The following is a 72,089-nucleotide window of genomic DNA, read 5'->3' on the forward strand; positions in this document are numbered from 1 at the left end:
TGAATGATCAGCCATGATCTCAGAATGGCGGTGCAGACTCGAGGGGCCGAATGGTCTACTTCTGCACCTATTGTCTATTGATATAAGCTGAACTTACATAAAAGTGAGCTATTTTCTTTAAATGACCTAATGTCATCAAATGCCAAATTTCCGTTCCAAGTTGCTACAAGTCAATTTACATATCTAGGTGTAACAATTACTAACTAACAACTTCAAGAATTTATTTAAAGAAAACTTAAACCCCTTATTGAATTATGTGAAAAAGACTCTTTCTAAATGGTCTCCTCTTTCTTTATCCCTAATTGGCCGAATTAATTCGATTAACCATATAACCATATAACAATCACAGCACGGAAACAGGCCATCTCGGCCCTCCTAGTCTGTGCCGAACTCTTAATCTCACCTAGTCCCACCTACCCGCACTCAGCCCATAACCCTCCACTCCTTTCCTCTCCATATACCTATCCAATTTTACTTTAAATGACACAACTGAACTGACCTCTACTACCACAGGAAGCTCATTCCACACAGCTATCACTCTCTGAGTAAAGAAATACCCCCTCGTGTTTCCCTTAAACTTCTGCCCCCTAACTCTCAAATCATGTCCTCTCGTTTGAATCTCCCCTACTCTCAATGGAAACAGCCTATTCACGTCAAATCTATCTATCCCTCTCAAAATTTTAAATACCTCGATCAAATCCCCCCTCAACCTTCTACGCTCCAATGAATAGAGACCTAACTTGTTCAACCTTTCTCTGTAACTTAAGTGCTGAAACCCAGGTAACATCCTAGTAAATCGTCTCTGCACTCTCTCTAATTTATTGATATCTTTCCTATAATTCGGTGACCAGAACTTCGCACAATATTCTAAATTTGGCCTTACCAATTTTAACATTACATTCCAACTTCTGTACTCAATGCTTTGATTTATAAAGGCCAGCGTTCCAAAAGCCTTCTTCACCACCCTATCTACATGAGACTCAACCTTCAGGGAACTATGCATTGTTATTCCTAGATCTCTCTGTTCCTCTGCATTCCTCAATGCCCTACCATTTACCCTGTATGTTCTATTTGGATTATTACTGCCAAAATTACTGCTCACACTTCTCAGCATTAAAATCCATCTGCCAACGTTCAGCCCATTCTTCTAACCGGCATAAATCTCCCTGCAAGCTTTGAAAACCCACCTCATTATCCACAACACCTCCTACCTTAGTATCATCGGCATACTTACTAATCCAATTTACCACCCCATCATCCAGATCATTTATGTATATTACAAACAACATTGGGCCCAAAACAGATCCCTGAGGCACCCCGCTAGTCACCGGCTTCCATCCCAATAAACAATTATCCACCACTACTCTCTGGCATCTCCCATCTAGCCACTGTTGAATCCATTTTATTACTCCAGCATTAATATCTAACGACTGAACCTTCTTAACTAACCTTCCATGTGGAACTTTGTCAAAGGCTTTGCTGAAGTCCATATAGACTACATCCACTGCCTTACCCTTGTCAACATTCCTCGTAACTTCTTCAAAAAATTCAGTAACGTTAGTCAAACATGACCTTCCACGCACAAATCCATGCTGGCTACTCCTAATCAGATCCTGTCTATCCAGATAATTATTAATACTATCTCTAAGAATACTTTCCATTAATTTACCCACCACTGATGTCAAGCTGACAGGTCTATAATTGCTAGGCTTACTTCTCGAACCCTTTTTAAACAATGGAACCACATGAGCAATACGCCAATCCTCCAGCACAATCCCCGTTTCTAATGACATCTTAAAGATCTCCGTCAGCGCTCCTGCTATTTCTACACAAACTTCCCTCAAGGTCCTGGGGAATATCCTGTCAGCACTCGGAGATTTATCCACTTTTAAATTTCTTAAAAGCGCCAGTACTTCCACCTCTTTAATTGTCATAGGTTCCATAACTTCCTTACTTGTTTCCCACACCTTACACAATTCAATATCCTTCTCCTTAGTGAATACCGAAGAGAAGAAATCGTTCAAAATCTCTCCCATCTCCCTTCATTAAAATGAAGATTCTTTTTAAATTTCTATATCTTTTTCAGGCCTTACCTATTTTTATTCCTAAGACCTACTTTGATTCTTTAGATTCAATTTTAACATCTTATACTTGGAATAATAAGCAAGTTCAAGTAAAGTTTACCTACAAAGAAATGGGTGGATTAGCCCTACCCAATTTTAGGTTTTACTATTGAGCTGCCAATATAAGGAATATTACTTTCTGGTCTTATTATATTTATCGTAAAAATTGCCCATCATGGGTCTCCTTAGAAGTTAATTCTGTAAAAATAATTCATCTATTGTCTCTCTTCTTGGATCATATTCTTCTTTCTCAGCAAAAAAAAAAATAACAGACAACATAATTGTTAAGCAAACTTTAAGGATTTGGTCTCAATTTAGGAATTTTTTTGGTTTAGCGAATTTTTTATTATCATATCCCATTCTTAATTTTTTTTTCATCCCTTACATGACTGACAAAGTCTTTAAGGATTGGGATGAACTAGGTATTAAGTGTTTTTGGGACCTGTTTATCTCAGGACCTCTTGCTTCATTTGACCAATTGTCAACTAAATTTACACTCCCAAAAACACATTTTTACAGATACCTTCAAATTAGAGATTTCTTATACTCCCAATTAACTACTTTTCCTATAGGGTCCTGATAAAAATTTACTGGACGATCTTTTAAATTTAAAACCTTTTGTTAATGGTTCTATTACTGGTATCTATATCTTGTCTAGATTCAATCAACAAGACTTTTTAGATAAAATAAAAAGAAAGGCTTGGGAGGATGACCTAAATTGTCAGATTTCTGATGATAGATGGAATAAAATTCTTAAACGGGTTAATAAATCATCTTTCTGTGCTCATCATTCTCTTCTACAATTTAAAGTGGTTCATAGAGCTTACATTTCTAAACAGAAGCTGTCCAGTTTTTATCTGAATGTTTCTCCACTTTGTAATAAATGTAACTCTGTTGATGCCTCTTTAATTCATATGTTTTGGTTTTGCCCTAAAATTGAAAAGTTGTGGAGGGAAGTATTCCATACCTTCTCACAACTTTTTAGGGTTCAATTTGACCCAAATCCCCGTACTGCCTTGTTTTGTATTATTGCAGATGGAGATATAACTTTAAATACTTCTAACCTACAGGTTTTAGTTTTTACCTCTGTTACGAACCCCGTAACTGGGTGTCTTACCAGCAAAGATAGGAGAATCCGGTAAAGTCTGATGATACTATTTTTAACCGTATTTATTAGTAAAAATACACAAAAATAATATCAATGCAAATATACAGATAATATACGGCATCAATACTAAACCTAAAAGTGCGGGTATAATAATAATCAATAAGAAATAAGCTCTATCGTTGTCTAGGGGATAATGAATTGTCCGATGGAAATATAAAGTTCCGTTCAGTTCATGCAGGCTGTAGTAGTTGTTGTTCGCGGTGTTGCAATTGTTGGAGAGAGAGAAAGAGAGAGAGAATAACAGCTATTAACTTGCCAACTTTCCTATTATGATCTTGATCCGTCTCCGTCCTTTAGCTAGACCGTTCCTTGGAGGACTCGTCACCCAGGCAAGGGTGGACACACACACAAGCCCCCATTGGTTTCGTAGTGTCTCTCCTGGTGCGTCTGAGGGGTGTTCCCCAGACCCTACTTTTATCCCCACTCACGGGGTCTCAAGTGTCAATCAGGTTGGGATGATGCAACACATCAACCAGACCACTCTGGTTGCCCCCTGAGGGGTTTCAATGAATAGAACAGTACTCAATGTAGAATTCCTTCTCCAAGAGACAATAGCAGTAATCTCTCTCTTTGTCAATAGGAGACATACCACCTTTGTGTATCCCTGCGTTGTCTCTTTCTTATTACTGACATGCTGTGAATCTCTCTCATTTCCTGGGTATCAGATCCGAAGAAATAGCGATTTTGCGATTCTCAAAAAGTGTGTGGGGGGGCGGGCATTGGCGATTCTGTACCCTTCTGCCCATCAGAGTTGCTCCTCATTCATAACACCTCTCTTTTAGCAAGGGGAGCAATCTTGCTTAAATGGAAGGAGTCTACCCCTCCTACATATCTTCAATGGCTACGTGATATTATCTCTTATTTAAATTTAGAAATGATCCGCTGCTCAGTCTTAAATTCGAAACAATCTTTTTATGATATATGGGGACCTTTCATAAATTACGTTTCCAATTGCTAAAGTTTAACAGTGCACAGACTTTTATGTATATTTTTATCTTCTTAAGCGAATATGTTTTCTTTTCTAATTTATCCATTATCATCCATCAGCTTTTTACTTTGGTAGTTGGTAGGGGGTTGATTTTTTTATATATAATTTTTTTTGTGATGTATGACCTATCTTTAAATTTTTGATTACAGATTGGTATACCTTTATGTGTTATGCTATTACATTTTGATCAATTTTATCACAAGATATGAATGTACACAAGTTATGTTGAGATGTATCTATGTGTTGCACTCTGTAAATCTTGTTTTTTTTCTTTTGGATAAAAATATTGTAAAAAAAAAGCTCAGCGATTTGCTTACAGCGTCAACCCTAATTCCAAAAATTATCCAGCTGCTGCTGGGTGATCAAATTAAATCGGTTATTTCCCTCAGCGCTATTGCTTGGAGCACTGTAACCGCAGACGCCAAATATAGTTGCAGAGTGTACCAAAATTTCGACCCTCCTTGCGGAATACATCTGCACACTGTCTTCCAGCCAAAATTCACTCTGATCATCTGCCATCTGCTCGTAAATCAATTGTGAATCTACCAGCCATGTTTCCTTGGATCCCATGCCTCCTGACTTTCTGAATGAGTCTATACTATGGAGAGCTGCTCAAACGCCTTACCAAAATTAATACACGCACATCGACCGACTGTTCTGTTTCGTTTGTTCGTTTTATATTCACTTTTTCATACAATTCAATCTGGCTCATGAAGCACAACATGCCATGCTGACTCTCGGTAGCCAGATTACATTTCTCCAAACACTCCTTGTTACGTGTCAACATTTTTTTTTACTGCGAGCGTCATTTTAAGCGGCCGGACGAGGCGAGTGGTTGCCGTCATTGTAAGGAAATGTAGACAGGTTGCTGGGACATACTGCAGAGAAGGGACAGCGGACTGCGAGCGACCAACAGGAAAAGCGCGCTGGGTTGAAGAGTCCGCTACAGCAGCGGACGAGTCTAATCCTTCTCCATGTCCAGAGGATTGTGATAATCAGCGGCACACAGTGCATATTGGATACGTGACTTCCACTTTACATGATCCATACTCTGGTTTATGGAGTTTCCTATGGCGACCACTTCTTGTTAACACATATATGGATTTGGGTGTGTTCGGTGGCGACTACTTGTGTTAAGGAATACTCTGTGACTGTCACCATGTAACATCCCTAGGTGGATTTTGGAACACTACTCAACATCTGGAATCTGCAGTGACTGCTATTTGTTTTCCCAGCGTGGATCTTCTGGAATTTTCCGTAAACTCGTGTCATCTTAGTGTGGATTTACAAATGTTTTTCCCAAACCTGTTTCCGTGGATTTCTGGAATCATCTGGATTGCCATTCCTGGGACTGTGTTTGAGTAAGATTTGAGAAGAACTGTTCCCAAACCTGGTACCGTTTGTGAACTACAAATGCTAGTAAGGAGTAAAGTCCACTGTTAATTTTTATTTAGGGGAGTAATTTGTTTAATTGTCTGTGTTTTGGGTAGATACTGAAAATATAGTTGTTTAGCATTAAAACAGAGTCGGTGGTCTATTGCTGCTGGCACGTAACATCATAAGTTCCTTCCACAATAATCGTCTCCAGTAGTTTACTCATTACTGACGTAAGACTCAACGGTCTATAATTCCAAGGAGTATCGCCATTATTTTTCGAATGAGTACCATTTGACACCTTTCAACCATCTGGTTCCGTGGCCAGTAAAGACAGAAATATCCTGTCCAAAAACTCAGAAATCCCTTCACTTGCTTTCCCAAATTAACTGGACTATATCCCTTCCGGCCCGTGAGAATCATCTATCATAATGTTTTCCAAGATTCCTGCGCATCCTCTTTCTTAGCGTCGACATGTTCGAGCATATCCGCCTTTTTACGCTGTGTTCACATTCATCAATGTATTCAGTAAGGAGTCCCACTGCCTCCTTGGATTCCAGACACAAGTTTTCCTCCTGATCTGCCCACACTCTGTCCAGTCTCCTGTTCTTCACAGCACAACCGCCAAGCCTTCTTCTACCTCTTCAAAGTCCATTGTTAAATTATTTTCTGTCTACATTGTGACTTACTGCAGCCTTAGCTGATCCTTTCTTCCTAATCTATAGATATCATTCTTTCTTCCACTTGACGAGTTGTTCCAACTTTCTTGTCTCCGAGGGTTGCTTTACGCTATCATCCTTTCCCTGCCTCAATGATACAAGCCTATACTAAACCTTATTTTAGTGTTCCCTAAGCAATCCCAACCTATTTGTTGTGCATTTCCCTGAATACATCATTTCCCATGTTCCTGCCAGGTAGCACCATACATCGCAGAACCCCAATTAAACACATTCCATGCTCCCTAGTCCTATCCCTGTACAAGGTAAATGGAGAGGAGTTCTCTTCTATCGTTCTGAAATGCTGGCCAGCGGAGAGATCTGTCACCTGATCCATTTCCGTTTCTGATCCAGTCCGCTATGGACTGTTTGCTAGTCAGCCTTTCTTCATTTAATGACATAAATCCCTCCTGGACATAGCTGAGAAATTATGCCATACCTAAAACTTTTACCCTGAAAGCTGCCGAAGAATATTGTGGAAGTTTTAGTTGCCCGTGCCAATAACATGGCACATGTCCAAGATCCGCTTCCCAATCGATTCATCACCGTTTCCGTTAGATTTTCTTTGCTAAACTGGTGTGCCGCTGTACAGAATACTCCATACAGGGTGTTCTCGCCCTTCATGTATCTGTGTTCGTCTCACAGTCTATTAACAAACGAACGCTCCACGTTGTTCTCTCTTTCTGCATCTACGATGCTATCCCTGGTTTGCTATCACACTCCCTTTACACTCTGTTAGCTGAATCTGTCCATTTTTCAAAATCTACAACACGGACAGTCCTGAAGCCATTCCTGTCCTTGTGACACTCAAGTGTCTTTGATAGTTTGCAACATATTTCAACCAATATAACGACCACTCCAGCGGCATTGAATGCTTGTATGCTACCTACTGTAACTTACCCCGTCTGACCTGTATCGTACCCTGCAGTGTCGGCTCTGAACTCCCTCTTCACTCCATCAATATTAAGGCGAGTAAACAAACCCCGGGAAACAAAAGCGCACAGAGATACTTATTTAATTTTATCAAACTCTGGAAACTCTTGGGATCTAATATACAGTTTTTTTTTGTCATTTTCAGGATATAGATGTACATTTTTTGTCAGTAACAGACTTGGGGATGTTGATTTGGTCCCTCAGCCGAATTGTTGACACGGTTTGAGAACAACTGGGCTCCGAGCTCTGGTTCCTACAACACCGACTAAGACATCCTGCAGGCCCAGGAAGGGTTTGGTTATTCCCTGTATTTAAACAGATGGACACCAGGAACAGGAGCAGGCCACTCGGCCTCTCTCTGACGTCTTGTCATTCAACTAGACCTGGGCCCCCAACGCCACTCCTATCCCCTCTTTGCACAGACCATTGGCCCCGCTTGCAGAGCAACAGTCTGCTGGTGTTTGCCCCCAATGTGGTGAATCCCTCTGCTCGCCACCACCGTGGCCTCAGACATTTCCACAGTTGAGACCCTCCTGTCCCCACCCGGACAAACATCCTGTCCGCCCCCGCTCACACCATCTTCATCCTTTCAATAAAATCCCCACCTACCTTCCACTGCCGGGATCCCTCCCTCCCACCAACCCCGGGGAGACGGCATCAGGCCGACGGGCCGAGCGGTCTTCTCCTACCGGTCAGTGAATAATCCGACTCCGGCCGCAGGAGACGCTTCACAAACGCCCCCATCTTCCCTCGGAAGGAAATGGAAATAAATCAAAAAGAGATTTACGTCGGGATTTGTTACTGACATCGCCTCGGGCCAATAACTATAGCGCAGCGGAGGCGTTTCGCTGTCGGTAGCTCAGCCGTTAAACTGTCTCAGCGCGACCATAGCAGAGTGTGTGTGTGTTCCTTTCATCTGCATTTCACTTCTCCCTGGGTCCACTCCTCCAGCCCTTTCTTCTATTGTCTAATCTCCTCTCCTATTAGATTTTTTTTCCCTCCTGTTCGTGAGATTTCCCACCTACCTGGCTTCAAGTAGCATCTTCGATCGAGCCTTTTCCTCATCCGCCCCGTTTTTATTCAGATATTTCCCTTCTCAGTCCTGAAGAAGGATCTCAACCGGAAATGTCGATTCTATTCGATATATGCCACCTAACCTGTTGGGTACCTTCAGCATTTTGTGAGTGTTGCTTTGGATTTCCAGCAGCTGCAGACTTCCTCTGGTTTGTGATGTATTCTCCGTCGTCACTACGGCCATCGGAGGCGCTGCGGAGATCTCCGTCAACCGGCGGCGATGTGCAGACCTCCGGCCGCTCGTGGCACTGTGGTAACCTGAGAGCTTCCAGTTGGACGCAGGCGCAGTGCCGACCCCAGGAGTCGTGGTTCTCCGGTGAGAAAGGGGCAGATGGCGGTTTTCTGTAAATCGGGGGCAGGTTGCGATGGGAAAGGGTCGGGACCGAGCTCTGTCGAACGACAGGAGGCTTCGCCTTCTCTGGTATCGTAGCCGCGGTTTTAGCTTTGCTCTCGAGCCCGGGCTGTGGGATCAATTAGTTGTTGCTCCCACAGCGGGGAAGGGGTTTGAGGTTTGGGGATCTGTGTGTGTGGGTGTGCAGAGGTGGACGTGTGGGTGCAGGGTGAGTGATCGGAAATGTGTTGGACGGTGGGCGATTGGGGGGGGGGGAGAGGGTAGAGTGGTGATGTGAGAAAGTGGGATGATCGGAGGTTCCGTGACCGGGTCAAATGAAGTAGGAGACAAGGGAGGATCTGGTCCATTGTATCGGACGCTCGCGTGTCCTTTCAGGAAGCAACAACTCTCTTTTCATATTAATCACTGACTGGTCTTGCTGTTAACATTATGCTTGTTACAGAGCCCCAGAGTCTGGGAACAGCTGTCACCGTCATGGGCTGCGAGTGTAGATTAGGAAGTGGGTGGGGAGTTGGGGCTGGTCTATGACTTCTGCATCAAAGAAGGACAAGGGGTTGTACAGCGGATTCAGATTTGTTAGCATATCTGCAGTTACAATGGGAAAGGGAGAAAGGAAGGTGCTGAGGTGGGAGATTTAACCAGTGAAACATGTTCAGGGCTGGAGGGGTATAGGAGCTGTTTGATAGATCGTTTTAATTGTTTTTGTTTTATATAATCTCACAAATGGTGACTGAGGATGAGGCTTGGTGATGGAGGATACCCAGAGGTGAGCAGGTCAGAGACGGTATCAGGAGAGTGACAGTGTTGTGATTTCCTGTGTCACGGGTGTAGACAGACGTCTCATGTGAGCAGTTTGTGAAGGTGCAATTGTCAGTTGTTCAGCAGAACTCTTTTGGTGTTTGTATTGTCTAGCTGATCTGAGGCCGTGTGAAGAGCCATTGCGATCACATCTGCCGTAGACCTATTGTGATGATGGGCAAGTTGCAGTGGGTCCAGGTCCTTGCTGAGGCAGGAGTTCACTCTCACCATGAACAACCCTTCAACATTTCATCAGCAGAGATGTGACAGCCACTGCACGACAGTCATTAAGGCAGCTCACATTGCTATTCGTGTTATTTGTCATCTGTAATCAGTAGTTTGCTTGAGAATGTACAGGGTATGGATCGTAAGTTCATAGCAAGTAAGTTCAAACAATTACATTTTTGAAAAATACTAAGTATAAACACCCTCTCCATTTCCTTGTCCCCAATTAGCCTCGCCCCATCCCTTTATTGCCTTCCTTCTCTGCCCCATCCTCCCTCACACACCCACATTGGACATAAGTTCAGAGTGAAAGTGAATTATTTGAGGGGAATCTGAAGGGGAATTCTTCACTCAGAGTTTGGTGGGAGTGTGGAATGAGCTGCCAGTGAAAGTAGTGGAAGTGGGTTCGATTTAGACATTAAAGAGAAATTTGGGTGATGACATGGATGGGAGGTGTATGGAGGCTGTGGTGCAGGTAGTTGGAACTAGGCAGTAAAAACAAAAACAGGTCAGCATTGACTAGAAGGGTCAAAGGGCCTGTTTCAGTGCTGCTGGGCTCTGTGACTCCAATAATATGATTTGTAATTTCCACGGTCAGTGCTTTGCTGCTAATGACTGAACCCAGAAATTTACAGAATGGGTGAGGAGGCTGCCCAGTGACTGTTCCTGTGCTCAAAGTCACTGGGACGTCCCATCACTGAGCTGATATTGTCTTCTCCATTCTCTTTCACTCAGTCTGTCACTCATTGTTTACAGGAAATTACAGAACTTATGGAGAAGGGAACCCTGACAGAGGATTCCCCGCTCTTCCTCAGCCTGGTGATGGGGAAAGGCTCCCAGTCCCAGGGAGTGATGTGGGAATTCTTTGTGGAGTGAGGAATGGGTTGGCAAAGTTGGACAAAATGCTGAAATAAGTTCTGGAGCTTGGTACGGTAAAACAACACACTGAAATGAAAATCACATTGAAACATTGTAAACTGAACAATGTTATAGAATGTTGACCTAGGACATAGACCAGTACAGCACAAGAACAGACCTTTCGACCCTCAATGTTCATTGCTCTCTGAAAATGGCAAAGTGAACTAATCATCAAATGGCTGACTAAACTAATCCAATATTCAGATGCAATATCCATATCCCTCATTTTTCCTCACATTCATGTGCCTATCTAATAATGTCTTAAAAGTCCCTACTGTAGCTGCCTCTAACAAACCCTAGGTACTTCCAGACACCAACAAATCTTTGTAAAGGAACTTGCCTTTCACACAGAGATTGCCTTTCTCCTTTGAACTTGCTTCCTCTCACAGTGAATGCATGCCCTCTGGTACTGGACATTTCAACCCCTCAAAAGGGATACAGTCTGCCTACTCTATCTACATCTCTCCTAATCTTATAAACCTCTATCAAATTTCCTCTCAGTCTCCATTGCTCCAAAGAAAACAGCCCAGGTTTGTCCAACCACATGCCCTCTAATCCAAGCAACATAATCGTAAACCTCCTTTGCACTCTATTCAAATCTTCAACATCCTTCCTAGAATAGGGTGACCAGACCTGTATGAAATGCTCCACATGCAGTCTAACTAGAGTTTTATAAGTTGCAACATAACTCCCTGACTTTTGAACTCAGTGCCTCAGCTAATAATGTCAAGTATACCATTTGCTTTCTTAACACCCCTGTCAATCTGTGTAGCCACTTTCAGGGAATGATGAATTTGGACACCAAAATCCCCCTGCTGATGGACGCCGTTGCATTTAACAGTGTACAGTACTGTCTGTTTACATTTGTCCTACTGAGGTGCACAACTTCACGTTTGGCCTGTTTAAAACTCCATCTGCCTTTTCTCTGCCCATATCTGCAACTGATAGACAGGATATACTGTATTCTCTGACTGTCATCTAGTTTATCCACATCTGTGGACATTTTCATCTGGGCTGTTTACATACATCACAGATGGCAGAGGTCCCAGTACAGATCCCCGTAGAACACCACTAACCCAGACCTCCAGTTAGAAAAGCTCTCTTCAACCACCAACTTTGTCTTCAATGTATAACCCAGTTCTGAATCCAATTCACCATGGATCCCGTACACCTTAATCTTTTGGATGAGCCTCCCAAGTGGGATATTGTCAAATGCCTCACAAAAATGTGTGAAAACAACTCCCTGAGCTTGACCCTCATCAATCATCCTCATCACTGCATCAATAAAATCAATCAAGTTAGTAAGACACAATTTGCTTCAAACAAAGCCATGTTGGCACCCCCTAATAAAGTTATGGTTTTACAAATACTCATAAATCCTGTCCCTACCACTGACAGTCTATAACTTCCAGGATTATCCCTGGTTCCCTTCTTGGTGGTGCAAAAATATCAGCGCCGGACTCTGAAGCGAAGGTTCCTGAGTTCCAAGTCGTGTTGAGCATCGAGCTAGCAAATCAGCCTCATAAAAACAGGAATAGCTTGCTACGGAAACAATGTCATGACGGTGCCCCGATAACTCCACTGCTGAGTTGAAGGCTATTCTTCTTTTCTTTTCTGCTTGAATAATGACTGCTCAACAGTCCGCCAGGACCTCGCTGGTGGCTAGGGAGGGCACAAAGATATTGACCAAGGCCCCAGCAATCTCTTCACTTGCCTCTGTCAATAATCTGTGGTGTATCCCATCTGGCCCTGGGGTTTATCTTCCTTAATACTATTTAAAAGCCCAAATCTACCTTCTCAATTACTTCAAAATACTCAAGCATATTAATACTCTTTGCCTTTATCTCCACATGCTCCACGTCCTTGTCTTTGGTAACTATTGATGTAAAGATCTCGTTATAAACCTCAGCAACATCCTTTGTATCCAACCAAATGTTCCCCTCTCCCTTTGTCCTTGAGTGGTCCCACCCTCTCTGTTGTTATCCTCTTGCTCCTGATGTATGTATGGAAAGCTTTGAGATTCTCCTTAATCAGACTTGCCAAGAAGTTTTTATGGGCCGTCATGGTTTTCCTAATTCTCCTTGAGATATTTTTCTTCCTTTGAGTTCTTTTCTGGCTTCATATTAATCCTCAAAGTCTCTGATTTCAGCTTCCCAAGCTTTACCTATTTTCCATTTGATTCTGGACTACGTTCATGAAATCCCTCAACATCCCTGGTTCTCTTCCTTGCCATCCTTGTCCTTCCTTCTGACTGGAACATACCTGTTCTGTACTGTGTGTAGTTAGACTTCAAACACCCTCCACATGTTGGATGTGGACTTGCCCCAAAACACCTGTTCCCCATTAACTCTCCCTCCTTCCTGCCTAATCTCTCGCAATTTGCCCTGCTCCAGTTTAATACTCACCAGCAAGATCTATGCTTATTCCCGCTTGTACTTTTCATTCTCCCCATACTTTCCTCCATTCACCATAAAATTACTTCCAGTCATAACCACCATTTCTGCCCTGTCTCTATCTGTCCACTCACTCGACCTACTGTATGCCTCTGATCACCTTGTACACTTCTAATGTGGCTGACACCCAATTCATCATCTAAAAGTGCCCATCAACATGTGAAGAAACATTGCAGGATCTGTAGATGTGGACCCTATCATCCCTCTGTTCCACCACACTGCTAACAATCCTGCTGTTAACCCGGTACTCTGCCTTCAAATTCATCCTTCCGAAGTGAATCATTTCGCCACTTTCAGTGTTGAACTTCATCTGGCACTTCTCATCCCTGTTCTGCATCCTGTCAATGCCCTGTTGTAACCTATAACAATCTTCTACACTAACCACAACTCTAGAAATCTCCATATCAGCTGCAAACTTACAAATTCCACCCTTACACTTTCTCGAAGAAATATTATTTTAAAAAATACACTAAAAAATAGGGGATCACAGAACAGATCCCTGCATCTCACCACTGGTTACTAACCTCCAGAGAAAAAACACTCTCTGCATAATTATCTTCTGCCTTCTGTGGATAAAAAAACAATTTCGAATACACCACACAACTTTCCCTGGATACTGAAATAGCTTATCATGTTGAAACCTATCAAATGCCTTATTAAAATCTATTTTTACCAGATCAACGTCTCTACTTTTATCAGTGTGCTTTTTCAAATCCTCACAAAATACAGCATGGCTTCTGAGACATGACCTGCCCCTCTGAAAGTCATAATGGCTATTTCAAATCAGGTCTCCAAATTCTCATACATAATGTCTCTAAAAATCTTTTCCAATAGTTTGCACGCAGAGGTAAGTCTGACTGGACTATAATTTTCAGAGTTATCTACTTTTTTTTAAACGGAGAAATAATATTTTCCACATTCCAAAGCTCTGACACTACTTCCCTGGCCAGTGATAAAGCCATCTAACCCATGCTTCCCGCAGTGACCTGGGGTATATTGTAACTACATGAGTGCACTTACTTATCCTGATGATTTTCAAAAGTTCCAGCACATCCTCACTCTTAACCTCGACATGTTTTCTCACATCAGCCCATTTAATGCTGTCCTCACAAACGTCACAATCCTGCTCACTGGTAAATACTGAAGTAAAGTCTTCATTCAGGACCTGCCCTACCTTCCCTGACAATGCGTGTTTCATTTTTTGTCTAGACCAGTTCCTATCTTCAAACTAGTTATTCTTTTCTTCTTCACATAAATTAATAATGTTTTGGACATTTCCTTAATCTCAGTTGCTAAGTACTTTCTTTTTCTTCTTCATGTGCCTTGGGCGTTACACACTTGGGCGGTCATGGTTTTCCACATCGAACGATCCCTCACAGCGTCAGTGATGTTTTGCACATTTAGATCTGTAGGTTCATTCACAGTGTCCATATATTTTCTTCTTTGCCTTCCTCTTCCGCGTTTCCTGGGCATACAGCCGTGTACTGTAAGGCATTCTATTTGTCCCTTTCTGATGACATGGCCCAGGAATTTAAGTTTCTTCTCATTTAATGTTCTCATTAAAGATCTTTTTATACGGGCACATGGGAGTATTCTCTCATTGGTTACCCTATCTCTATATGATATTTTCAGCATTCCTCTAAGAAACCACATTTCTGTTACTTCTTTGGAGTTCTGGTGTTATAGTCCATGTTTCGGAAGCAGACAGCAAGAGTGACCAGATGTAACATTTTAGTAGTCTAAGCCTTGTTGTCATACAAATGCATCTATTGGTAAAAATGGGTTTCATTTTTTGGAAGTTTGTTTTGTCAATGGCAATTCTTCCATTTATTTCTACTTCTAGTGTCTTGTGATATAAAGCTACCAAGGTAATTAAAGCTAGTCTTTTGTTCAATCTCTTGGTTACTGATGTACAATTGGCAGTTGGGAGAATCCTGCTGCTTTGATATTACCATACACTTGGTTTTTTTTACAGTTGATGGTTAGGCCAAAATCTGCATTTATTTGTACTACTTTGTGTTGAAGGATTTGTAGGTCTTCTGCAGCACTTACTATTTGCGAGGTATCATCAGCATATCTTATATTGTTGATGTAACACCTCCAATTTTTATCCCATCTAGGCCTTCTATTTCTCTGAGAATCATTTCAATGTAGATATTAAATAATTCCAGTGAGGCAACACATCCCTGTCTAACTCCTCTTTGAATTTTAGTCCAACTGCTTACATTATCATCAATTTTTACCACTACTGTTTGGTTCCAATATAAATTTTGAAGCAGTTGTTGGTCCCTTTTGTCAATGTTTAGTTTACTGAGAATTTGAAAGAATTTTTCATGTTGCACCTTGTTAAATGCTTTAGTGAAATCAATAAAACATAAAAAGACATCATTTTGATATTCATTTTCCCTTTCTGAAAGCAATTTGTAGTATGAAAATACTAGAAAGTACTTTCTAGCTCTCCTAATTCCATTTTTCTGTTCACAAAGTTGTGCCGAACATGTTCCTACCTTAGAAATTACTGGACTTCCCCATAGCCGTCTATTTTTCTAAGCTCCATGTACCTATCTAAAAGTCTCTTAAAAGATCCTATTGTGTCCTCCCCACCACCATTACCGGCAGCCCGTTCCACGCACTCACCACTCTCTGCGTAAAAATTTTACCCCTGACAGCCCCTCTGTATCAACTCCTCAGCACCTTAAACCTGTGTCCTCTTGTGGCAACAATTTCAGCCCTGAGAAAAAGCCTCTGACTACCCACACGATCAATGCCTCTCCTCATCTTATACACCTCTATCAGGTCACCTCTCATTCCACATCTCTTGGCAACCATGGTTCTTTCACCCTACCATCCTTTCCCTGCCTCACTGGGACAAACCTATCCAGGACCCCAAGTAAATGCTGCCTACAATGCTTCCACATTTCTGTTGTGCATTTCCCAGAGTGCATCCGTTCCTGATTTAAGCTCCGAGGTTTCAACCTGGGAACATTTTAATTCCACTTTCCACAATTAATTACTTTGGGTCTGGCACAGAGCTGCGGGAAGAGACCGGAGCGGTGGGATTCTTTTGAGGCTGACATGGGCTGTTAGACCATAAGACCATAATATATTGGAGCAGAATTAGGCCATTCTGCCCATCAAGTCTGCTCTGCTGTTCTATCATGGGCTGATCCATTTCATCCAGTCATCCCCACTCACCTGCTTTCACCCCATATCCTTTGATGCCCTGGCTAATCAAGAACCTATCTATCTCTGCTTTAAATACACCCAATGACTTGGCCTCCACAGCTGCTTATGGGAACAAATTCCACATATTTACCACCCCCTGACTGAAGTAATTTCTCAGCAACTCAGTTCTAAAAGGTCGTCCTTCAATCCTGAAGTTGTGCCCTCTTGACTTAGAATCCCCTACATGGGAAATAACTTTGCCATATCTAATCTGTTCAGGCCTTTTAACATTTAGCATGTTTCTATGAGATCCCCCCTCATTCTCCTGAACTCCAGGGAATACAGCCCACGAGCTGCCAGACATTCCTCGTACAGTAACCCTCTCATTCCTGGAATCATTATCGTGAATCTTCTCTGAACCCTCTCCTATGTCAGTATCTCCCTTCTAAAATAAGCCCAAAATTGCACACAATATTCCAAGTGTGGTCTCTTCGAGTGCCTTATAGAGCTTCAACATCATATCACTGTTCTTATATTCTGTACCTCTAGAAATGAATGCCAAAATTTCATTTGCCTTCTTCATAACTGGATCAAACTGGCGGATAACCTTTTGGGTTATCTTGCACAATGACTCCCAAGTGCCTTTGTGTCTCTGCATTTTGAAGTCTCTCCGCATCTAAATAATTGTCTGCTCGTTTATATCTTCCACCAAAGTGCATGACCATACACTTTCCAACATTGTATTTCACTTACCAGTTCTTTGCACATTACCCTAAACTATCTAAGTCTCTCTGCAGGTTCTCTGTTTTCTTAACACTACCCGCTGATCCACCCATGTATATATCATTGACAAATTTAGCTACAAATCCATTAATACCATAGTCCAAATTATTGACATACATTGTAAAATATTATGGGTCCAGCAATGACTCCTGTGGAACTCCACTGGTAACCGGCAGCAAACCAGAACAGGATCCCCTTATTTCCACTCTCTGTTTTCTGCCGACCAGCCAATGCTGCACCCATGCTAGTAACTTCCCTGTAATACCTGGGCTCTTATCTTGCTAAGCAGCCTCATGCGTGGCACCTTGTTAAAGGCCTTCGGAAAATCCACGTACACCACGTTTACTGCATCTCCTTTGTCTACCCTATTTGTAATTTCCTGAAAGAATTGCAGTTGGTTTGTCAGGCTGAATTTTCCTTTCAGCTCGCTTTGGCCTATCTTGTCATGTACCTCCAGGTACTACATAATCTCATCTTTAACAATCGATTCCAATAACTTCCCAACCACTGATGTCAGGCTAACAAGTCTATAGTTTCCTTTCTGCTGCTACTCACCCTTCTTAAATAGCGGGGTAACGTTTCCAATTTTCCAGTCATCTGGTACAATGCCAGAATCTATTGATCCTTGAAAGATCATCGTTAATGCCTCCACAATCTCTCCAGCTACATCCTTCAGAACCTGAGGGTGCATTCCATCAGGTCTAGGAGATTTATCCACCATCAGACCATTAAGCTTCTTGAGCACCTTCTCGGTCATAATTTTCACTGCAGAAACTTCACTTCCTTGACACTCTTGAATGTCCAGTGTATTGCAGATGTCTTCCACTGTGTAGACTAATGCAAAATGCATATCTAGTTCCTCTGCCATCTCTACATCTCTCACTGTAATATCTTCAGCATCATTTTGTATTGTCCTGTATCTACCCTCAACTCTCTTTTATCCATTATATACTTGAAAAAAACTTTTAGTATCTTATTTGATATTAGTCGCCAGCTTCCTCTCATAATTCATCTTTTCCTTCCGAATGACCTTCTTAGTTTCCTTCAGCAAGTTTGTGAAAGCTTCCCAATCCTCTGTCTTCCCACTAACTTTGGCTTCCTTGTATGTCCTCTCCTTTGCTTTTACTCTGGCTCTGACTTCACTTGTCAGCCATAGTAGTGTCCTTCTTCCCTTTGAAAATTTCTTCTTATTTGGAATATACCTGTTTTGCCCTTCCCTCACTTTGCGCAGAAACTCCAGCCATTGCTGCTCTGCTGATCTTTCTGCAAATGTCCGTTTCCAGTCAACTTTGGCCAGTTCCCCTCTCATGCTATTGTAATTTCCGTTATTCCACTGAAATAATGACACACTACAATTTAGTTTCTCCTTCTAAAATTTCAAAGTGAACTCAATCATATTGTGATCACTGTTCCCTAAGGGTTCCTTAACCTGAAACTCTCTTATCACCTCCAGATCAGTGCACAACACCAAATCGAGTACAGCCAATCCCCTAGTGGGCTCGACAACAAGCTGTTCTAAAAAGCCATCCCATAGACATTCTCCAAATTCTCTCTTTCGACTTCCAGTAGTGGCTTGTTTTTCCAAATCCACTATCATGTTAAAATCTCCCAACGATTATCATGACATTGTACTTCTGACACGCCTTTTCTATCTCCTGCTGTAATTTGTAATCCACATCTTGGCTGCTGTTTGGAGGCCTGTATACAACTGCCATTGGGGTACTTTTACCCTTGCCATTTCTTAGCTCAACCAATCCAATCTTCAATCCACTTCCAATCCACTGTCATCCCTTTTTAATGATTTAATATCATTTCTTATACACAGGGCTACACCAACCCCCCCCCACCCCGCCTTCTAACCTATTTTTCCGATACACCGTATATCCCTGGACATTCTGCTCCCAATGGCAGCCATTCTTTAGCCAAGTTTCAGAGATGGTCACAACGTCGTATTTGCCAATCTGCAGCTGAATTTCAAGATCATCCATTTTATTTCTTAATAAATTCAAATATAACACTCTCAGTCCAGTATTTGTTGCTTTCTGTTTTAATTGCACCACAACTCTATTGCCCTGTAACTCATGCCACTGGCTTTGATTAAGCTTTATCTCCAGCCTGTTCTTTCTATAATCTCTGTTGCATGCTACCTTTGATTTATTTCTGTTTTCCCCTTCCTCAGCCCAGTACTGCAGTTCCTAGCCCTCTGCCAAATTAGTTTAAGCCCTCACTAACAGTTTTATTAAAACTGCCCACCAGGATATTGGACCCTTTGGTTCAGGTGCAATCTGTCCTTTTTGTACCGGTTGTACCTCCCCTGGAAGAGGCCCCAATAATCCATGAATCTGAAGCCCTGCCCCCTGCACAAGTCTCCTAGCCACACATTAATATGCCTGATCATGCTATTCTTTCATCACTAGCACATGGCGCAGGCAGCAGTTGATGGCCCTGTGGCCAAATTTACGAATGAGGTTGAATATTGTAAGGACTGGATAGAGAGGTCATGAAGGGCTATGATATCTGGTTATCACAATGTCATAAATACAACTTGAACATACAAACTACAGGCTTGCTCCGTGGCTTGAGGTTTTGAAATGGAGAATGATGCTTTATTCACAAAATCCTCATAGCCCGCAGTGACTGTGCACTGATCCCAGCAATGAAACCCGCCACTGCAGCCCCAAAGTGCACTATGTATCGATGGCAAAGCTACAAAATTGCATGTCAATAGCCTCCCCTCCCCCAACTTCATTGCTTCTGCATCACCAGCAGACTAGGACATCTCACATCTCGCTGTCTCCACCACAACATTAAACTGTGAACAACTGTGGTCAGGGACTGATCTCTGGGGTACTCCATGCACTACCTCCTTCCAGTCTGAAAACAACCCACTCATCCAGCCACACACTACTGGCAGTTTACTAATCTCCAACGAGAAAGCCTAATCGCCTACTCCTGAGGTTCAATAACATTGCTGACTCTGAGTTTACCACCGTCAGATGCCAGGAGGGACATAATAATCAGAAACTCTCTAGTCACAGCAGTATAATTACAACGTGATCTTAGTGGGTGTGTGGCGCATGCTCAGAATGTGAAGGAAACAGACAAACGGAGCCAAGTCACAGACTGATGAAGGGGAGGTCTACATTCTGCTACAGAGAGGGAAGCAGATAATTTGATATTTTGCCTGAAGCCAGATCTGTAGCCGGTTAGAAGATGAAGTCTTGTTCCTCCAAATTGTTTTGAGCTGTGACTGTGTTTTTACAGAAGGCACCATGGAGACTAAAATTATTTGAGTTGAAATTTTGTCCTTCACCAACTGATAGCAGTGAGGTGTCATTCACTGGCCCTCATTTTGGAAGGGATTCAGTCGGCCATCACAGATACTCCAACAGCTTCACACTGGGAAGCGGCCGTTCACCTGCTCCATGTGTGCGAAGAGAATCATTCAGTTAACCCACCTTGTGATGCTCCGATGAGTTCACAGTAAGTGGAGGCCACTTCTCTGTCCAGGGTGAGCAAAGAGTTTTTCTTAATCATCCCAGCTGCTGCAACACCAGCAACTTCCATCAGGGAGGAAGTTCAAATCAGCTCGGTGTGAAATGTTTAAACATCACGGTGACTGAAGGCAGCTGCAGGTTCCTGAGGGACTGTTACTCTCAGATTCCGCAGTCCTTGCAGCTGCTCGTTGGACCCAGGACTGAACCCAGGTCACTGAGCATTGGAGGAGTCCGTTCTGCTGATTTTAGTCTTAAACTAGACTAGTGTTTAATATTGTGGATCTGTGAAAGATAAATCAGCTCTGTTTCAAATCCCGTGTTGCAGGCATTTACTGTCTCTACCACACTCACGATGTACACTAGAGAGGCCACTCTGTCCATCCGGTCCCTGCCCATGTTTCTATTCCATATCAGTATATCAAAACCTATCCCTGCCGTTCCCCTCTCATTCTCCCTATGATGACAGGTTGCAACTAGTCATCATTCTGTGGGAGAAGTGATTTCCCTTGAATTTCATAGAATCACAGAAATCTACAGCACATTACAGGCCCTTTGGCCCACAGTGTTGTGCCGACCATGTTACCTACTCTTAAAAACTGACTAGAATTACCCTACTGCATAGCCCTCTATTTTTCTAGGCTCCATGTACCTGTCTGAGAGTCTCTTAAACTACCCTATTGTATTCGCCTCCACCATCATTACCTGCAGTGCATTCCACACATCCAAGTCTCTTTGTGTAAAAAAAAACTTAGCTCTGATATCTCCTCTGTACCTACTTCCAAGCAGCTTGAACTTTTGCCCCCTCGTATTAGCCATTTCAGTCCTGGGAAAAGGCCTCTGGCTATCCACACGATCAATGCCTCTCATCATGCTATGAATTTCCTGCATGATTTTCTCTGGGCTGAATAAGACGATGAGCTCACTGTGGTTTTAATGTTCTTCAAGGCTCTGGACCTAAGGTGGTTATGCTCTTTCTTCACTGCTCTTTTCAATGTTTTGTGTCATTTTCACTGATTTCAAAGGACTGCGTCTCAGACAGTTGGGTTGTTGCAATGTGTCTCTAAAGTCTGACAGCAGACTAAGTGAGTGAATCTTTGATGGAGCAGAGTCAGAAACCAAAGAGTTGCCAGCCTGAGTCAGGGCTTTGGGGCTCCAGAGGGAGATGGGATTCCAGAGTTCTAGGACTCCAGACTCCAGAGAGTTATTAAGGAGGAAGAGGAAGAGGAATCAGACCAGCAGGATGTGGCTACAAATGAAAGATCAGAAACATTGTGAAACTGATTGATTGAAAAAAATTGTGGTTAATTTCTGCAAAATACTGGAGGAAATCAACATATCAAGCCACAAATGTGAAGTGGAATAAATAGACAACATTTAGGCTGAGCCACTTCGGCACGCATCGACTGTGTACTCCTCTGCTTAGTTGTAGCATGAACCGCAGGGTTCTTCCAAAGTTGTGTGTGTACGTCTGTACTTCCAGCAACTTCAGAATCTCCTGTGTTTTATATCTGCATTTGTAAGAGGATTGTACTTTGGCATTAGACACGGGGATGCCTGTTGATATTGAGTGTATTGTTTATGGGAGCCGTCACACAAAAAAAACTGAGGTGTGGACACGGAACTGGTGCTTGCAGAAACAATAGGGTGTTTTAAGAGGCTCTTGGATAGATACATGGCGCGTAGAAAAATAGAGGGCTATGGGGAACTCTAGGTAATTTCTAAAGTAATGTTTGGCACAACATCGTGGGCCGAAGGGCCAGTATTGTGCTGGAGGTTTTCTATTTTTTTTCTATATTGGAAATCCAAAAAACACACACAAAATGCTGGAGGAACTCAACATTATTATTCTTTTCCATGGATGCTGCCTGACCTACTGAGTTCCTCCATTATTTTGTATGTGCTCCTCATTCAACCTCCTCTTGTTCTGGACTTTTCTACCTGTGAGAACATGTTTTGACCCATTGTTTCTGGACACATAATGATATCAAACTCCTTTGTTCTGGGCAACAAGTAGCTTTCACATCACAGATGAGCCAGACTTCAATGAGACAGACGACTGCCCTTCCCTTCATATTCATTGGCATTGCCATCAATGAGTTCACCACTGTCAGTCACCGGGGGAGGGTTCAGGGGAAATATTTATGTACAATACAGAAACTGGTGTTACCTCTGTGTATTTTGGTGATTGATAAGTTGCTGGAGACTTTGCAAGTGGGAAGAAGTAGAGTGATATTTGGAAATCTGACTTTTTAAAGCATCATTTAGCAAACAAATCACATATAGACTTGTAAAAGCTCTGGTGAAAAAATCCTTCATTACCTGCTACATAGGTTGTGTGAGAGTGCAGATGAATGCGATCGAACCCAGAGGAGATCAAAGTTCTTATTGACAGTGATTTGTTAGCTGTTGAAACGAGTACCTTGAAATATAAAATACATTGCGCACCATGTTGTCACTGGGTAAAAATTGCACAGCGCAGGATTTTTCTGCACATATTTCAAATTAGTAGGGAGATTGGTGGGATGGTGTGGAGATGCCAAAGGAGACTAATATCCTAGTGGTAAGGCTTGCTAGTGCTACCCTGTGGGGTGGGTGGTTAAACTGAAGTTGCAGGGAAGATTGGAGCCAGAATGACTGAACAGGTAGTGGAGAGGGTGAATTGACTTTATTACTTACATCCTTCATATACATGAAGAGTAGAAATCTTTATGTTACATCTCCATCTAAATGTGTAATTTACAGTAATTTATAATAATTAATACGTACAATAGGACATTCATGTTAACATAGAAATACAATTAGATCAGCATGAATTAAGCAGTCTGATGGCCTGGTGGAAGAAGCTGTCCCAGAGCCTGCTGGTCCTGGCTTTTATGTTGCAGTACAGTTCCCCAGATGGTAGCAGCTGCAACATTCTGTGGTTGGGGTGACTGAGCTCCCCAGTGATCCTGCAGGTCCTTTTTACACAATTATGTTAATATTTTGGGTAGTGGAAAGTTCACATCTAAAGATGCACTGGGCTGTCTGCACCACTCTCTGCAGACTGCGACTGAGGGAAGTATAGTTCCCACACCAGGCAGTGATGTCGACTCTCAGGATGCTCTCAAGTGTGTCCCTGTAGAAAGTTCTTGGGATTTGGGAAACCATACCAAACTTCTTCAACAGTCTGACTTGAAAGGGGCGCTGTTGTGCCTTTTTCACCACACAGCGGTTATGTACAGATCAGGTGAGATCCTCGGTGATGTGTATGCGAGGAACTTAAAGCTGTTCACCCTCTCAGCAGCAGATCCATTGATGTCAAAAGGGTTTACCCTGTCTCCATTCCTTCTGTAGCCCACAACCAGCTCCTTTGTTTTTGCGACATCGAGGGACAGGTTGTTTTCTTGACACCAGTCAGTTGTTGTTCAGACCTCAGATAGAGTCAGCAATCAAGTGGTTGAGCATGGTGCGATGAATGTGCTGAGCTGTGTATATCACAATGCAAGAAGCATCGTAGGAAAGCCAGATGAGCCCAGGACAGGGAATTATGATATTGTCGCCATTATTGGGATTTGGCTGCACCCAACAGTCTGAGGTATTTAGAGGAACAAATTTGTTGACAGATTGCAGACTATGCCAAGAAACAAAGGTTAAGATTGTAAGCAATTATAAATTTCCATATATTAACTAAGACTCCCATACTGTAAAAGGACTAGAAGAGGTAGAGTTTGTCAAATGTGCCCTTAATCAGTGCGTAGAATTTCCGATGTAGAAGTGGGCAATAAGCAATTAGGAGATGATCCAGGGCAGTTGACAGAAATTAGTGTATGGGAACACTTTGTATCCAGTGATCGTAATGCCATGAGATTCCAAGTAAATATAGAAAAAAAAGGTCTGGGCCATGGGTTGAGATTCTAAATTGGAGAAAGGTCAATTTTGATGGTGTTAGAAAGGATCGGACAAGTGTGGATTTGGACAGGCTGTTTTCCAGCAGCTGAGTACTTGGTAAGTTGGAGGCCTTCAGAAGTGAAATTTTGAGGGTGTAGTGTTTGTATGTGCCTATCAAAATAAAAGTTGAAAGGTAACTGGTGCAGTGAACCTTGGTTTTCAAGAGATATTCAGGCCCTGGATATGTTGTTCCTCTAAATGCCTCAGGCTGTTGGGTGCAACCAAGTCTCATTAATGACTACTGCACAATATCATAATCCCATGCACTGAGCTCATCTGACCTTTGTTAGTCAGCTTCTGAGCTTCTGTTAGTTTTTGAAAACTTCCCAGTATGTTTTGCTCTATTATTTACCCTCTCTTTGGCTTTTATGTTGGCTTTGGCTTCTCATTTCAGCCGCGGTTGTGTCCTCTTGCCTTTCCAATGCTTCCACTTCTTTGGGATATATCGATTACTCACCTCTTGAATTGCTCCCAGAAACTCTAGCCATTGCTGCTCCATCATTATTCCTACCAGTCTCCCCTTCCAATCAAGTTTGGCCGGCTGAAATTTGGAGAAGGTCAGTACAGAAACATGCCATATGTCCCATCTAGACAATGCTGATAACATTTAAGCTGTCTAATGCAATAACCTGCACTGGGACCACAGCCCTCCATACTGCTACCATCCAGGTACCTATCAAACTTCTCTTAAATGTTGAATTCGAGCTCACATGCACCACGTGCTGGCATCTCATTCCACACTCTCACAATCAACTCAGTGAAGAGGTTTTCCAAATGTTCCCATTAAATATTCATTAAATGGGGAAGCCACTTAACCATGACCTCTGGTTGTCGTCCTGCCCAATCTCAGTGGAAAATGCCTGCTTGCCTTTACCGTATCTATACCCTCATAATCTTGAATACTTCCAGCAAATCCTCAAAGCAATGTACAATTTCCTTGTTTATGTTTAGAGCCTTTTTTAGGTGTATAAGATGATGAGGGGCATTGATTGTGTGGATAGCCAAAGGCTTTTCCCAGGGCTGAAATGGCTAACACAAGGGGCATTGTTTTAAGGTGCTTGGAAATAGTTACCGAGGGATGTCAGGAGTAAGTTTTTTACACAGATAGTGGTGGGTGCATGGAATGCACTGCCAGCAGCAGTGGTCGAGGCAGAGGGTCTTTTAACAGCCTCTTAGATAGGTACATGGAGCTTAGAAAAGTTGAGGGTTATGGGCTAGGGAAATTCTTGGCCGAGGAAGTTACATGGTTGGCATCAAGTTTGTGGGTTGAATGGCCTGGAATATGCTGTATATTTCTATGTTCTATGTTCTATGTTGAACAGCGAAATAACTTTGGGTATCCTACAATCTTCTTGATAACTCCCCCATCAATAAGGATGATTTAATTATCTCTGTTAAGGCCCCGACAATCTCTGCACTTGCATCCCATAGGGTCTGAGGGAGCACCTTGTCATAGGCCTCAGGATAGCAAACAGCTCCTCTTCTTTAATCTATACAGGAACCACAATTTTAATACTGCCTTTCCACACTCTCATATACCTTGTGTCCATCTCCTGAGTAATTAGAGATGAGAAAAATATTTAAGATCTCCTCCATCTGCTTTGGTTCCACACGTGGATTGCCATTCTGGTCTTCCAGAGGACCAACATTGTACCTTGCAATCCTTTTGCTCTTATTCTATCTCTAGAATCCCTGAGTATTATCTTTCATCTTTTCTGCGAGGGGAGTCTTATGCCTTCTTTTAGACATCCTGATTTATTTCTTATGTCCTCCCTTGCATTTTTTATACACCATAAGAGCCTGCCTGCCTATCCCTGTTATGCAACTACATTTTGTGCTTCACCAGGTTCTCAGTATCTCTTGAAAAATAAAGTTCCCTACAGTTTTCATCTTTACCTTTTACTCTGGCAAGCACATTCCCGCTTTGAACTTACAAAATTTCGCTTTGTAGGCCTCCCATTTACCAAGTACACCTTTGCCATAAAGCGGCCTGTCCCAGTCCGTAGCTGCCAGATCCTAGTGTCATAATTCCAGGTGTAGTTCCATGCCCTGAACACATCCGCTTTTCCTACACTTTGTATTGAAATATGCAGGGCTCAGTAATCCATATGAGCAGACAAAATATATGGGGGAGATTTTGTTTGCATCTGTATTTACTCAGGAAATGGACGCAGTCTATAGAAGTGAGGCAAAGCAGCATCAACTTCATAGACCCTGTACAGATTACAGAGGTGGAGGGGTTTACTGTCTTTATGCAAATTAGTGTGGATAAATCCCCAGTGGTTAACAAGTTGTTCTGCAGAGGACAAGTGCAGAAGTTGTCGGGGCCCAGACGCAGATACTTAAATAATCTTCAGTGACAGGTGATGGAGTGGAGGATTGGAGAAGTGTCAATGTTGCTCTGCTGTTCAAGGAACACTCTAAAAATAAACTAAGAAATTGTATGTTGGTGAGTTTGACATCAGTAGGGGGAAAGTTATTGGAAAATTATGTACAGGAACCAGACATATAAGTATTTGGATAGATGTGGACGGATTAAGGATAGACAGCATGGCTTTGTGCATGATAGGTCATGTCTAACCAATCTTTTAGAGTCTCTTGAGGAAGTTACCAGGAAAGTGGATGAAGGCAAGGCAGTGGATATTGTCTACATGGACTTTAGCAAGGCTCTTGACAAAGTCTCATATGGGAGGTTGGTCAAAAAGGTTCAGTCACTTAGCATTCAAGATGAGATAGTAAATTGGATGACACACTGTCTTCGAGAGAAGCCAGATTGTGGTAGCAGATGATTGCCTCTCTGACTGGGGGCCTGTGACTAGTGGTGTGCCACAGAGATCAGTGCTGTATCTGTTGTTGTTTGTCATTTACAAAGTTTGTATATCAGCAATCTGGATGTTAATGTGGTTAGCTAAATCAGCAAATTTGTGGATAACACCAAGACTTGGGGTGCAGTGGACAGCGAGGAGCACTTCATGGTTTACAGTGAGATCGGGAAAAATGGGTTGAGAAATGCAAAATGGAATTTAATGGAGACAATAGGGAATTTGATAGAGTTACAGACAGAAGGCTCTGTGGTCACGACAGGGTCTCCCAGATGGTTTGTTGCCTCACGGGTGCCAGGGTCAGGAATGTCTCTCATCGCGTGCACAGCATTCTGAAATGGGAGGGTGAGCAGCCAGATGTCATGGTACACATTGGTACCAATGACGTAGGAAGAAAGAGTGTGGAGCTCCTGAAGAGTGAGTATAGAGAGCTTGGTAGGAAGTTAAAAAGCAGGACCTTGAGGGTGGTAATGTCAGGATTGCTACCTGTGCCACATGCCAGTGAGGTTAAGAATAAGATGCTCTGGAGGATGAGCATGTGGCTGAGGAACTGGTGTAGGGGACAGGGTTTTAGATTTCAGGATCATTGGGACCTTTTCTGGGGCAGGTGGGACCTGTACAAGAGAGACGGGTTACACCTGAACTACAGGGGACCAATATCCTTGCAGGGACTTTTGTTAGTGCTATTGGGGGGAGGGGGGGAGGTTTAAACTAGATTTTCAGGGGGATGGGAGCCAGAGTGCCAGAGTAGATAGTGGAGCAGGGGTGAAAATAAATGATGTTAAAGTTTCATACATAAATAGAAGGGTTGCGTGTGGTGGTAATGATCTTCTGAGGTGTGTCTATTTCAGTGGGAGGAGTATTGTGGGGAAGGCTGACGAGCTGAGAGCGTGGATTGACACGTGGAATTATGACATTGTAGCCATTAGTGAAATTTGGCTACAGGAGGGGCTGGACTGGCGGTTTAATGTTCCAGGGTTCCGATGTTTCAGATGTGATAGGAGCAGAGGGATGAAGGGGTGGTGGGGGGTGGCATTGCTAGTCAGGGAAAATGTTAGGGGCTGGACTGGCAGTTTAATGTTCCAGGGTTCCGATGTTTCAGATGTGATAGGAGCAGAGGGATGAAGGGGTGGTGGGGGGTGGCATTGCTAGTCAGGGAAAATGTTACAGCAGTGCTCAGGAAGGACAGATTAGAGGGCTTGTTTACTGAAGCCATATGGGTGGAGCTGAGAAACAGGAAAGGTATGACCACATTAATCGGGTTGCATTATAGACCACCAAATAGTCAGCGAGAATTGGAGAAACAAATCTGCAGAGAGATAGCAGACAACTGCAGGAAACATAAAGTTGTGATAGTAGGGGATTTTAATTTTCCACGTATTGATTGGGACTCCCATACTGTTAAAGGTCTAGATGGGTTAGAGTTTGTAAAATGTGTTCAGGGAAGTTTTCTAAATCAATATATAGAGGTACCGACAAGAGAGATTTAGATCTCCTATTAGGAAACGAGTTAGGACAGGTGAAGAAAATGTGTGTAGGGGAACACTTTGGTTACAGTGATCATAACACCATTAGCTTCAACCTGATCATGGATAAAGATAGATCTGGTCCTCGGGTTGAGGTTCTAAACTGGAAAAAGGCCAAATTTGAAGAAATGAGGAAGGATCCAAAAAGCATGGATTGGGACAGGTTTTTCTCCGGCAAGGATGTCGTTGGTAAGTGGGAGGCCTTCAGAGGAGAAATTTCGAGAGTGCAGAGTTGGTATTGTTATGAATGAGGAACAACTCTGATGGGCAGAAGGGTGCAAAGTCGCCCCCCCCCGCCCCTTTTGGAGAAATCGCAAATCGCTACTATTTCAAGGCTACTACCAAGGAAATGAAAGGGACAAAAGGAAATCTGCCAAAGGCAGTTGTTATTGGCAACCGCTCATGAAAATTAATGAGAGAAGAGACACAGCTCAGGTTGGAATGTCTCCTATTGACAAAAGGGGAGATTTACTGCAATTGTCTCTTGGAGAAGGATTGTTTATTGAGTGCTGTCCTATTCATTGAAACCTCCCAGGGGGCAACCAGGGGTAGGCTGGTTTGATGGGTTGCATCATCCCAACCTGATTGACACCTGAGACCCCGTGACTAGGGATAAAAGTAGGGTCTGGGGTAACACCCCCTCAGGCGCACCAGGAGAGACGCTATGAGACCGGTGGGGGCTTGTGTGTGTGTCCACCCTTGCCTGGGTGACGAGTCCACCACGGAAGAACGGTCTAGCTAAAGGATGGAGGGGTCATACGTGAATGGCCACAACAACAACGGATCGATGGATCAAAATCGGAAAGGAAAGTTGGCAAGTCAATAGCTGTTACTGTTCTCTTTCTCTCTCTCTCTCTCCAAAAATTGCAACACAGCGGCCAACAACTGCATGAACTGAACTGAACTTTATATTTCCATCTGACAATTCATCAACCCCTAGACAACGATAGAGCTTATTTCTTATTGATTATTATTATACCCGCACTTTTAGGTTTAGTATTGATGACATATGTTATCTGTATATTTACATTGATATTATTTTTGTGTATTTTTACTAATAGATACTGTTGAAGATAGTATCACCAGACTCCAATGGACACTTCCATCTTTGCTGGTGAGACACACAGTTACGGGGTTCGTAACAGTATGTTCCTGTCAGGATTAAAGGTTAAGTGAATAAGGAACCTTGGTTCTCTAGGGATATTGGAACTCTGATAAAGAAGAAGAGAGAAATGTATGACATGTATAAGAAACAGGGAGCAAATAAGGTACTTGAGGAGTACAAAAAGTGCAAAGTATACTTAAGAAATAAATCAGGAGGGCTAAAATAAGACATGAAGCATCTTTGGCAGTCAAGATGAAGGATAATCCAAAGAGCTTCTGCAGATATATTAAGAGCAAAAGGATAGTAAGGGATAAAATTGGTTCTCTTGAAGATCACAGTGGTCGGCTATGTATGGAACCAAAAGAAATGGGGGAGATCTTAATTTTTTTTTTGCGTCTGTATTTACTAGGGAAACTGGCAGAGTCAATGGAAATAAGGCAAACAGGTAGTGAGGTCATTGACCCTATACAGATTGAAGAGGAGGAGGTGCTTGCTATCTTGAGGCAAATCAGAGAAGAAAAATCCCCAGGACCTGATAGGGTATTCCCTTGGACCTTGAAGGAGACCAGCGTTGAATTTGCAGGGGCCCTGGCAGATATATTTAAAATGTTGGTATCTACGGGTGAGGTGCCAGGGGATTGGAGGACAGCTCATGTTGTTCTGTTGTTTAACAAAGGCTCTAAAAGTAATCCGGGAAATTATAGGCCGGTAAGTTTGACGTTGGTAGTAGGTAAAATATTGGAAGGCTAAGAGATAGGATCTACAAGTATTTAGATAGACTGGGACTTATTAGGGAGAGTCAACAGTGCTTTTTGTGTGGTAGGTCATGTTTAACAAATCTGTTAGTGTTTTTTGAGGAGGTTACAAGGAAAGTTGATGAAAGGAAGGCAGTGGATGTTGTCTACATGGACTTCAGTAAGGCCTTTGACAAAGTCCCGCATGGGAGGTTAGTTAGGAAGATTCAGTCCCTAGGTATACATGATGAGGTAGTAAATTGGACTAGACATTGACTCGATGGGAAAAGTCAGAGAGTGGTAGTGGAGGATTGCTTCTGTGAGTGGAGGCCTGTGACTAGTGGTGTGCCACAGGGATCAGTGCTGGGTCCATTGTTTTTTGTCATCTATATCAATGATCTGGATGATAATGTGGTAAATTGGATCAGCAAATTTGCTGATGATACAAAGATTGGAGGTGTAGTGGACAGTGAGGAAGGTTTTCAAAGCTTGCAGAGGGATCTGGACCAGCTGGAAAAATGGGCTGAAAAATGGCAGATGGAGTTTAATACAGACAAGTGTGAGATATTGCACTTTGGAAGGAAAAACCAAGATAGAACATACCAGGTAAAAGGTAGGGCACTGAGGAGTGCAGTTGAACAAAGGGATCTGGCAATACAGATACAAAATTCCCTAGAAGTGGCACCACAGGTGGATAGGGTAGTAAAGAGAGTTTTTGGTACACTGGCGTTTATAAATCAAAGTATTGAATATAAGAGTTGGAATGTTGTGGTGAGGTTGTATAAGGCAGTGATGAGGCTGAATTTGAAGTATTGTCTGCTGCTTTGGATACAGGAAGAATATTAATAAGGCTGAAAGAGTGCAGAGAAGATTTATAAGGATGTTGCCAGGACTTGAGAAACTGAGTTACAGAGAAAGGTTCAATAAGTTAGGACTTTATTCCCTGGAACATAGAAGAATGAGGGGAGACTTGCTAGAGGTATATAAAACTATGATGGGTATAAATAGAGTGAATGCAAGTAGGCTTTTTCCACTGAGGCTAGGGGAGAAAAAAAAAACAGTGTTGAGGGTGAAAGTGGAAAAGTTTAAAGGGAACATTAGGGGGGGCTTCTTCACACAGAGAGTGGTGGGAGTGTGGAATGAGCTGCCAGATGAAGTAGTAAATACGGGCTCACTTTTAACATTTAAGGAAAACTTGGACAGGTATATGGATGAGAGGTGTATGGAGGGTTATTGTCCAGGTGCAGGTCAGTGTGACTAGGCAGAAAATGTTTTGGCACAGCCAAGAAAGCCCTAAAGGCCTGTTCCTGTGCTGTAATGTTCTATGGTTCTAAGTGTAAGGTGTTGCACTTGGTAGGACCAAGGTCTTACACAGTGACTGGTAGGGCACTGAGCGGTGCTGTGGAAGAAAGGGATCTGGGAATTCAGGTCTATAATTCACTGAAAGTCGTATCACAGTTAGATAGGGTTGGAAAGAAAGATTTTGGCAGATTGGCCTTCATAAACCAAAGTACTGAGTACAGGAGATGGATGTTATGTTGACTTTGTACACGACATTGGTGAGGCCTAATTTGTAGTATTGTGTGCAGTTTGGGTCACCAATCTACAGGAAAGATAAAAAAGCAGTTGAAAAAGTTCAGAGAAAATTCACAGGGATGTTGCCAGGTCTGAGTTATAAGGAAAGATTGAACAGGTCAGGACTTTATTCCTTGGAATGTAGAAGACTGAGGGGAGATTTGATGGAGGTATACCGCAATTATGAGGGTTTAGATGGAGTAAATGCAAGCTGGCTTTTAGCACTGAGATGGGGTGGGAATACAACCAGAGACCATGGGTTATGGGTGAAAGGTGAGACATTAAGGGGAACAAGAGGGAAACTTCTTCACACAGATGGTCATCCAGGTGTGAAATGAGCAGCCAGTGCAAGTGGTGCATGCAAGATCGATTTCACATTTAAGAGGTTTGTAAAGGTACCTGGATGGTAGAGGTATGGGAGTGGATAGTTTAACTAGCTCAGCAGCAATTAGATGGGCCAAAGGGCCTGTTTCTGTGTTGTACATTTCTATGACTGTGATAAGAACCTGAAATAATACTAATATTCACTCTAATTCCTTTTAACAGCTGTGCAGACCAACCATACATGTGAGTAGGAGATATTTACATGGCATTAAAACTGTGGCACTAACAGTACACAAAAAAAATCCCAGCTGCATATTAACTAAGGCTATTTATGTGAGGGTGTTTCAGTTACTGTGGTGTGTTACGAACCACGTAACTGGATCACTTACCAGCAAAGGTAGAGAGGTCCGTTGAAGTCTGATGATACGATTTTTAACAGTATTTATTAGTAAAAATACACAAAAATAATATCAATGCAAACGTACAGATAATATATGTCGTCAATACTAAATCTAAAAGTGCGGGTATAATAATAATAAGAAATAAGCTCTATCATTGTCTAGGGGATAATGTATTGTCCGATGGAAATACAAAAGTCACTCAGTTCATGCAGGCTGCAGCCTTTGGGGACCGCTGAGTTTTCAATGGTTGGAGAGAGAGAGTTTTGGGAGAAAAACTTGCCGGCTTTCCTTTTATGATTTCGATCAGTCGGGAGTCCTGTTGGTGTGGCCGTTCACTTGTGGCCTCTCCTTTAGCTAAAGATGTTCTTCCGTGGCGAGCCCGCCAATCCCAGGCAAGGGAAGGATGCTCTCGAGCCCCCCACTGGCTGTTGCTATTAAACGCTGTCAGGGGATTTCTAGCGTTTCTCCTGGTGCGTCTAAAGGGGTTGTTCCCCAGACCCTCTTTTATCCTTACTCACGGAGTCTCAGATGTCAATCAAGTTGGGATGATGCAATCCCTCAACCAGCACACTCTGGTCGTCCCCTGAGGGGCTTCAATGAATAGTACAGTACTCAATACACAATTCTGTCTCCAAGAGACAATGGCCGTTATCAGTGGTTTTGTTTCACTGAGGTCAGGGCACATTCCAAACCTTGTGGATTCTCTCTCATTTCCTGGGTCCCAGACCCGAATTAATAGCGATCTTGCGATTCTCAAAAAGGAGGGGGCAACTTTGTACCCTTCGGCCCCTCAGAGTTGTGGCACATTAATAACACCCCCTTCCTTCTAAGATCGTTACCACCGGTAAAAATGAATTAATACAGAGTCTTACAGGATTTCAGAATCTAACACAATACAAAAGAGTTTTTTTTTCACTACAGAGTAATACAGTTATACATTCAATTCAGCATCTAAACAGTTAGTGATTACATTGTCACTTCCTTTAATATCTTAACATCTTGTACCTTAATACATTCTTGTAGCATCAGACTCCAATTTGATAACCACCTATTTTTATTGCATTCCTTCAGCAAACAAAAACTAAAGAGTTGTGATCTTCGCTTATGTGTATATTACAAAAGTTCATGCAAATGTTAATCTTTATTTTACTTTCAAACTTAACAGTCAGTTTTCCATGGGGGTTGTCTTTATTATTCACATGCTTTGTCGAAATCCCTTAAAACTGGATCCTGTTATTTAAAATGGCATCCCGTCAACCCTCGCCCCTTTTCCAGTTAACTCCCACATGGTTAACTTGTATCCCAGTGTGGAATAGGCTTTCGCATGCTCCTTTCATAGGAGTTATTTTATCAACAAAGTGTCCCAAACTTAGACCATTTTCTGAATTTCCACACCATTCTTTAATTTTAAGCAAGTTGTTAGTTTTATCTTCAGGACCCTTCATGCTATTGCTATTAGTTTTCAGTTTAAATTCTGCAAGCAATCCCTCTTTGACCAAACACCATTTCAAATTCTGCCTCTTCACAGCACACTCTTGAATAACAATAGCGTGTGGGGCACCTTTACATTCCGAATCAACCTGTAATTGATTTGCAGACACCATGTTAACAAGCCATTGTCTCTGTAACCTGGTTGCTGCTTCTGACATCAATCCAGCTTTAAATTTTCTTCATTCAATTTAGGAACTACACTTTTCCCTTTTCCTTCAATAATAATATTAAACCTCACCACCTCTTATCTCCTCACTAACTTTTAACACACCTTTGAACACAAACAACTGGTAACTCTCACTTCCCACTATGACCAAGGTTAACCCTTTCTTCACTGAACCAAGGCCATCTGACCCACAAGGGCTGCATTCCTTTTCAACTGAATCAAATACCTCAGACTTTTTCTGAGCTCCATTACTAGGTTCAGTACCACGTGCATCTACATCTTGAACACAGTCAAACGGGACATTTGCCTCTTCCAGGCTTTCAATACCCGGACACTTTTCAAATTCTAAATTCCCCTGATCCTCCCAGTTACTCTCTGGGCAACTCCCTTCCAGAGTAAACTCAACCCCGCGGGCTGAAACAACCTCATCTGCCAACCCAGCAGACTTCTTCAAGGTAATGGCATCCTTTTCATCTAGGGCTGCCCTCATTTCATTATCGGGAACACATTTAAAATTGTCAACTTCTTCAAACAGTTCTGCCAAACCAAACTGATCATCCATGTCCAGCCCTGGACCTTTTAACAGCCTTATCTGTTTCTCATCTTTACTCCGTGCCTCTATAAATTTCCTCCTGGCTAAGGGCAGGTCTACCTCCTCACCCTTACTCTCTTTCACTTTCCTATTCTCCATTTTACCACACTCGAAACCCTCTTGGTACAGGGTTGGTAAAAACGTCTCGGCCAAATTGATACTGGCCTGATTTAAACTGGTCTCGTTCTCAGCTGTCTTTTTCGACCTGCTACGAGTGGTCGCGCATGCAGGATAGATCTTGGAATCTAGGGGCGGGTCCTCAACACTTACAGGCTGACTCGTCAGCTCCATGGCCGACCAAATGTCACCACCAGCTAAATCGTTACCCAGAAGAATGTCTACGTAAGTTCTCGGGAATTCTGATCGCATCCCTATTTCAACTGGTCCAGATACTAGCTGACAATTTATAAGGATACTATGCAAGGGTACCGCTTCTGTCCCTCTTCCTATGCCTCTCAAAGCTACCTCTCCAGTCTGAGGACCAAAATCTAGCACCTAACTGTGAATCAATGACAGCTCAGCTCCCGTGTCTCTCCAGATCTGCACGGGAACCGGTGTGTCTCCCTCTTTCACAGACACAGTTCCTTCTGATATACATTTCTCAGACCCCTCTCGTATTTTGTCTACCTGGGGCTTTCTCGTTGATTTACTGATCACCACAATACATCCTGTAGGGACTGCTGTTCTCCATTTTCCTGTCTCCTTCCTCAGAGCAAGGCACTTAGATGCAATATGACCCACCTTTCCACAATTAAAACAGGTCAAGCCAGGACCTCTCCTGCTGTCTTGCCTTACTTTTACCACTAGCTCCCGGCAGGATCCCTGCCTCAGCCGGCAGGCTTTCTCTACCGTTCCCACGGTCCCTCTGGTAACTTTTATTTGAGGAAAACTTTGTCTTGTGGGTTAGGGCATATTCATCTGTGAACCTAGCAAATTCGGAGATGGACTTATTCGGCTTCTCATGCAAATACATCTGGATATCATCCAAAACACAACCTTTAAATTCCTCAATCAGAATTAACTCCCTGAGACGCCAAAAATCTTCTTCCACCATTTCTGCTGCACACCAACGATCCAAGAGCACACCCTTCTCATAGGCAAACTCTGCATACGTCTGGTTCCACCCTTTCATTAAATTTCTGAACTTTTGTCTATACGCTTCAGGTCCAAAGAATGGCCTTCTTTACTTTCTCATAATTCTCAGACTCCTCCTCCTTCATGGACAATGCCGCATATGCCCAGTGTGCCTTCATTTTTAACACACTTTCTAACAACACCAACCACTGCTCTTTGGGCCACCTTTTCAAAATGCAAGAAATAGCTATCAATATCCGTCTCCTCAAACGGAGGTACTAACCTAGACTCCTGACTAACATTAAACCGCTCCTCTCGGTCTGGCCCTTGAGCTCTTCACTCTTGCCTTAACTTCTCCATGTCCAAGTCATGTTGCCTCTGTTTCTCATTCTCCTCATACTGCCTCTCCTTCTCGGCCCTTTCCTTCTCTTTTTTGGCCCTTTCTTTCTCTTTTTCAGCTACTTCCGGCTGTTTTAACTTAATTTCATGCTCCCTGTGCTTCTCGGCTCTTTCCTGCTCCTTTTCAGCTCTTTCCTTCTCCCTTTACAACTCTAACTCCTTTAGCTGGAGGTCATACTCCCTTTGATTGTCGGCTCTTTCTTTTTCCTTTCCGGCTGTTTCCAGCTGCTTTAACTTAATTTCATGTTCCAACCTTAATTTCTCCAACTCTAACTGAGCCATCCCACTAGCTTTTATCCTTTTCAGGGATATTTTCCAATATCTCAGCCGAAAACACATTCTTCACAATATAATACTGAGTTATGGCCCTCTGCACCTCCCGCTTTTTCATTGACAACCTCACCTCTGCAAGGTTTAGTCCTTTCGTAATATTTATCAAGTCCGACTTTGTGGCAGCCTCTAGCGCCTCCATAGTCGGGTTTTCTATAAATTTGTCAACGTCCATCATTGCTGGTTTCCCGTCTGTTTACCCGCGCAACCAGACCCACGTTTGGACTTAAAAGCCCGATTCACTGGCCCTCCAATTTGGTATCAAATCTCGGACGAGCCCCAACTTTGTTACGAACCCCATAATTGGATCACTTACCAGCAAAGATAAAGAGGTCCGTTGAAGCCTGATGATACAATTTTAACAATATTTATTAGTAAAAATACACAAAAATAATATCAATGCAAACATACAGATAATATACGTCATCAATACTAAATCTAAAAGTGCGGGTATAAAAATAATCAATAAGAAATAAGCTCTATCGTTGTCTAGGGGATAATGTATTGTCCGATGGAAATATAAAAGTCACTCAGTTCATACAGGCTGCAGCCTTTGGGGACCGCTGGGTTTTCAATGGTTGGAGAGAGAGAGAGTTTTGGGAGAAAAACTTGCCGGCTTTCCTTTTATGATTTCGATCTGTCGGGAGTCCTGTTGGTGTGGCCGTTCACTCGTGGCCTCTCCTTTAGCTAAAGCCGTACTTCCGTGGCGAGCCCGCCAGTCCCAGGCAAGGGAAGGACGCTCACGAGCCCCCCACTGGCTGTCGCTATTAAACGTTGTCACGGGATTTCTAGCGTTTCTCCTGGGGCGTAAAAAGGGGTTGTTCCCCAGACCCTCTTTTATCCTTACTCACGGGGTCTCAGATGTCAATCAAGTTGGGATGATGCAATCCCTCAACCAGCACACTCTGGTCGTCCCCTGAGGGGCTTCAATGAATAGTACAGTACTCAATACATAATTCCGTCTCCAAGAGACAATGGCCGTTATCAGTGGTTTTGTTTCACTGAGGTCAGGGCACATTCCAAACCTTGTGGATTCTCTCTCATTTCCTGGGTCCCAGACCCAAATTAATAGCAATCTTACGATTCTCAAAAAGGAGGGGGCGACTTTGTACCCTTCGGACCCTCAGAGTTGCGGCACATTTGTAACAGGTGTCAGGAACCCATGCAGCTCAGTGGGAGCAGGGAATAATACCAATGGGGAGAGTCAAACTGAGCCACGTCACAGATTGGAGACAGCAGAAATGCCCCATTCTTTTAGAGACATGAAGAGCATCAGAGGATTTGATGGTCATTCCATATACCAGCACTGTGCCCAGATAGAAGATAATTTCTCTCTCCAACTTGTGTTGAACCTTACTGTAACAGTGTAATGCCAGATCACACCTTCGCAATTAAAGTGATCTCATCTGAAATGTTATCTTTCACCCACTGATGGATTTTGTAAATCTTTTTACAGGTTAAAAATGACAAGGAATTTGTCTATAGGAAGCTTGACCACAACACACCAGTTTTGTTGTCTCTGTCTAGATATTTAAGAAGTGGAGCAAGGGATTCACTCAATCATCATTCCTACTCAGACTGTGTGGAGGGATTCACTCAATCATCATTCCTACTCAGACTGTGCAGAGGGATTCACTCGATCATCTGACCGACTGGCATGTCTGTCATTTTACACAGGGGATAGGCCGTTCACCTTTTCAGACTGGGGATTCAAGGTCATCTCTTGAAGGTGGATCAGCAAGTTCACACTGGACAAGGCCAGTCATCTATTCGATGGGTAAGAAGGGCTTCAGTCAGTCATCCCACCTGTGGACACACCAGTCAATTCACACTGGGCAGAGGCTGGTCACCTGCTGAATTTGTGGGGAAGGATTCACTCAGTCATATGACCAAATGGCTCACCAGCACATTCACACCGGGGAGCGGATGTTCACGTGTTTAGACTGCGGGAAGCGATTCACTTGCTCATCTAATCTGAAGGTACACCAGCGAGTTCACACTGGAGGGAGGCCATTCATCCGCTCAGACTGTGGGAAGGGATTCACTCAGGCATCTCACCTTCTGAAACACCAGTCAGTTCACACTGCAGAGAGGGTTTTCACCTGCTCAAACTGTGGGAAAGGATTCACTTTATTATCACACCTACTGATGCACAAATCATTTCACACTGGGGAGAAGCCATTCACCTGCTCAGACTGTGGGAAGACATTCACTCAATTGTCCCACTTACAGAGTCATCAGCGAGATCACAGTGGTGAGAAGCCGTTCACCTGCTCAGACTGTGGAAAGGGATTCACTCGGCCATCCTCTCTATTGGCACACCAGTCAGTTCACACTGGGGAGAGGCTGTTCAACTGCTCAGACTGTGGGAAGGGATTCACTCAGTCATCTCATCTACTGAGACACCAACGAGTTCACACTGGGGAGAGACCATTTACCTGCTCAGACTGTGGGAAAGGATTCACTCAGTCATCTCACCTAGAGATACACCAGCGGGTTCACACTGGGGAGAGGCCGTTTAAATGCTCAGACTGTGGGAAGCGATTCACTCAGTCATCTCAGCTACAGATACACCAGAAAGTTCACACTGGGGCGAGGCTGTTCACCTGCTCAGACTGTGGGAAGGGATTCACTCTGTCATCCTCGCTATTGGCACACCAGTCAGTTCACACTGGGGAGAGGCCGTTCACCTGCTCAGACTGTGGGAAGGGATTCACTCGAACATCTTCCCTAATGCTACACCAGTCAGTTCATACTGGGGAGAGGCCGTTCACCTGCTCAGAATGTGGAAAGGGATTCACCCAGTCATCCAACCTACAGAGACATCAGCGAGTTCACACTGGAGAGAAGCCGTTTACCTGCTCAGAATGTGGGAAGGGATTCTCTCGGTCATCCAACCTACAAAGACACCAGTCAGTTCACACTGGGGATAGGCCGTTCACCTGCTCTGAATGTGGGAAGGCATTCACACAATCATCTCATCTACTGAAACACCAGCAAGTTCACACTGGGTAGAGGCTGATCACCTACTCAGACTTTGGGAAGAGATTCTCTCAGCCATCTCCACCAAATGTGCATCATTGAGTTTACACTGGGGAGAGGCCGGTCACCTGCTGTGAATGTGGAAAGGGATTCACTCAGTAACTTAACCTTGTGACACACTACCGGTTCACACTGGGAAGAAAGTTTTAATAAGCTGCATGCTGGACATCTGACCATCCCCTTTGCTGAATGCAATTTTGAGAGTGACTGTCAGTGCTGAACTCTGCAATTATTGCTGCTGCTCACCACATCCAGTTCTGCACCCTTGTCACTGGGCATGGGAAGAGTTTCTTCTGCTGTATATTCACCTTTAATGGGACTGGAGTTTAATATTCAGAATCTGAGACAAATAAATCTTTTCTATTTTAATCTATGTTTCTGGTACTTAGTGAATTTATAACACTAATGTCCAGTACAGAGTCAACTCAGGCCCGCTGGACCCTACCAGTGATTCTGTTCCACGACAGTCCTTTTAAATCCTCCCCTGTTCCCCTCTCGCTCTCACTGTGGTGATGGGCTCCAAACAGTCACCACTCTGGCTGAAAGAGGTTTCTCATGAACTTTTTGCAGACTGAAGAAGTCGAGTTGACTGCAGTTCTGTCTGAGATGTTCTTCGTCCCTGTAATCTCTGGGCTGAGGAAGAATGACATTGGTAGTTAATCTCCTTAATCACGACTCATTTCCACATTATGGGTCATTTTTCCTGCTTCTAAAGGTTTGTTAGAAAACACGCCTGTCGTCTAAAGACTGAATGCAGAATGGGAAACCATTAGTTGGATGTTCAATGGAGCAGGGTCAGAAACCAGAGGCGGGTCTGCACAGGACAGAGTTTGGGGCTCTGGATGATGGTCAGGGTAAGAACGTATGATGAGGAGAAGGGAATCGGCAGCGGGGCGTGACAACAAATAACAGTGTAGAAGCATTTGGAAGCTGACTGACAGAGAAATTCTTTTGTTTAACTGGTGACACAAACAAGACCAGTGGTGTGGTGCTCCACTGGTTGAGGAATATGTGTGAGTTGGGAATGGTTTTATCTATTGAGGGAGTTGTTCCTGCTTGTTTATCCTGTAATATTATTAATGGCCTCCGAGGTTCCTCCAGTATTTTGTGTATGTGTTGTTAGGATTTCCGACATCCACAGATTTACTCCTACTTTTGATAAAAGCAAAAGTGGGGTCATATAACATAGCAAGAAAATAGTGGGAAGTTAGAGGATTGAAAATCTTTTACATAACCAACAGGACACAACTACAAAAAAAACACACACAGGAGAGACAAGATGAAAAGTTAAGGTAAGTCAGCCAATAATATCAAGTATCACAAGTTTTTCAGATATATAAAGAGTCAAAGAGGGGCAAGAGTTGATATTGTACTGCTGGAAGATTATGCTGGTGAGTTAGTAATAGAACAAAGTGTGACGAGGTCTTAAGGTTTATTCAATATAGATTGTGCCTTTAAAAAGAGATAGAGTGTGTTTGTACTGATTCAGAGAGAGAGAAGTGCATGGAACAGCCTGTGAGTTGCCATGGTTATGGAACGGCGGAGCTATATGATGGACAGCTGGTGTTCAGCATGTTTGGGTATATACAAGGTCAACTGGCTTTTCAGACAGACACACGGAATACACAGACAGAAATAGACACTGGATGAGCTTTGTGTGCCCACAAAGAGTGGCTTTTGCTCACAGTGTGGAAAAGGGCTTTCCGGTGGAAAGCTATCGGTGTGTTTAACCCTTGCCTGGCTTAATAGCTTTACCATGTGAAGATGGTACATTTTTGTGTAGTCACAGTCTGTGACTTTAATATTACTTTCGAGGATGATGTGGAAGAATCGACAGCATCAGCTTACTTGGAAGACAGATCACCTCCCTCTGAATCCTAAATCTACTCAACTCAATATCATGAACTGAACTGACTTCATACCGATACCATTGTAAGACTATCATTTACCAACTGAGCTTGAGGAAGTTTGGGGTTTTATATTTACACACATATATGCTTAAAATCTGCTAACCTGTTTGCTTTATCTTGTTTTATGTTACTTTATTATGTAGTGTTACAAACCCCGTAACTGGGTCACATACCAGCAAAGACAGAGAGGTCCGTTGAAGTCTGATGGTACTATTTTTAACAGTATTTATTGGTAAAAATACACAAAAATAATATCAATGCAAATATACAGATAATATACTTTGTCAATACTAAATCTAAAAGTGCAGGTATAATAATAATCAATAATAAATAAGCTCTATCGTTGTCTAGGGGATAAATGTATTGTCCGATGGAAATACAGAAGTCATTCAGTTTATGCAGGCTGCAGCCTTGGTTGGAGTCGAGAGAGAGATTTTTAGATACTTGCCGGCTTTCCTTTTTATGATTTCGATCCGTCAGGAGTCCCATTGGTGTGGCCGTCCACTTGTGGCCTCTCCTTTAGCTAAAGCTGTTCTTCCGTGGTAAGGCTGGCAACCCAGGCAAGGGAAGGATGCACACGAGCCCCCCACCGGTTGTCGCTATTAAATGCTGTCACGGGATTTCTAGCGTTTCTCCTTGTGCGTAAAAAGGGGTTGTTCCCCAGACCCTCTTTTATCCTTACGGAGTCTCAGATGTCAATCAGGTTGGGGTGATGCAATCCCTCAAACAGCCCACTCTGGTCGTCGCCTGAGGGCTTCAATGAATAGTACAGTACTCAATAAACAATTCCGTCTCCAAGAGGCAATAGCCATTATCAGGGGTTTTTGTTTCGCTGAGGCCAGGACACATTCCAACCCTTGTGGATTCTGCATGTCTCTCTCTCATTTCCTGGGTCCCAGACCCGAATTAATAGCGATCTTGCGATTCTCAAAAAGGAGGGGGCGACTTTGTACCCTTCAGCCCCTCAGAGTTGTGACACATTCGTAACACCCCCTTCCTTCAAAGATTTTTACCATCAGTAAAAATGAATTAATACAGAGTCTTACAGGATTTTTGAATCTAACACAATAAAAAAGTTTTTTCACTACAGCGTAATACAGTTATACATTCAATTCAGCATCTAAACAGTTAGCGATTACATTGCCACTTGATTTAATATCCTATCATCTTGTACCTTAATAAATTCTTGTGGGATCAGACTTCAATTTAATAACCACCTATTTTTATTCCTTTTTTTCAGCAAACAAAAACTAAAGAGTTGTGATCTTAGCCTACGTGTATATTGCAAAAGTTCATGCAAATACTAATCTTTATGTTACTTTCAAACTTAACAGTCAATCTTCCATGGGGGTTGTCTTTATTATTCACATGCTTTGTAGAAATCCCTTAAAACCGGATCCTGTTATTTAAAATGGCATCCCGTCAACCCACGCCCCGTGTCCAGTTAACTCCCACGTGGTTAACTTGTATACTAGTGTGGAATAGGCTTTCGCATGCTCCTTTCATAAGAGTTATTTTATAGACAATGCGTTCCAAACTTAGACCATTTTCCGAATTTCCACACAATTCTTTAATTTTAAGCAAGTTGATGGTTTTCTCGTCAGGACCCTTTATGCTATTAGTTTTCAGTTTAAACTCTTGGTCCAAACAGCATTTCAAATTCTGCCTCTTCACAGCACAGTCTTGAATAACAATAGCGTGTGGGGCACCTTTACATTCCAAATCAACCTGTAATTGATTCGCAGGCACCGTGTTACCAAGCCATTGTCTCTGCAGCTTGGTTGCTGCTTCTGACATCAAACCAGACTTTAAATTTTCTTCATTCAATTTAGCAACTACACTTTTCCCTTTTCCTTCAATAGTAATATTCACCTCACCACCTTTGATCTCCTCACTAACTTTTAACACACCTTCGAACACAAACAACTGGGAATTCTGACTTCCCACTATTACCCTTTTCGTCACTGAACCAAGTCCATCTGACCCACAAGGACTGCATTCCTTTTCAACTGAATCAAATACCTCAGACCCCTCCTAAAGCAACTGCCACGGTCATTTCCTCCCTCTTTTGTGCTAAATGAATTATACTAATTAACCGAGTTACATTTTCTGCCGATTGTCTATTTTTAATAAATATTGTTTGATCCATATGTACTAATTTTGGTAAGCATTTAGATAATCTGTTAGATAAAATTTGTGCTATTATTTTATAATCAGTGCTTAATAAAGAAATAGGTCTATATGATGCTGGTTTTAAAAGATCTCTATCTTTCTTTGGCAATACTATTAAAATAGCTGTCGAAAAGGATTCTGGAAGTTTATGCGTTCTTTACGCTTGGTGTATTAACTCCATAAAAGGAGGAATTAATAATTCTTTAAGCTTTTTATAGAATTCAGGCAGAAACCCATCTTCTCCTGGAGATTTATTACTTTCAAATGATCCTAAGGCTTCTTCGACCTCTTTCAATGTAAAAGGCATATCTAATCCCTTCTGTTCTTCCGTATTTAATTTTGGAAGAGTTCTTTGTGATAAAAACCTTTCTATCTTGACATTATCATTTTGTGATTCTGATTTATACAACTGAGAATAAAAATTCTTAAAAGCTTCATTAATTTCTAAAGGTTTATAAGTAATTTTCCTCAGGACTTCTGAGTTTCACTACTAGGTTCAGTATCACGTGCATCCGCATCTTGAACACACTCAAACGGGACATCTGCCTCTTCCAGGCTTTCGATACCCGTACCCTTTTCAAATTCTGAATTCCCCTGATCCTCCCAGTTACTCTCTGGGCAACTCCCTTCCGGAGTAAACTCAACCCCGCGGGCTGAAACAACCTCATCTCCAACCCAGCAGACTTCTTCAAGGTAATGGCATCCTTTTCATCTCGGACTGCCCTAATTTCATTACCGGGAACACCTTTAGAATTTTCAACTTCTTCAAACACTTCTGCCAAACCAGACAGATCATCCAGGTCCAACCCTGGACCTTTCAACAGCCTTATCTGTTTCTCATCTTTACTTCGTGCCTCTGTAAATTTCCTCCTGGCTAAGGGCAGGACTGCCTCCTCTCCCTTACTCTCTTTCACTTTCCTATTCTCCGTTTTACCACCCTCTAAACCCACTTGGCACAGGGTCGGTAAAAACGTCTCAGCCAAATCGATACTGGCCGGATTTAAACTGGTCTCGTTCTTAGCTGCCTTTCTCGACATGCTGCAAGTGGTCGCGCATGCGGGATAGATCTTGGAATCTAGGGGCGGCACCTCAACACTTACAGGCTGGCTCCGCAGCTCCATGGCCGACCAAACGTCACCACCAGCTAAATCATTACCCAAAAGGATGTCTACGTCAGTTCTCCGGAATCCTGATCGCACCCCTATTTCAACTGGTCCAGATACCAGCTCACAATTTATAATGATCCTATGCAAGGGAACCGCTTCTGTCCCTTTTCCTATTCCTCTCAAAGCTACCTCTCTAGTCTTGCGACCAAAATCCAGTACCTTACTGCTAATCAATGGCAGCTCCGCTCCCGTGTCTCTCCAGATCCGCACTGGAACTGGTGTGTCTCCCTCTCTCACAGACACATTTCCTTCTGAAATATATTTCTCAGACCCTTCTCGTACTCTGTCTACCTGGGGCTTTCTCGTCGATTTACTGATCACCACAGTACATCCTATAGGGACTGCTGCTTTCCATTTTCCTGTCTCCTTCCTCGGAGCAAGGCACTTAGATGCAATATGACCCACCATTCCACAATTAAAACAGGTCAAGCCAGGACCTCTCCTGCCGTCTTGCCTTTCCTCCTCAATTTTACCGCTAGCTCCCGGCGGGATCTCTGCCTCAGCCTCCGGGCTTTCTCTACCGTTCCCACGGTCTCTCTGGTAACTTTTATTCGAGGAAAACTTTGTCTTGTGGGTTAGGGCATATTCATCTGCGAACCTAGCAAATACAGAGATGGACTTATTCGGCTTCTCATTCAAATACATCCGGATATCATACGAAACACAACCTTTAAATTCCTCAATCAGAATTAACTCCCTGAGACGCCAAAAATCTTCTTCCACTGTTTCTGCTGCACACAAACGATCCAAGAGCACACCCTTCTCATAGGCAAATTCGGTATACATCTGATTCCACCCTTTCTTTAAATTTCTGAACTTTTGTCTATACGCTTCAGGTACCAATTCGTAGGTCCAAAGAATGTCCTCCTTTACATTCTCATAATTCTCAGACTCCTCTCCAAGGGCAACGCCGCATATGCCCGTTGTGCCTTCCCTTTTAACACACTTTGTAACAACACCACCCACTGCTCTTTGGGCCACTTCTGACTCACTGCCACCTTTTCAAAATGCAAGAAATAACTATCAACTTCCGTCTCCTCGAACGGAGGTACTAACCTAAACTCCCGACTAACATTAAACCACTCCTCTCGGTCTGACCCTTGAGCTCTTCACTCTTGCCTTAACTTCTCCATGTCCAAGTCACGTTGCCTCTGTTTCTCTTTCTCCTCATACTCTCTCTCTCCTGCTCGGCCCTTTCCTTTTCTTTTTCAGCTGCTTCCAGCTGTTTTAACTTAATTTCATGCTCCCTCTGCTTCTCGGCTCTGTCCTGCTCTTTTTCAGCTCTTTCCTTCTCCCTTTTCACCTCTAACTCCTTTAGCTGGAGCTCATACTCCCTTCGCTTGTCGGCTCTTTCTTTTTCTTTTACAGCTGTTTCACCTTAATTTAATGTTCCAACCTTAATTTCTCCAAATCTAACTGAGCCGTCCCACTAGCTGGTGGCTTTTCAGGGATATTTTCCAATACTTCAGCAGAAAACACCGTCTTCACAATATAATACTGAGTTATGGCCCTCCGCACCTCCCGCTTTTTCATCGATAACCTCACCTCTGCGAGGTTTAGTCCTTTCGCAATATTTATCAAGTCCGACTTTGTGGCAGCCTCTAGCGCCACCAGAGTCGGGTTTTCTATAAATTCATCCACGTCCATCTTTGCTGGTTTCCCGTCTGGTCACCCGCGCAACCAGATCCAATATTGGACTTAAAAGCCCGATTCACTGGCCCTCCAATTTGGTATCAAATCATGAGACGAGGCCCCCACTTTGTTACGAACCCCGTAACTTGCTCACTTACCAGCAAAGACAGAGAGGTCCGTTGAAGTTTGTTGGTACTATTGTTAACAGTATTTATTGGTAAAAATACACAAAAATAATATCAATGCAAATATACAGATAATATACGTCGTCAGTACTAAATCTAAAAGTGTGGGTATAATAATAATCAATAAGAAATAAGCTCTATCGTTGTCTAGGGGATAAATGTATTGTCTGATGGAAATATAAAAGTCACTCAGTTCATGCAGGCTGCAGCCTTGGTTGGAGTCGAGAGAAAGATTTTTAGAAACTTGCCGGCTTTCCTTTTTATGATTTCGATCCATCGGGAGTCCCGTTGGTGTGGCCGTCCACTTGTGGCCTCTCCTTTAGCTAAAGCCGTTCTTCCGTGGTGAGGCCGCCAACCCAGGCAAGGGAAGGACGCACACGAGCCCCCCACTGGCTGTCGCTATTAAATGCTGTCACGGGATTACTAGCGTTTCTCCTGGTGCGTAAAAAGGGGTTGTTCCTCAGACCCTCTTTTATCCTTACTCACGGGGTCTCAGTTGTCAATCAGGTTGGGGTGATGCAATCCCTCAACCAGGCCAGTCTGGTCGTCCCCTGAGGGCTTCAATAAATAGTACCGTACTCAATACACATTTCCGTCTCCAAGAGACAATAGCCGTTATCAGGGGTTTTTGTTTTGCTGAGGCCAGGACACATTCCAACCCTTGTGGATTCTGCGTGTCTCTCTCACACTTCCTGGTCCCAGACCCGAATTAATAGCGATCTTGCAATTCTCAAAAAGGAGTGGGCAACTTTGTACCCTTTGGCCCCTCAGAGTTGTGGCACATTCGTAACAGTAGATACTGATAAAATTGTGTTTGTTAACAGAAGACTCAAACTCCACGTGTCTTCCATTTCTGCTGGTCCTTTGAACTCGTTATGGGGTACGTAAATATATTGGGGGCTCATTCGGGATATTCACATTATTCTGAGTCTTGTTGATTGAATGATTATTAGTCTTATTGGTTAATCTTCCTTTGATTGGTTCGTGTGTGAAATAGCAGAAATGGATGTTGGGGAGTTTCTGGCATTGCCAGACCCTGCAGCTTTTAAGAAAGCTAGAAAGGATGTGTAATGGGAAGTTGTTTATGAATTGAAAGTTAAGGAGGCAATTTGGTGAAGAGGAGTTAACGGCGTTTTAATTTGGTAAAGAGGAGATCCAGTTGCGACTGGAACAAATGAAGTTAGAATTAAATTAGCGACTGAGCATGAGTTTCAACTAAAACAGCTCGAAGCTGACAAAGCAGAAAAGCCGAGGCAGTATGATGCTAGAGAGACAGACTAGCAGAGAGAAGAGGCAAAAAAAACAAAGAATGTTCGAGAGGGGGAGAATGCAGCAAAGCGGTCCTGTGGCAGACCTTGGTGGGTTTAGTGTCAGTTGAGAAATTAAGTTGTTACCTCCATTTGATGAAGCAGAAGCAGATAAGTACTTCCTTCATTTTGAAAAAGTGACCCGGAATTGCAGTGGCTGAGATACCAATGGTCTCTTTTGTCATTAAAGGGAAGGCTCAGCAAGCGTGTTCTGCTTTGACAGTTGAACAGGCAATTACTTATGACACAGTTAAAAATGCTGGGTGCTTAAGGTTTACGACTTTGTTCTGGAGGTGTATAGACAAAAGTTCAGAGATCTTAGGAAGTCTTGGAACCAAACGTATGTGGAGTTTGTCCATGAAAAACAGGTGTACTTTAATCGTTGGTGTACCTCAAAAGGGGCGAATGAGGATATTAATAACTTCAGAGAATTAATGCTGATTGAAAAATTTAAAAACTGTGTCCCTGATAACATCAAGACATACTTAAGTGAAAAAGAGGCTACAACCCTTTCCGTGTCTGCTGTCGTATGCCTTAGCCCATAGGGTTAAGTTTTTCCCTAATAAGAGCTATTAAAGGAATAACAGAGATAGCAAAGATAACCCACAGGTTAAACCAGAAAGTAATTCGGGAACTAGTGACAACAGTAAGGTGGAAGGAAAGCAGTCAAAAGGAAAGTTTTCCAGTATTACACGTCACTTTTGTAATAAGCCCCGTTACGTGGCGGCTAATTGTTTTGCTCTGAAAAGGGAAAAAAGGGGAAGCAAAGGAGACAATTCCAAATGCTTGTGTTCAGTCAGTTGAGACACCGCTAATGAAGGAGGGGTCTGACCGAGTGCAAGAGGGATTTGAGCGGTTTATCTCAGATGGGTTTGTGTCGGTAAAAGAGTGTCAACCCCGGTTCCAGTGAGAATCTGGCGAGATATTGGGACTTTTCAGTCACTAATATTGGACAGTGTTTTGGACTTCAGAGATGAGATGAAAACTAATGAAGTAAATATTATCAAAGGAATTGTAAAGGGGACTGAGTCCGTGCCTTTGCATAAGGTAATTTTGAAATGTGAACTGGTATCACTACCTGTTGAGATAGGGTTACAGTCTGATTTGCCGATAGACAATGTTGATGTCTTGCAGGGTAATGACCTTGCAGGTGGGCGTGTTTATTCAGCAGTGCAGCTAATGAGCAAACCTGTTGCTGATGACCCACACATGGACACCGATATTTAACCTGCATGCTCAGTAACCTGAAGCATGTCTGAAAAGTCTGCTGATGCAACTAGTTCGGGGCAGGTGAGTTCTGTGGCCCATGGTAGCAAAAACAGGGACTCAGAAATGATGGTTTGTCATAGACTTCTCTTACTTCCATGTTACAGCAGGATTAGGGTAGTAAGGGGGATGAGAAAGGTTTGTCCTTGTCCAGGGAGGAATTTATAGCAGAACAAAGCCGAGATTCAGAGATTCCTGCGTTAAAGGAGACAACTCTCACAGAAGAGGAGGTTCAGAGAGAGTCAGTAGGATATCTTAATTACGAAGTGTTGATTAAGAAGTGGAGGTCACAATTACCTCATCAAGTAGTGGTTCCGAAAGTTTATAGGGCTGAGAGTTTAAACACGGCTCATAGAATGCCTTTAGGTGGACATTTTGGATTGACAAAAACAGTGAACAGGATTATTAAGGAATCCTACTGGCCTAATTTAAGAAAGGATGTTGTGAAGTTTTGCAGGACCTGCCATACCTGCGAGGTTCTGGGGAAACCTAATCAGGTTATTCAAGTAGCACCACTTAATCCGATACCTGCTTTTGGTGCGAACAAGAGGAAATCTGCAGATGCTGTAAATACAAGCAACACATACAAAATGCTGGTGGAACGCAGCAGGCCAGGCAGCATCTATAGGAAGAAGTACAGTTGGCGTTTCGGGCCGAGACCTTTTGTCGGGACACCTGTGAGTCGGCAGGTGGTATACTGCACCTGGTGCTAAAGGTGTGGCCATTGGTGAGACCCGAGGCAGACTGGGAGGTCGTTTTGCTGAACACCTACGCTCTGTGTGCCAGAGAAAGCAGGATCTCCCAGTGGCAACACATTTTAATTCAACGTCCCATTCCCATTCGGATATGTCTATTCATGGCCTCCATTACTGTCAAGATGAAGCCACACTCAAGTTGGAGGAACAAAGCCTTATATAATGGCTGGGTAGCCTCCAACCTGATGGCATGAATATTGACTTCTCTAACTTCCGTTAATGCCCTCCTCCCCTAATTACCCCATCCCTGTTTTATTTATTTTTCCCTCCCTTCCTTTTTTTTCTCTCTCTCTCTGCCCATCACTCTTTGCCTCTTCTCCATCTCCCTCTGGTGCACTCCCCCCTTTCTTTCTCCCTAGACATCCCACCCCATGATCCTTTCCAGCTCTGCATCCCTTTTGCCAATCACCTTTCCAGCTCTCAGCTTCACCCCACCCCCTCCTGTGTTCTCTAAGTAAAGGGACCTCTAAGTAACACACTCCAAAAATCTTCTCAGCTGACCTAACAATCCGCTGCAGGATTTGCGATCAGAGATGGTGCAATTTCCGAACCAGGCAGTGAAGCATTTGCTCGGGATGTTCTCGATACAACCCCTGTAGAATGAGATGAGGATGGGGGGGGGGCGGGGAGGGTGTTAGATGAACTTTCCTCAGCCTTCGCAAAAAGTAGAGATGCTGCTGGGCTTTATTTGTTATGGAGCTGGTGTTGAGGGACCAGGTGAGATTCTCCGTCAGGTGAACACCAAGAAATTTGGTGCTGTTTACGATCTCTACCAAGGAGACGTCGATGTTCAGCGGGGAGAGTTCGCTCCGTGCCCTCCTGAAGTCAACAACCATCTCTTTTGTTTTGTTCACATTAAGAGACGGGTTGTTGGCTCTGCACCAGTCCGTTAGCCGCTGCACCTCCTCTCTGCAAGGTGACTCGTCGTTCTTGCTGATGAGACCCACCACGGTCGCGTCATCGGCGAATTTCATGATATGGTTCGTGTTGTGTGTTGCAGCGCAGTCGTGGGTCAGCAGAGTGAACAGCAGGGGACTGAGAACGCAACCCTGGGGAGCCCCCATGCTCAGTGTGATGGTGTTGGAGATGCAGCTCCCGATCCGGACTGACTGAAGTCTCCCAATCAGGAAGTCTAGGATCCAGTTGCAGAGGTAGGTGTTCAGGCCCAGTAGGCTCAGCTTTGCAATCAGTTTCTGAGGGATGATTGCATCGAATGCTGAACTGAAGTCTATGAACAGCATCCGAACGTATGTGTCTTTTTTGTCCAGGTGGGTAAGGGCCAGGTGGAGTGTGCTGGCAATGGCGTCATCTGTTGAGCGGTTTGGACAGTAGGCAAACTGCAGGGGGTCCAGTGAGGGAGCAGCAGGGTCTTGATACGCCTCATTACGAGCCTCTCGAAACACTTCATGATGATGGATGTAAGTGCAACGGGATGGTAGTCATTTAGGCAGGACGCTGAAGACTTCTTCGGCATGGGAACAATAGTGGCGGCCTTGAAGCACGTTGGAATGGTGGCGCTGCTCAGGGAGATGTTGAAGATGTCAGTGAGAACATCTGCTAGCTGGTCTGCACATCCTTTGAGCACTCTACCAGGGATGTTGTCTGGTCCAGCAGCCTTCCGTGGGTTGACCCTGCACAGGGTTCTTCTCACGTCGGCCACGGAGAGACACAGCACCAGGTCATTTGTAGGAGGGGTGGACTTCTTACAATGTGTAGAGAAAGTAAAGTTTCCAAATAAAAACAAAATATGTTGATGACATTGATTTGTAGACTCCTTAAAAGTTAGTCGGTAGGTTATGGAATGATTTCAGATTTATTGGTGACTAAATTATCCACATAGGTTCAGAAGCATGATGGTTATAGGGTAACAACTGATCCTAAACCCAGTATAGTCAGACCAAAAAGGTCCAGTATCCCTCTCCCTGATGTCTTGATGAGAAGAGGGTATATCCTGAATGGTGGGCATCCTTGCTTGTGGTAGTGCTCCATATAAATGTATTCAGTGGTGTGGAGAGATCTGCCTGTGATGGACTGGGCTCTACCCACCGCTTTTTCAACACTTCCCGAAAGCCTAAAATTACAAATGTCACTCCACTCTTAAAGTCGGGAAGAAGTCAATAGCTTGAGTTCAGTGTTGGGGAGATTTCAGAATCGATTAGTAACGATGAGGTTTCGAGGTACTTGGAGGAACATGAGAAAATAAGCCCAAGACTGCACAGGTCCCTTAAGGGAAAATCTTGCTTGACAAATCTGTTGGAATTTGTTGAGGAAATAACAAGCAAGATGGGCAAAGTGATATCGGTGGATGTTGTGAAATTCGATTTTCAGTAGGCGTTTGACGATGTGGAGCTGCTAAACAAGGTAGGAGTGCAGGTATTATAGGAATGATACTAGCATTAATAAAGTGTTCGCTGATTGGCAGCAAAGAGTGTGAATAAAGGGAGCCTTTCCTGGTTGTCTGCAGTGACTAGAGGTACTTCACAGGGATCAGGATTGGGTCCGCTTCTTTTTCGTGTTATGTCAATGATTTGAATGATCGATTTAATGTCTTGGTGGCAATGTTTGTGGAGAATATGAGGGTAGGTGGAGGGGCAGGTATTTTTGAGGAAGCAGGGGAGCTACAGAAGGAATTAGAAAGATTCGGTCAAAGCAGTGACAAATGGAATACAGTGTCGAAAAGTGCATGATCATTCACTTTGGTAGAAGGAATAATAGTATAATCTACTTTTCTAGTCAGTGAGAAAATTTAACAATCCATGGTGTGAAAGAACCTGTGTGTCCTTGTGCAAGATTCTCTAAAGGTGAACTTGCAGGTTGAATCGGTGGTGAGGAAGGCCAATGCATTGTGAGCATTCATTTCGAGAGGACTAGAATATAAAAGCAAGTATTTTATTATTATTATTTTATTATTAAGGCACTGGTGATGCTTCACTTGGAGTATCGTAAGAAGTTTTAGTATCATTATATAGGGAAGGGTGTGCTGACATAGGGGAGGGTTCAAAGGAGGTTCACAAAACTGATTTGGACATGAAAGGCTTATGTGAAGAGCGTCTGAATGCACCAGGCCTATATTCACTGGAATTTGGAAGAATAAGGAAGTGCTAATTGAATACTACCAAATAGTAAAAGGCCTAAAGTGGATGTAGAGAGGACCATTGTAGTGTGGCAGCCTAAGAACAGAGGAGACAGCCTCAAAATAGAGAGGCATTCTTTTGCAATGGAAATGTGGAGGATTTATTTTTCACCAAGAGTATGGTGAATTTATGGAATCCGTTCACACAGTGAGCTGTGGCGGCCTCGTCATTGGTAAACGTGTGAAGAAGTATAGGAGAGGAGAGTGGACCACAGGAGAACGGGAAGGAGGGTATCAGAGGAAGGTGATTGAGATGTGAGGACAAAACAGGAAGTCTCCAAAATGGGGATGTTTAAATTTTATTTATGAACACACAGGGAGGTGCAGGCCATTCAGGCTCCTTGAGCTGAGCCAACCAGCGAACCCCCACTTTAATCCAAGCTTAATCATGGGATAGTTTACAATGGCCAATTATCTAACCAACAAGTTGTGCATTTTTGGAATGTGGGAGGAAACTGGAGCACCTGGTGAAAACCTACACATTCACAGGGAACCGGTGGATGCTGCATACTCGCATTTTCAGAAGGCCTTTGACAAGGTGCTGCATATGAGGCTGCTTGGCAAGATGAGATCCCATGGTGTTACAGGAAACAGTGGAGCATAGTGGGAGCATTGGCTGATGGCAAAGGCAAAGAGTGGGATTAAAGTAGACTTTGCTTGTTGGCTGCCAGTGACTAATGGTGTTCCTCAGGAGTCAGTTGTTGGGACCAATTAATTTGTGTTATATGCCAATGATTTGGGTGATGGGATTGATGGCTTTGTGTGGAACTTTCCAGATGATATGAAAACAGATGGATGGGCAAGCAGTACTGAGGAAGCAGGTGTTACAAGATTCTCCCCTTGCAAAAATGATCAAGCAGATTACACATCAAATAAATTTTCCTGACCTTCCTTGAACAGTCAAAGAACAGAAAATATAAAACCAGTTAAAAAGGAGTTTCTGCTACTGGTCAGATGTTCCTCATAGTCCGATTTTGATATCCTCGTGTCCATCAGGCACCTTACATCTGCAATAGTTGTCCTCCTTCACAGTAACTCCTACCCGCACACATGAAGTGTCTGATTTTATGTTCATTTCTTACCAATTCAAATATCTCATTCCAGTGTTATTGGCTGTAGGTCGTGGAGGCCAGTCTCACAGAGCATGTGGATTTTCAGAGTCCATAAGAAACTTTCCTTGGGAGTTGAGATATCCCAATTGTGGATGTGGACCCCACTCTTCTCCAATTTCACAGACAGGTGATTCTTTAACAGGCACTGAAGAACTGTATTTACATGAGTTGCATGCTCTCAATAAGAGTTTCAATAAACCAGAATGTCATCGAGGTACACAAACGTGAACTTGTTAAGCAATTCCTCCAGAATGTCATTCATAAATGTCTGAAAGACAACTGGAGGGTTGCCAGGCCAAAGAGCATCACTAAGTATTCATAATGGCTTGACATGGTATTTACAGAATTCTTCCACTCATCCTCTGAACAAATACGAATTAAATTGGAAACCCTCCTCAGGTTCAGTTTTGTGAGATTAGTTGACCTTGCAGTAATTCAAAATCCCTGCTAATTATGGGCAAGGAGGAGTGATTCACACTGTTACTTTGTTCAAGCCCCTACAATCTATGTAAGGTCTCAGACGTCCTTCTATGTTGGGAAGGGCACCACAAAGACAACCCGATCATGTCAACCTGTTTCAAAACCCTTTATAAAATACACCGGGGAAGACACCGAAGTGTGTGCATTCAGCCGAAGGACAGCAGAACAACAAGACAATGTTTGTATGTGTGAGCAGCGTGTTTACTGAGTGCTCTCCGTCACAAGCCGAATGGCCAATTTCTGCTCCTATATCATATGGTCTCCTAAGGTCAGAGCTCCCTCAACATTTCTGCACATTTCTGCCAAAGGGCCATGAGAAAAGGACTAGAACAGGGCCATTCGGCCCATTGAGTCTGATTTCTTTTCCTGATAGATCTCTGCTTAACTTCTGACCCTTAGGATTCTTCTGAGAGTCAAAAATGACGAGTGACCTTAGCACCAAGGCTTCAGAGAAAAGAAACAAATATGCAAATAGTAAGCAAACTGAATAAAGAGCTGAGAAATGATGCTAAGTGAGGAATTAATGCTCAGAAGTGTAAGGTAAAGTAATAAATGACAGCGCTTCTGAAAAATCTATCACTTTGATAATAAAATAAAGAAAATCCCTAAGACAGTGACATATTAATTCATAGATTAATAATTCTCAGACTGCTTACCGGTACAGGTAGAAATTTTAACTGATGTTTCGATTTGATGCTTTGCCATCTTTACTGGGGATGATACCTGGGTATGTCCACTCTGGTGGTATATATACCCCTAGTCTCCGCTTAACTTGGTTTCACTTAACGGATTTTCTTCCTGATCTGGTAGCTGATGATAAACCTCCTGTTTCCTTTCATAACCTCTATCATCAATTCCTGTGATGTCGTGTCTGTGGCTGACTTTAATGGGACAGGAACTATAGGATGATGGGCTGAATGTGAGTTTCTGTGTTCTCACATCTATGACTGACTCTAATGGGATAGGAACATCTGGGTGACGGGACGAAGGTGTGTTCCTGTGCTGTTGTGTCCGGGACTAAGTTTAATGGGACAGGAATGGCACAATGCTGGAACAAAATGTGTTTCCCAGGCTGTTGTGTCTGTGACTGACTACAATGGGGCAGGAACAGAAGGATGATGGGCTGAATGTGTGTTCCTGTGCCTTTTAGTCTGTGTGATTGACTCTTAGGGGGCAGGAAGGGTAGGATGCTGGGGCGAAGTGTGTCCTGTGCTGTTGTGCCTGTGTGTGACTCACTCTTAGGGGACAGGAAGGAAAGAATGATGGGCTGACGGGGTGTTCCTTGCTGGTGTATCTGTGACTGACTGTAACAGGACACAACCATCAGGGTAATGAGTCAAATTTGTGTTCCAGTACTGGCTTGTCAGTGACTGACCCTATTGGGATAGCAAAACGATGTGATGGTCCAAAGCGGACTTCCAGATTTTCCTGTCCCATAAGAGTCAGTCACATATATAACAACACAAACACACCTTCAGCCCATCATCCTACCATTCCTGTTCCATTAGGGTCAATCACAGACACACCAGCACAGGCCTTCCTGTTCCTTTAGAGTCACTCAAAGACACAACAGTACAGGAAAACACTTACAGCCCATCACCCTGATATTCCTGTCCCATTAGAGACAGTCAGAGACACAACAGCACAGGAACACCCCTTCAGCCCATCTCTAGACTGCTGCTAGACACAACAGCACAGGAACACCCCTTTGGTCTATCATCTTATTGTTCCTGTCCTATTAGAGTTAGTCACATACATAAGGGCACAGGAACACACTTTCAAACCATCACCCTGGTGCCCCTATAAAATTAGAGTCAGTCACACACACAACAGCAAAGGAAAACCCCTTCAGATATCACCCTACATTTCCTGTCCCATTAGAGACGGTCACAGACACACCAGTACAGGAAAAACTCTGGCGCATCACACTGATGTTCGTGCCCCATGAGAGTCAGTCACACACACAAGAGCACAGGAAGACATCTTCAGCCCATCACGAGGTTTCTCCTGTCCCATTAGGTTGAGTCACAGACAAGCCAACCCAGGAGCACACCTTCGGTCCATCTGCACACTGTTCCTATCCCATCATTGTCAGTCACAACAGCAAAGGAACACCCCTTTCTCCCATCACCATGTGATTTCCATCCCAACAGAGACACACACAGACAGGACAGCACAGGAACACGCCTTCACCCCATCCCCCTGATGGTCCTGCTACATTAGAGTCAGTCGCAGACCCCACAACATAGGAGCAGAACTTTGACCCATCAGCCCGATACTCCTCTCCCATGATTACCTCCAATCAATTCCAATTCATTGTACAACACCCGATGCAGGATCACTGATCCCCTAGTGGCCTCAATCACGAGATGCTTGAAAAAGCCACTTCATAGGCATCCCAGAAATTCCTCCGCTGTAATCGAGCCCAACCTGATTTTCCCAGTCTACCTGCATATTTAACTCACGCATGACTATTGTAACATTGCCCTTTTGACATGCATTTTCCATCTCCCGTTGTAATTTCTGGACCACGTCCTGACTACAGTTTGAGAGTCTGTATATTACTCCCATCAGGGTCTTTCCACCCCTGCAGTTCCGTAGCTCCATCCACAATCATTCAAACCACCCATCATATGTCACCTCTTTCAAACGATTTGGTTTCTTTTTTTTTAACCAACAGAGCAATGCCACCCACACTGCCTGTCCATTTGACACAATGTGTATCCTTGGGCATTGAGCTCCCAACTATAATCTTCCTTCAGCCATGAATCAGTGATGCCCACATCATCTTACATGCCATCCTGTAACTGCACACTTACCTTATTCCGGATATACTGCGCGTATTCAAATAGATCAACTTCAGTTCTGTATTTGCCCTTTTCCATTTTGTCTAATCTTTATGTTGCAACTCAGCCTGGTGACATCCATTTTGCCCATTCATCTTGCCTGCAGTCTCACTGCACACTGCCGGTGTCAACCTATAGGCGGGGAAGTGAAGCCCGCCACCACCCTGCCCGTTAAACTGTTATTTACCTCTGTTTACCACAGCCTGCTCTCGCGGACAGCCTGAATTGCAGTAGAAGTTATGGTCATTCAGGCACCACCAATTTATCACTGTGAACTGGGAAATCTTGTCACATTTGACTTGTAAGTGTTGAAAATCTTACCTTAAAGGGAACTTATTTTTGCTCTTTCTCACATCTCTTCTATTATTTCTATATCTGTGCACTTGAAATGCCACTGTGATACTGCAATTGCTTCTGGAATCAATAATCTCCCCTCTCTCTCACTTTCGCTAGCACTTTCTTTCTCTCTCTGTCGTGAGTTTTGAGATTTCTGACGTCTAAAAGTGAGGAATACTCCTTACGAACGAAACCAACACAGTGATCAAAGCAGAGAGTGAAACGTTAACTGCAATTTTTAGCTCTTACTTAGGTGATGCATTTAAACCTGACCTCGTTGGTAAAGAAATACGGAAGAAATGTGCCGTCGATGCTCAGTCTGCTGCGGACGGGCTTATCAGTGATGTTGAAGCGATATGTTATAAAATCAAAAGGATGTGATGGGGAACTGAAACGACAGCTTGGGTCTGGGCAACTTTAACGGAGCTATGAAGCCGCGATCGTATTGAGATACAGATGCTGATCGATACTTTGAAACGCGAAATCACTGATTTATGAAAAAAGCACATAATAACATAAAAACACAGTCTGGAAAAGACAATAAGTCAGCAGAAAATAGATCTCTGCATTTTTGAAATGGGGTAAAATGCAGCATTTATATTTTGTCTGCATGCAAAAGCTCTATTCGGAGTTGCAAAGCGGAATGAGGAGAATCAGCGCGGAATCGGGGAGAAATTCGGTGGACTGCTCAGCTGTCTCAATGGGAGGGGTTAACGGTGGTGTGAATCATCTTAAAAGGCAGCGAAAACTGATGCATCCCCAGAAACAGCAGCACCTTGGAAACTCCAAGTACTGGTAAGGGATACCAATGCAAAAGAGACCTCCAAGTAACACACACAAAATGCTGGTGGAACGCAGCCGGCCAGGATTCTTTCAGAAGAAGCACAGTCGACGTTTCAGGCTGAGTCGCTTCGTCAGCACTAACTGAAAGAAAAGATAGTAAGAGATTTGAAAGTAGGAGGGGAGGGGTGATCAGAAATGACAGGAGAAGACCAGATGGGGAGGGGTGAAGCTCAGAGCTGGAAAGGTGATTGGCAAAAGGGATACAGAGATGGAGAAGGGAAAGGATTATGGGATGGGAGGCCTAGGGGGAAAGAAAGGGGGAGGGGAGCACCAGAGGGAAATAGAGAGCAGGCAAAGAATGATTGTGAGAGGGGCAGAGAGATTAAAGAGAGGGAAAGGGAGGCGTTACCAGAATTTAAAGCCGTCGAGGAAAGGCTGTTGGATTGTTACAGTCCTCACCATAGACGAACCATAGACTACATTAACCCTCTTTTTCCCTCGGCAGATTCCAACACTTCTGAATGTGAAGACATTGGAGGATTCTTTCCATGGGGTCGTGTCCTTATAGTGATGTTGTGGACAGAAGCTTCTGCGATAATGAGCTTGATTGTTGCTCCCTGTGACACTGGCCACAGTCACGGTGGAGGACTGGTCATCAGCAGACATCCTACCATCGTGATGTAAGAGCCACATGACATGGTTTAAGTGACAAAAACACAAAGTGAAAAGCAACTGAAAATAGCCTAATCACTACAACATGTTGGTTACTGATTCATATCTGCTTACCTTGGGCAAATCCCCGTGAGAAGGCAGAATCATTGTTGCTTCCATCAATTTAAAGCAGCGATAGTACGTTTAAACGCACTGAGACAGCTTTGTTGACTGTTGACCATGGAAGCAGTTGCGTTTTTTAGCTGTATCAGCCTGAAACGGGAACATTGAATCATATCCCACCAGAGTACTGGTGCGAAACTAGTCGCTTCTCGGTGCCCATCATCATTCAATTGTCCAGCACAATGGGAATTCCTCACTGTACCAAACCAATCCCTTCTCTTACAGGTTACACGAGGGTTGGGCGGAGTTGTGGACAGCGTGGAAGGATGTCGTAGATTACAGTAGGACAAGGACAGGATGCGTTAGTTCGGTGGGTGGAGTTCAACCCTGGAAAGCAGAGTTCAGGGTTAATGTCAGGACGCTCGGCAGTGTGGAGGAACACAGCAAACTTGTGGTCATGTCATGGACCCCAGGAGTGCCACAGGCGGCTGTGGAGGTGAGGTCACTGGGTGTACCTAAGGCAGAGGTTGGTGGGTTCTTGACTGCTAAGGTGTGAAAGTTTATGGGGAAAAGCAGGAGAATGGTGTTGAATTGTGGCGAAATGGATCAGCCATGATGACATGGTGAAGCGGACTGAATGGGCCATGTTAACAATGTGGGATATGACCGAAGAACATAATGGCTGGAGTTGCTCAGTGCAAAGGAGTTTACTACATGCGTCAAAAAGTGAAAATTCCAGAAATAGTAAAAAGAAAATTGCCAATAAAAAACAGTTTGCAACAAGAAAACGCAAAAATAATTCCATTCTACGTTTGTCCAGTGTGACCTCTCTCACTTACTGAAAGCGACGAGACCCGTTTATTTGGCAACTGGCCACTCCATCTGTAATTACCCACAAAGTTAATTGAAGACTACACATTGAAGACCATGATGCACCCCGCAATGTAGTTACAGTCATATTACAAAATAAGGAGAATTATCTATCTGCATCCAGTATACAAACAACATATACGCATATACACATTATTTGTTGAATATTCCACTGTGTATGTTGGGAAAGGCTCCAGAAATCCAACCCAAGCATATCAACCAGGTTTAAACACCTTTTAAAAATACACCAGCGAAGATATTGAAGTGCAAACGTTCAGCCGAACGACAAGACAATGTTAGTATGGGTGAGGAGTGTGTTTACCGAGTGTTCTCCGTCACAAGCCGAATGGCCGAATTCTGCTCCTGTGTCTTATGGTCTCCTATGGTCAGAGCTCCCTCAATGTTGCTGCACAAGTTCATCGACCAAAGGGCCATGAGATAAAGGAGTAGAACAGGGCCATTCGGCCCATTGTGTCTGATTTCTTCTCCTGTTGGATCTGTGTTTAATTTCTGACCCTTAGGGTTCTTCTGGTAGACAAAAATGATGAGTCAGCTTAGCATCAAGGTTTCAGAGCAGAAACAAATATGCAAATACTAAGCAAACTGAATAAAGATCTGAGATATGATGCCAAGTGATGAATTAATGCTCAGATGCATAAGGTAAAGTAATAAAAGACAGCACTTCTAAAAAATCTATCACTTTGATAATATAATTCCAAAGACAATGAGCAATTAATTAATAGATTAATAACTCTCAGACTGCTAGCCCGGTACAGGTATCAACTTTAACTACCCAGATTGGTAGTTGATGAAAAATGTTCTGTTTCCTTTCATAATCTCCATCTTCAGTTCCTGAGCTGTTGTGTCTGTGGTGACTCTAATGGGACATGAATGGTAGGATGATGGGCCGAAGGGCTTTTCCGTTGCATTCGTGTCTGAGATTGATTCTTATGGTTCAGGAACAGTTTGATGATTGGCTGAAGGTTTGCTGCTGTGCTGTCGTGTCTGTGACTGTCACTAATGGGATAGGAGCATCAGGTTGTTGAGTCGGAGGAGTGTTACTGTGCTGTTCTGTATGTGACAAATTCTAATGAAACAAGAACATCACGCTGTTGGGCCAAAGGGATGTTCTTGTGCTGTTAGGTCTGTGAGTGTCTAATGGGACAGGAATATCAGGGTGATGGGCCCAATATGTGTTCCAGTACTGGCTTGTCAGTGACTGACCATGTAGGGATATCAAAACCACGTGAAGGGCCGAAGCAGTCTTCTTGACTTTCCCGTTCCATAAGAGTCAGTCGTATAGGCAACAGCCCAGGAACACTCATGCGGCCCATCAGCAGCCCGATCCTATCCCATGAAAATCATTCACAGACACAAAAGCACGGGCACACACACACGGCCCATCCTCGTGTTCCTGTCCCATTGGAGACAGTCACAGACAGGACAGCATGATACACATATTTGGCCCATCATCCTAGCGTTCCTGTCCCATTAGAGGTACGGCATCACAGGAACACCACTTTTGCACATGTTCCTACAGTCTCTTGTCATTAGAGTCAGTCACAGACACAACAGCACAGGAACAACTCTTTGGCCCACCATCCTATAGATTCGGTCCGATTGGAGTCAGTCAAATACACGACTGCACAGGTCGACACCTTTGGCCCATCTCTCTGATACTCCTGTCCCATTAGAGACAGTCACAGATGCACCAGCAGAGGAAAATATCCTGGGAACCATCTCCATGATATTCCTCTCCAATTAGTGTCAGTCACATACAGAACAGCACAGGAAGATCCCTTCGGCCCGTCGCCAGGTTTCTCCTATCCCATTAGGGCCAGTCGCAGGTAAAGCAGTACCAGAAGAAACCTTTGGCCCATCACGCTGATGTTCCTGTCCCATTAGAGTCATTCATATACACTGCTGAACAGGAACAGCCCTTAAACCCATCACCAGGCCACTCCTATCCCATAAAAGCTAGTCACAGACAGAACAACACAGGAATAGCCCTTCAGCCCAGCACCCCACTGCTCTTGTCCCATTAGAGTCAGTCATAGACATGACCGTACAGGAACACACCTTCAGCCCATCTCTCTGAAGTTTGTATCCCATTAGAGGCAGGTACAGACACAACTGCACAGGAAGATCCCTTCGGACAATCATTCTCTCGTTCCTCTCCCATTGGAGTGAGTCACAGACACGACAACAAAGGAACATTCATTCAGCCCATCAGCGTACCATTCCTGTCCCATCAGATTCAGTCACAGACAGGACAGCACGGGAACATCCATTCAGCCCATCACGCTACCGTTCCAGTCCCATTACAGTCATCGACAGACACAACAGCACAGGAACACTTGTTCGGCCCTTCATCTCATGGTTTCTGTCCCGTTAGTGTGAGTCACAAACAGGACACCACAGGAAGACCACTTGGGCTTATCAACCTACTGTTCCTGTCCCATTATATTCAGGAACAGACACAGCAGTACATGATCACTCCTCCTCAGCCCATCAGTTTGACATTCCTGTTCCATCAGAGTCAGTCACAGATACAACAGCACAGGAACACACCTTCCGCCCATCACCATGACGCTCCCGTCCGTTAGATTCAGTCACACACATCAAAAAGTAAAGAAACACTCCCTTGTCCCATCATCCTATTGTTCCTGTTGCAGTAGAGTCAGTCACAGACACGACAGCACAGGAACACCCTTCAGCCCATCACCAGGCCACTCCTATTCCATTAAAGCCAATCAAAGACAGAACAGAACAGGTAAACACGTTCGGCCCATCATCCTAGCATTCCTGTCCCATTAGCGACAGTCAAAGACACAGCAGAATGGGAACGGCTGTGGCGAATTTTCCTATAGTTCCTGTCGCATTGGAGACAGTCACAGGCACAAGAGCAAGGGACCTCCCCTTTTGACCATCATGTTGATGCTCCTGTATCAGTAGAGTCAGTCACAGACACAACAGCACAGGAACATCTTTGTGGCCTGTCACCAGGCCACTCCTATCCCATTAATGTCAGTCACAGACATAACAGCACAGAAACAGCCATTTGGCTCATCTTCCTACAGTTCCTGTCCTATTAGAGACAGTCAGAGTCACAACAGGAAGGGACCTCTCCTTTGGGTTGTCACCCTGATGCTCAGGGTGAGCATCACTCCAGTAGAGTCAGTCACAGATACAACAACACAGAAGCACCCCTTTGACCCATTGCCTGATGTTTCCGTCCCATTAGAGAAGCCCACAGAGAGGACAGTGCAGAAACACACCTTCGGCCCATCACCCTTAAGTTCTTGCCCCATTATAGTCGGACGTAGACATGATAGCACAGGGAAACACCTATGGCCCATCTTTCTGATGCTGCTGTTCCATTAGAGACAGTCATAGACCCACCAGTACAGGAAAAAAAAACCTTTTACTCATCTCCATGATCTTCTTGTTCCATAAGAGTCAGTCACATACGCAAATGTCCCATTCGGCCTGTTTCTGTCCCATTAGAGTCAGTCACAGACAAAACAACCCAGGGACATCACTTCGGTCTATCACCCTGATGTTTCCATCCCATTAGAGACACCCACCGACAAGACAGTACAGCAAACACGTTCAGCCATTACTCGGAATTTCCTGACCCATTACAGTCAGTCACAGACACGGCAAAGCAGGAACACACATTCGGCCATTATCATCCTACCGTCACTGTCCCATTAGAGGCAGTCACAGACACAACAGCAGAGGAACTACCTTTTGGCCCATTGTGCTGATGCTCCTATCCCATTAGACACAGTCACAGACGTACCAGCGCAGGAGAACCCTTTCGGCCCATCGCCCTGATGCTTCTATCCCATATGAGTCAGTCACAGACACAACAGCATAGGAAGACCCCTTCGGCCCATCAAAAGGTCTTCCTCCACCATTGGAGTCACTCACGGATGTGACAACACAGGAAAACCCCTTTGGCCCATTACCCTGATATTCCTGTCACATCAAACAGTCACAGACACGACAACACAGAAACAGCCCTTCAAAATATCTTCCTACTGCTCCTGTCCCATTCTAGTCAGCTGTTCCTGTTCTAGCTTGCAACTCAAATTTGGGCCATCACCTTAATTTTCCTGTAACAGTCACTCACACCCCTGGAAGGCAGGTTCGGCCCATCATCCTACCATTCCTGTCCCATTGTAGTCAGTCGCAAACGTGACACCACAGGAACACATCGTTAGCCCATCACCTTGATGCTCCTGCCCTATAAGAGTCAGTCAGAGACACAACAGCAAAGGAACATCCCTTCGGCCCTTTACGAGGTTTCTCCTATCCCATTGGGGTCAGTCACAGACAAAACAGGACTGGAACACACCTTCGGCCCATCGCGCTGATGTTCCTATCCCATTAGAGTCATTAACAGACACAACAGCACAGGAATACCATACCCCTTCGGCTCATCATCCTACCATTCCTGCCCCATTAGATTCAGTCACAAACACAACAGCAGAGGAACACAGCTTCTGCCCCGTGCCGCTCCTGTGCTGTTAGAGACAGTTACAGGCACAACACTACAGAAACAGACCTTTCAGCCCATCATTCCGTTGCTCTATAAGACCAGAAAATATATGAAACTTAGAAACATAGAAAACCTACAGCACAATACAGGCTCTTCGGCCCACAAAGTTGTGCCAAGCATGTCCCTACCTTAGAAATTACTAGGCTTAGCCGTAACCCTCTAATTTTCTAAGCACCATGTACCTATCCAAAAGTCTCTTAAAAGACCATATCGTATCCACCTCCACCACTGTTGCCGGTAGCCCATTCCATGCACTCACCAGTCTCTGAGTAAAACACTTACCCCTGACATCTCCTCTGTACCTACTCTCCAGCACCTATCACTCATTAAACCCAGCGCTTATTACACAGAACACAGAGTCGGGACCCCTCCTTGGGTACAAAACATAGAGCCAGGACTCATTACACAGAATACAGAATACGACGAGATGATTCCCAACACAAGGTAGTGGCAGACGGCCGATTCTACCTACCAAAGGCGTGGACACAGAGACAGTTCAAAACAATGAAAGACAATTGAAAGACAGATCCTGCTCCGTTGGTAGAACTTGACAGCGGTTAAGGCAAGGTTTACAGGCGAGGCAAGGCAAGGCAAGGTGAGGCAAGGCTCCAGGCAAGGCAAGGCGAGGCGAGGCACAGCTCCAGGAAGATGTTGAAAGGAAGTGATACAGACAGGGGGTTTGGACAGGAACAATCCCGCAGCCACTGGCTGAATCCTGAAGCTATTTATGGAGCCAGCCGAAACGAGAATCAGCTGCCTCAACAGAAACTGTGGAAAACCAGAAAACCTGGAATAAGTAGCATGGACCGGACCATGAACTGGAATGCAGATTTCAAGGACTGAGCCATGACACTGACTATCCACACGATCAATGCCTCTCATCATCTTATACACCTCTATCAGGTCACCTCTCATACCCCGTCGCTCCAAGGAGAAAACGCCGAGTTCACTGAACCTGTTTTCATAAGGCATGGTCCCCAATCAAGGAACATCCTTATAAATTTGTTCTGCATCCTTTTTATGGTTTCCACTTCTTTCATGTAGTGAGGCGACAAGAACTGAACACAGAACTGCAAGTGGGGTCTGACCAAGTTCTTATATAGCTGAAACATTATCTTTCAGCTCCTAAATTCAATTCCACGATCGATGAAGCACCAAGCACTGTAGGTCTTCTTAACCACAGAGTCAACCTGCGAAGCTGCTTTGAGCATCCTATGGACTCGGACCGCAGGATCCCTCTGATCCACTACACTGCCAAGAGTCTTACCATTAATACTATATTCTGCCATCATATTTGACCAACCAAAATGAACCACATCACGCTTATCTGGTTTGAACTCAATCTGCCGTTTCTCAGCCAAGATTTGCATCTTGTCAATGTACCTCTGTAAGCTCTGACTGCCTTCCACACTATCCACAGCATCTCCAACTTTTGTGTAAGCAAACTTACTAACCCGTCCCTCGAGTTCCTCATCCAGGTCATTTATAAAAATCACGAAGAGTACTGGTCCCAGAACAGATCCCTGAGGCACACCACTGATCACCGACTTCCATGGCGGATATGACCCATCTAGAACCTTTCTTTGTCTTCTGTGGGCAAGCCAGTTCTGGATCCACAAAGCAATGTCCCTTTGGATCCCATTCCTCCTTACTTTCTCAATAAGTCTTGCATGGGGTAATTTATCAAATGCCTTGCTGAAATTTATATATACTACATCTAATAAGGATGACATTTTTGTTTTTTCTTTTGCATATACAAGCTAACTGTGGTGTCATAGGTGAAATCAAACTTAGAAAACAAGGCATCTCTCCCCCTTGTTGCAATCATAGCAGGTGGCAGCTCAGGCTTGTTCCGCCTCACAGGGCCCACCATCTGATTTTCTTCTACAGGAGCGCCTGACCAAGCTCCTGAGATATGAAGAGGTTGTCGCAGGTCACGGTGTGTCTACTTAGCCCTTCTGTCATCTCGACACGACGTGCATGCCTTGCTTTCCCTCCGGGGCTCCCCCAGCTGGCTTTCCAGTATATACTTGCATATTCCAAGCATAACTGGAACGTCCATCACAGGCTGCCCATAACCTTATTCCATATTTTCCTGGTTTGCTAGGCATGTATTGGCGGAAAGGACAACGACCTGCAAAAACACAAAAAGGGGAAAATCATTTGATATCACAACCAATAGCATCTGTATATTGAAGCAGTGATTAACTAGTCTAACAATAAAAGGGCAGGCATTTATTTCCTCTGAATTTCCACTGTGACCTTAGGACCAGGGTTGTACATGAGAGGCGGTTGTTCCACACAATATTCCCAGAAGTCCCTGATTGATGCCATTCTGTCAGTGACACACCGCGCAGGTCCTGTCACAAGTTTGTCAAATCTGAGCACCACTGATATGGTACCGAACATTTCCAGGGACATGGTGGCATGAAAATTGGTCTTCCCGTTTCTGCATTCCAAAGACTAGAAGCAGCCTCACCTCGGGACCTACACACAACAACCAGTATTGCAAGCCCCATTTAGGCATGTAGGACAGTCACATCCATGGTCTTCTATTTTTTGACAATACCATTTAATCCCCTCCACGGTTGTCATTTCAATGACGATTTTTTCAATGGATGGAGGAAGGAAGAACGGGAAAGTTGATAAAATGTCGGATACATGGGAAGTAGCCAGTCTTGTGGGTCCTAGAGTGGGTCTAGGAATAACAGTGCATAGTTCCCTGAAGGTGGAGTCTCATGTAGATAGGGTGGTGAAGAAGGCTTTTGGAACGCTGGCCTTTATAAATCAGAGCATTGAGTACAGAAGTTGGGATGTAATGTTAAAATTGTACAAGGCATTGATAAGGCCAAATTTGGAATATTGTGTACAGTTCTGGTCACCGAATTATAGGAAAGTTATCAATAAATTAGAGAGAGTGCAGAGACGATTTACTAAGCTGTTACCTGGGTTTCAGCACTTAAGTTACAGAGAGAGGTTGAACAAGTTAGGTCTCTATTCATTGGAGCGTAGAAGATTGAGCGGGGATTTGATCGAGTTATTTAAAATTTTGAGAGGGATAGATAGAGTTGACGTGAATAGGCTGTTTCCATTAAGAGTAGGGGAGATTCAAACGAGAGGACATGATTTGAGAGTTAGGGGGCAGAAGTTTAAGGGAAACACGAGGGGGTATTTCTTTACTCAGAGAGTGATAGCTGTGTGGAATGAGCTTCCTATAGAAGTAGTAGAGGCCAGTTCAGTTGTGTATTTAAAGTAAAATTGGATAGGTATATGGACAGGAAAGGAGTGGAGGGTTATGGGCTGAGTGCGGGTAGGTGGGACTAGGTGAGATTAAGAGTTCAGCACGGACTAGGAGGGCCGAGATGGCCTGTTTCCGTGCTGTGATTGTTATATGGTTATATGTTATATAGAGTTATTCGAATGACATGTTCCTCTTCCAACCTGATATGGAAGTGAGGAGCAGCCTATGACTTGTTCAATAGATACAGGTCAAATTTGACCCGGAGCAGCCCCAACGAGCTAAGAAAAAGTAGCACCTGTACAAAATTATAAAATTATTAAATATTTTCATTCTTGCGAATTTTGGGTTACTTTTGGAAAAGTCATCAAATTTCGGCTTAAATATGTCATTTAGTGTGTACGTACAGCTGTCAAATGTCAAAACGGGTCAAATTTGACCCTAAAAGTATGGTATGGGCTAACAGACAATGAGGTCTGTATTTAGGCGGCCCTTTTCCCATGCTTGACTCAAGAATCGAAAAGGATTTTCAGAACATGTCCGTTCACGAAGTAAGAAGTTCATGTCGATTAAGCATCGCTTTTGGTTATCTCACAGACGTTGGAGTGATCCTGTGAGCACACTCTCCACCTCCCTGTACCAGGACATCCGATTAACAGATTGTCCTTTCGCATTGGTTTCTGGTTTCTAATGTGGTTAGTATTCTATCCTGTCACGGTGGCTGCTTAGTTAGTCTTGTGTTATCTTCCTATGTGTTTACAACCAAAGAGAGTTGTGGAAGGTAGGTAAGTAAAATGGTCCAGATGGTGTATACCTCATGTGGACCGATGAATCGCGTAGGCATAAGTGATGCTCTTTGAAGATTAACTTGATCCCGCAAGACTGAAAAATTGCAAATGTAATTTCAGTTTCTAGAAGGGAGAGAGGCAGAAAAAAACATAGTCAAGCTCTCGGGGGTCTTCGAGGCACGTGATAAAATAGGCCATGGACAGCATTGTTTCCTTAAGGAAAAAGCTTGTCTGGCAATTCTTTTGGAATTCTCTGAAGTAACTAAAAGCTGTATAGACAAAGACAAATCGGTAGATGTTGTATTTTTGAATTTTCAGAATGCCTTTGACAAGCTGCCACACATGAGGCTGCGTAACAAGCTGCAAGCCCATGTATTACAGAAAATATTCTAGCATGGGAAAGCAGTAACTGTGTTGCAGGAAGCAGAGTGAGGATAAAGGGAGTCTTTTCATGCTGGCTGCCCGTGACTAATGGTGCTCCACAAGCGTCTTTGTTGGGACCATTTCTTTTTAATTAACAAGTCAGTATTTAGATGATGGAATTGATGGCTTTGTCACAAATGTTTGTAGACGATATTAAGAAAGATGAAAGGGCTGGAAGTTTCTAATGAGTAGAGAAGCTGCAGAAGGCCTCGGAAGTTAGGCGGCTCGGCAAAGTAATGGCAAAGATGCAATATATTGCCGGGAAGAATACTTATGTCATGTACCTAGGTAGAATAAACAAAATGGTCGACTATATTCGAAATGGAGAGAAAATAACAAAAACCTGAGGCTCAAGTGGACTTGTGAGTCCTTGTGCAGGATTCACTAAAGGTCCATTTGCAGGGTAGTCTCTGGTGAGGATGGCAACTATGATGTTATCGTCATTTTTAAGAGGACGGGAATATAAAAACAACAATGTAATTATTATACTTTATGAAGTACTGATGAGGTCTCATTTGGAGTATTGTGAGCAATCTTGGGTCCCGATCTTAAAAGAACATGTGCTAGAGTGAAGATGGATCAAATATGGTTCATGAGAATAATCCAGGATTGATTGGCTTGCAATATAAAAAGAGTTTGAAGATTCTATGGTTGAAGAACTGAAATTCAGAAGAATGACGAGAGACCTAAATAAAACCGATCGATTAGTGATTGGCTTTGATACGGTGGACTTGGAGAGGATGTTTCCTATGGTCGACTGAAATTTCATATTATCGGAGTCAATAATCGTTCCATGACGATAATAATAATTTAATCCATGCTGCACAATCCACGCGGATCGGTTCTACAGTGAGATCCTGAAACAATAGTTGCTCATAGGTCAAATCAAATACTCTTCTAAATAAGTTGCAAAAAGGAATAATTATGTTTTCACTTTATTTGCTACTCTCCTGCATTGGCTGAAATAGGTGCGTCACTCATTTCTTAAGTTCTTCTTGAATTTTCTCTGTGGCAGTCCATAGGTACACGTGTTGGTGCAGGTACTGTGAGAAAACATAAACCCACATTGCTGCAGGATATCTTTCCGTTTACTATAATATCTGTTTATGTAGAAATAATTTTCGGCTTGCCAGTTCATGGACTGCACAACAGAGGGCATACAAAATAATAAAAAAAAATTGCTGAAGAAGGGAAAAACAGAATCATTGAGTTTCTCAGGTTTGCCACTTCTGGTTCATTACGATTTTCGCTGCTTTTCCGAAGTACCTGCCGTACTCTATTTGCCGCTATTATCGTTTTTAATGTTGAAACGTTAACGAGCAGAATTAAACAAATAGGTAATAACGGTGTTGCGACGCTGTCACGCAAATGTTAGGCTTTCCAATCTGAACTAGTCAGCGACGGGGACACAATGCCATTGATCGACTACAAAGTAATATGGAATGGCCTGGGCACAACACGCTGCACTCATTGTTGCTACCACCACAGTCACTGTTCTCTCGGTGCGATATCAGTTCCGCATCTTCTCACAGCAGATGGCGCCGCAGCGATCTAAAGTGGAAAGCAATCGTCAACCAAACGGAACAGTCCCAGGTTGCGACACTCAAAATAAGTAGGACAGAACACGCCGGCGCTAAGAGCAAGAAATTAGCAAATAAATAGCTATATCTTCTCTAATATCATAACAACGATGATCACAATCAGATCGGCTGACGCCGTGGCCACAAGGTAGAGCGCGATGCAATGGGACAGCCAAAATTTCCAGCGAGACAGGATCTCAATTTTAATAACAAGTTATTAAAATAACTCAATTAATATCAGATATCGAAGAATGATTAGTGTGACTTTATTTGCGTAGTGTATGTAATAGTCAATCTGGTTTCTGTCAAGATAACAGTCCACTTGTGCAGAACGAAATGGGATGCAGACAATATGATTCTACCGTATTATGCACAATTTAGATCTCGTCCGTTTCATATCCAGAGGTTAACCATCAGGAGGAAAGCTAGATGCTGACAGCACAGCTCCCTCAGGTGGTTTTGCAAAGTCGTGATCAAAGTGCGGATACCAGTGCCGGAAGGCAAGGTTATCAAGACCTGTCCCTAATTGTCTGGCGTCTTGCGGACAAAGGCAAAGGTGGTGGGCAGATCGATTTAATTTTCACGGTGTGACGTAATTGCACTTTTTAAAAGACATTATTTCATTGACTTCATTTCAAATGAATTTACTTATTAAGTACATGGGCAAAGAGCTCATGAGGAAAATCATCTG

At 43.5% G+C, this 72,089-nt stretch overlaps 1 protein-coding gene across 10 annotated transcripts; it reads left to right on the forward strand.

The window, feature by feature from the left end:
• The first annotated feature begins 8,641 nt into the window (after positions 1–8,641).
• On the forward strand, positions 8,642–41,263 carry LOC132394262 (zinc finger protein 229-like). Of its 10 annotated transcripts, none has more exons than XM_059970153.1 (4): positions 8,747–8,797; positions 29,904–29,956; positions 32,803–32,823; positions 38,490–41,263. In XM_059970153.1, the coding sequence occupies exon 4, from the start codon at positions 38,927–38,929 to the stop codon at positions 40,046–40,048; it is 1,122 nt and encodes a 373-aa protein (XP_059826136.1). In that variant the 5' UTR covers positions 8,747–8,797; positions 29,904–29,956; positions 32,803–32,823; positions 38,490–38,926; the 3' UTR covers positions 40,049–41,263. The 10 variants fall into 10 exon arrangements, with proteins under 10 accessions (XP_059826138.1, XP_059826136.1, XP_059826140.1 ...); XM_059970152.1 differs by lacking the exon at positions 8,747–8,797 and adding an exon at positions 10,508–10,678; XM_059970155.1 differs by lacking the exons at positions 8,747–8,797; positions 29,904–29,956; positions 32,803–32,823 and adding an exon at positions 8,642–8,692.
• The last annotated feature ends 30,826 nt before the right edge of the window (positions 41,264–72,089 follow it).

Source organism: Hypanus sabinus, chromosome 5 (assembly GCF_030144855.1).
Source record: "Hypanus sabinus isolate sHypSab1 chromosome 5, sHypSab1.hap1, whole genome shotgun sequence".
In the NCBI taxonomy this organism is placed as follows: domain Eukaryota; kingdom Metazoa; phylum Chordata; class Chondrichthyes; order Myliobatiformes; family Dasyatidae; genus Hypanus; species Hypanus sabinus.

What these genes read in the sequence shown, in the direction of transcription:
- LOC132394262 (XM_059970155.1), top strand. Translation starts at nt 38,927, where the DNA reads ATGGCTCACCAGCACATTCACACCGGGGAGCGGATGTTCACGTGTTTA.